Source organism: Salmo salar, chromosome 11, assembly GCF_965601325.2.
Source record: "Salmo salar chromosome 11, fSalSal1, whole genome shotgun sequence".
In the NCBI taxonomy this organism is placed as follows: domain Eukaryota; kingdom Metazoa; phylum Chordata; class Actinopteri; order Salmoniformes; family Salmonidae; genus Salmo; species Salmo salar.
This window is the reverse complement of record NC_138301.1, coordinates 20162629-20234384: the sequence shown is the minus strand read 5'-3', so window position 1 is coordinate 20234384 and position 71756 is coordinate 20162629. Positions and strand designations below refer to the sequence as shown.

Here is a 71756-nt window from a genome sequence, read left to right as displayed (position 1 = left end):
GATGATAAATATGCAAAGTTAAGGTCCATGGTGATGCCAACATACCAATAGTAACACTGAGCTCTGAGGCTGACTATTGACGGTATCTTATTTGAATGTACAGTAATCTGTTTCTGTCTGCCGCTGCTCTGTCTCAGATCTGCTCTGACTGCGACAGGAGCCTTGAGTGGTCAGGGAGACAACCTGTGGAGGAGGAAAGCTCTGGCTGCCAACCTGCATCTGCGTTAGCCCCAGACGCAGCCTGTGCCTGCCTGGCAGGGAGGGGGGCCACGTTTGCTGCGGAGGTGGCCAGAAGAGTGGCCCTTAGGGCCCTGGAGCGCAGACCCCTGTCATGTGGCCACCAACGCTGGAGCAGACCCCGCTCTCTCAGCTGGGACGGGCCACACCCTACACATCTCAGGGAGGGACACTGATGGGTGCTAGTATGAACCAGTGAGAAGGGAAGTACAGGTAGTTAGTATGTTATTATGACTCAAGAGAATACAGCACAAAAATATATATATTTGATTTGTAGTTTGATAGATATGAATACATGATTGTATTATATTTAAGATTTTTTAATGAGAATACTAAACTTGAATAATTTAATTTCTTTGTTATTTTCAGTATGTCCTTTTTTTCAAAATCTTATCTTTTGTGGCACAATATGTTCTCTTTCCTGTGTTCTCGATGACTTCATGTGATTTTGTGGCACTACTACCTTTGCCTTACAATTTATTTAGAAATCAGCTCAGTACTTAGATTGTAATTTACAACTTTATGTATGGATGTACAGAAAATCTGTTGTGAATAAGTAGACAAACATAATGTAGAACTGGGCTGAAAGAGTAATGGTAAGAGATTAGAATCTTACCTGTACAGTATCTGGGTCCTTCCACCAGTTCGGTACCTTTTTAGAAGTGCAACTTGTGATTTCACAAAATGTTGACATTCTGTCCTAAAGAGCACATGTTCAACACGTTGCCATCTCAAGGGGTTAAATTTAAAAAAGACTATAGTTAGTGCCTATTAAGTACCGAATAAATTCTCTGGGTTGATCGTATCAGGGTTGATCGTATCAGGGTTGATCGTAACAGGGTTGACCGTAACAGGGTTGACCGTAACAGGGTTGACCGTATCAGGGTTGACCGTAACAGGGTTGACCATAACAGGGTTGACCGTAACAGGGTTGACCGTATCAGGGTTGATCGTATCAGGGTTGACCGTAACAGGGTTGACCGTAACAGGGTTGATCGTATCAGGGTTGACGATCTTAAATCAGCCATAAATCCCCTCGTGACAGGGGGAATGGAAGCTTGTTGTGTGCAACAGGGAGTGGCAATTGAATGCAAGCTAACACACAAAAAAATCGAATTGCTAAAACATTTCTAGCCTGTCTATCTATGGGTAACAGGGTTATTCGTGTTATGCTCGACCCGAAAATGGCCAAACAAGTATAACCAGCTCACCTACATTTACACTATGATTTAACTATTAGAAGTTCAAGGTTTCTTTTGTAAAGGAATGGTTTCAACATATGAGGGACTGATGTAAATTAATCACTAATCAAATGAAATAAATATCTTCAGAAATGACTTAAAATAACTAGAGATTTACAATGACGGAGAAATGTTTGGATTAAGTGGGTTGAAGTCTTCCTAGAAGTGACATAGGGTTGGCACTTTAGCAAGCCTTTATTCATATTAAAAATCAGATTTATTGAATTCTCCATGCGGTCTATATTAAAGGGCACTTCATTGAATATAGCAGGCTTTTAAAATCAATATTGGTGGACAATTTCTACCTAAAATATCTAAAGGCACTCTTTGTGAAACGACCCATCTGACAAATACTTGTATCTATCCATTCAGGGTTTTGAGTTTCATTTACATTTTTGTAGAAACCTAGAAAGAAAGAATCCGAAAAAAAAGTGTCCAGCCTTTTGTTGTGGTATGAGAAATAGTCCTGCTTATTTCTGAGGTTGTCAAATGATGACTTGATGTCTAGATAAAAGTCCTATAAATGTATTGGGGGATTTCATGTTTTCAGTCACCTAGAGCAGTACATCCTTGAGTTCATGTAAATCCTAATGAATTGTGTAGGCAGAGAAGTCTTTGTGGCCAAATACAAGTCTGGTAAAGGCATCTAAACCCATAACAAGTGTCCCTTTGTTCTAGCACTACTCCATTCATCATGAGTCGGCTGTGAATCCAGGCATTGCTGCAGCTTTGAGAGCAACTCTGACAGTTCCATGCCCACCAGCTTTCAATCACTGGGGATGTCGGAGCTTGACAGTAGAAAGTATTTTTTCTGACTAGAAGACAATAAGAGCCCTAAGCAATAGTAGATGAGCTGTTAGTAAGCACACAGTCCACTGGGAGAGAGACAACATGGCAGCATACTATACATAGTGCAGTGGTGAAGAATAAAGCATGTGAAACAGGCGATACTAGCAAGACTGGAGATTAGATCTTCATTTATTTATTCATTTATCAGTGGTTTTTATTTTAACATAACGTTACATACATATATAGACAAATATAAATTAAACAATTATATTTTATCGATCTAGTTAAAAGCGAAATGTAATACTATTGTTTGCAGATATTAAAGATATCCAAACTATAGCCCCCCTCCCCCCCAAATACAGTAATAATCTATGCCCATCATTGTAATGATCCACACCAGCATGCAGGGCGAACTTTAGAGGAGGTGTGTTCACAGGGAAGTTATGTGTCCTAAAGAGGCCCTAGTCAGTCGATGGGATCGAGCAGTGGCTGTGGGTCACTGGCAGCCTGCTAGGATTAATCCCAGCCGTACAGGAAGAAGACACCATCTCCTTCTGCCTTGGTCGGATCAATAGGCAACATTCTCTCCAGCACAGCAGTCAATACCCAACACTTAAGGTGTCTGAGGAAACTAAAGAATGCCAATAATTGTTATTAATGCCTAGGATTTCCCCAAGTACTGCATTTATAGGGTAATTCCGATGTAACAGACATTCAACCAACATCACACACACACAACACCAATGCCCTCTGGAGAAGTATTGTATACATTTTAAGAAACCTATACACAAATACAAAAATGAAAAAAAATCTACAAAATGGAAGTGTATCCTTTTTTCAAATAAGTATAGTGTTTGTAACCAGATTATAAATGGTATTGCTCTTTTGAGTCCGATACTATAATGGTACTGAGTAGTGAGCTACAGCTCCGTGCTCTGGGTAAAACCTTGGACCGTTCAGGCCTTATGGAGAAATTGGTCACACTGAGATCCAATAAAATTGCCCAAGGTGCTAGTTTAATCAGTATGCCTGATATGCCTTTGGTATATTAAGCAATAATGCACGAGGGAGTGTGGTATATGGCCAGTATACCACGGCTAAGGGATGTTCTTACGCACAACGTAATGCAGAGTGCCTGGATACAGCCCTTAGCCGTGGTATATTGGTCATATACCACAAACCCCCGAGGTGTCTTATTGCTATTGTAAACTGGTTACCAATGTAATTAGAGCAGTAAAAATAAATTGTTTGTCATAGCCGTGGTATGCAGTCTGATATACCACGACTGTCAGCCAATCAGCATTCATGGCTCGAACCACCCAGTTTATAATGGCCTAAGAACATCCCTTAGCCGTGGTATAATGGCCATATAACACATTATAAACTGGGTGGTTTGAGCCCTGAATGCTGATTGGCTGACAGCTGTGGTATATCAGACTGTATACCACGGGAATGACAAAACATGTATTTTTTCTGCTCTAATTACATTGGTAACCAGTTTATAATAGTAATAAGGCAGCTCGGGGGTTAGTGGTATATGGCCAATATACCACGGCTAAGGGCTGTATCCAGGCACTCCGCAATGCTTTGTGCGTTAGAACAGCACTTAGTCATGGTATATTGTCCATATACCACACCCCCCCGTGCCTAATTGCATAATTATGCCACAAACCCCGAGGTGCCTTATTGCTATTATAAACCGGTTAACAACATAAATATAACAGTTAACTAGTAGTTTTTCGTTATACCCGTGGTATATTGTCTGATATACACACAGCTGGAATGCTGTTTCAGCAAATCAGCATCCAGGACCCAAACTACCCGGTTTATAATTACATTTAATAAAATGTTGAACATTGTGTGTGTGTGTCTTTAATAGCAGGTGTTATTCCGACCACGTGCTGAGGAATGGGTTTGTGTGGATTGTGGAGTGTTATAAAACATGATGACAGACATTAAAGAAATAGCGCATTTTAATGCCTTTTCCTTGCCTCCAAGATCAAGAGGATTTTTTCTGAGAGCCAAAGAAAGGCATTGATAATTTTGTCTGATTGCTCAAGGATCATAATTATACCTCTGCCACTTTGAAGCTGCTCTGTCAGGAAGATAAAAAATGTAATTCTAGGCATTGCCTGCCATATGAATAAGATCACAGTAAAATGGATGTTTTAAAATATGACCTTTCTCCCATCAACCCTACCTCCTGAAGTATGTTTTTCATTTGCTGTATGTTTAGATTCCAGGAAGTAACAAAGAATCCAACTTCAAAATTGACTTAACCATGAGAATCTACTCCAGCATGGATGTGGGCTGTCCTGTATGGAGTTTTGATTTCCATCCAATTGTGTGTTAATTCATTCTGAAAGCACAGGGTCAGAGTTCACAGGTTTTAAATGTAAGCAATCGTCCTTTCACAAGGCCTAAATACATACTGTACGTACGTGCTGCAAGGACAAGATCTCCCATCGGGTGGGCTGCAGCAGAAAGAGTAGGACTGCTTCAGGGAGAGGGGCCCTCGGAATTGGTTTTATTTCGCTCAAGCACCACCACTCCACACGACACAACAGCTGCTCTAGCAGTGGAAAGTGAAGGACAGTAAACTCCAAGCATACATTCCCTACCTCCTCTTTCCATTGAAAACCACGTGGGGGGGTTCTAAATTCAATGAAGTGAAGGCCGTCCCCAGCAGGCAGGGACAGAGAGAGAGAGAGAGAGAGAGGGGGGACGGATGGGGGAGATGAGGGGAAACTCAACTTAAGTTTCCACTGGGCCTGCTGGGCTTCTAATGCAGCCTTGGATGTAATTGGGTCCCAGAAGGCTGTTCATTATCGGGGCTGAGTGAGGCAACAAAACAGAGGGGTGGAAAGGAAATAAATGCCTCGCTCCACTCTGCGCCCTCCGCTCTGTCCCAGCGCCATTATGGGATTGGAGTTAATTAAAAGAGCAGTTGATGCCTCTGTTTTCCTCATCAATCTCACTTGTGCTCTTATTACATTTGTAATGACAGTGGGGCTTGTCCCGGTCTGCCACACAGCAGGGGAGAGGAGGGGGAAGAGAGGGGGTACGAGGTATGAGGGACAGTATATTTCAGCAAATCTCTCAGCGGTCAACAACTAATACACAACATGATTCTTCTTCCTTTAATTCTCCCGTTGAGGATGTAGGTGGGGGGTGGGTGTAGATACTGCAGCGCTGTGAGAGGACGACAGCCCTCTTCTTTATTCAGGGATGTTGAGGCTGAGGACCAGTCAGAGAGGTGTGGCTTTACTCCCTAATCCTGGAACTCCCATCCCAGTCACCTTGGAGGCCATTTTACTTCCTTTCATCATTACACAGACTTTCCCTGGAAACCTCCTGGCAATCTCAGGTAATTAATGCTGGGAAATTCTGTGGCATGGTGTTGCTTGACCTCCAGAAAGCCTTCGATACAGTAGACCACCAGATTCTACTCTACAAGCTAAGGGCCATAGGTTTTAAAACCATGGCAGTAGAGTGGCTCAATTCATATCTTTCAGGAAGGTATCAGAGAGTTGCTTTCAATGGCACTTTGTCTAATGCCAGGTCAATCAGCTGTGGAGTACCACAAGGGAGTGTTTTAGGGCCTCTTCCTGTTATATATCAACGATATGAAATCAGCTTGCTCCTGTCAGCTTTTTTTTGTATGCAGACAATTCAGCTATTTTGGTCTCAAAAAGACAAGAGTGGTAGAGACTAGGGAGCCAGCTTTTGCAGAACTGGAGGGTTACGGTAACTGGCTGTCGGATAACAAGTTGTCTATTAATTTAGGGAAAACTGAGTCCATTTTATTTGGCTCTAGATTAGGCTAGGTAGATCACCACGCTTCAGAGTCATGGTTGGTGTCAGCGGTTACAGCCAAGAACTGTGTTAGGCTGTGAACTTGACAGGTTTTTGACCAAGGAGGGCATGGGACAGAAAGTTATTGCCAAGGTGAACCAGAAAGTCTAATTTCTTGCCAGAAAAGCCACATTTCTGTATAAGGATACCTTGAAAATACTTTCAACAGCATTAGTGCAGCCTCACTATGATTGTACTACTGGTACAGTAGCTCCCCAAAGGTTAAGAACAACCTGCAAACGGAGCAGAATAAAATGGTAAGGGTGATACTGAATCTTAGCCCTCGTTCTCAGGTTGGCCCTTCTCAACTCAGAGAACTCCAGTGGCTAACAGTTTATAAAAGGGAATTGTTGGGATTGACTCACAAAATCCTGTATGGCACAGTCCCCCGGTATCTAAAAAGCTATTTTACTTCAGTAAGGGACTCACATTCTTATGCCATGAGGCAGTGCCACAAACTTTGTGCAATATTTTTTACTTTAGTTTATTTAGTAAATATTTTCTTAACTCTATTTCTTGAACTGCATTGTTGGTTAAGGGCTTGTAAGTATGCATTTCACGCCGCATGTGACAAATAACATTTTATTTGTTTTAAGAGCTGTACTGGGGAAAACGTTTTTATATACGGCATTGGTAGAGTGGAACAAACTCCCGGCTGCAATAAAAACAGTTTCTGACAGTCATAGTTTCAAACACCCCTGCAGGGCTTGGTTAATAATGTAAACCACCCTGCTCTATTGGAGGGATTTTCTATGTGTGTATATTTGCCTTTTTGTCTACACTGAGTGTACAAAACATTAGGAACACCTGCTCTTTCCAGGACCAGGTGAATCCAGGTGAAAGCTATGATCCCTTATTGATGTCACTTGTTAAATCTACTTCAATCAGTGTAGATAAAGGGGAGGAGACAGGTTAAAGAAGGATTTTTAAGCCTTGAGACAATTGAGAAATGGATTGTATTTAAGTGCCTTTGAACGGGGTACGGTAGTAGGTGCCAGTTGTACCATTGTTGTGATTGAATAACATTTTGGGGTATACAGTATGTCTTGCTGGGTGTTAAATGTTTATGCATATTAAATTGGCAAATACATTTTTTTTAAAGGTGACGCTGACACAAATGCATAAGGACTATTTCAAAATGTCAGCCTATAGCCTGAGTGACGCAGTGGTGTAACACACTGCATCTCAGTGCAAGAGGCGTCACTGCCGTACCTGGTTCGAATCCAGGCTGTATCACATCCTGCCGTGATTGGGAGTCCCATAGGGCGGCGCACAATTGGCCTAACGTCGTAAATAAGAATTTGTTCTAAACTGACTTGCCTAGTTAAAAAATGTGTCTCATTAAATTTGGTGGAGTCCATTATAGCCGCTTACTCGCAATCAAGCAGACTTGGGGAATTGAGTTTGAAGAAAATGTTCACAATCATCTTCATTTGCATAAGGGTTACTGGGAGAGAGAACTAAATTGACCAAGTAGAAATGAAAATTCAAGAGGGAGGCTGCCTCCACACAGCACAGGGGAATAGGCAGCAAGTTGTTGCACACCACTCAAGAAGGAATAATTCACAACAAAGTATCGAATTTTCATCTAGTCCTCCAAATGTTTGCCAAGCAGAATGTAAGGTTTCAACTAGAAAACAAAGACATCAAGATATGTCGCCAGAAACACAATGACGACACTGGCACATCATTAAGGCTGTTTGTTTCATACTGGGTATGACCTCAGAGGATTTACATACGGCTTCAGACTCAGAGAGATGCGAGACACGTCTACATAACTCCTCTCTTTATCTCCAACACTCAACACATCAACATCTTACAGCTGAGAAAATCCAAAGCACTGGAATCATTCATGTACTCTAGAGCTGTTGCTGCATTATGGGAGGAATTCAAACCCGAGTTACATAGACATAAGTGGAACATGTTTCCCTTTTTATGCATGTTCTCTCGACACGTATTCTGACCTTGGGGAAACGCATGTGCCAGCCAGGTATTTGGGGAGTCAGAGATGTGTCTACTCTGCCAGTAGTGGTGCGTGGGTAAAATCACCAGGGAAGCCAAATCAGGAAAAAAAGGCATATTATAACCTGTAATGTGATAATTGTGTTGTTGCTCTATAACCTGTTAGTTCATAGGCTTTGCCACTGTGATATATAGGCCAAAGGCTGAGACAATAAGAAGACACAGTGGCAGAATAAATTCAAACACACATTTGTTTCATCACAAAACCGGAGAGCAACATCTGTCCACAAAACATATTGCATGTAACAGTTACATGATCTACAGCATGGTCAAGCAAGGTAATGTTTCCCACATTTTTGGACTACTAAACAACTATTGATTTAGAACCACAGAGAGTTATTGCAAGTTACAAAGAAAACAGGCGCTGCCTCCACTATTATTCCAGCACCATTTCAACATCATCTAATCACCTATACTTAGTCTAATACAGTGACAACTAAAAGAAACCAACAATTATTTAGTCCAATTAACGTAAGCTAAATATGGTGTGTGTGTGTGTGTGTGTGTGTGTGTGTGTGTGTGTGTGTGTGTGTGTGTGTGTGTGTGTGTGTGTGTGTGTGTGTGTGTGTGTGTGTGTGTGTGTAAGTAGATTTCAAATTTTTTTACTCACCCTCCTAATAGAAAAATGCCAAAGCCATCCTCCTCTTTCAGGTTGCCTAAACGGTCTATGACTCTGTCATACAGACTTTTAGTTTTGTTGTCCTTGGCTACCTGGCTAAAATGCTTGCTCGCTAGCCTAGATTCCTTTCATGGGCAATGATGCGCTGTGTCCAGCTAGTTAACATTAGCCTTACGTTACTACATCTGGCTGCATGTTTAACTTCCATCCTCTCAGGCCAGGAGAAAATGTTTTAATTTATGGTTGGATCAGAATCACAGTTATAATCATTGGCCAGTACGGAGAATTAAGTAAAACCACAAGTCCAAAACATCTCCATCCATGGCTAATTTAGGAAAGGGACATTTTTAGCTAGCTAGCTAGCCACTGGAGGACAACGACACAAGGAGATGGAACAATTCAAGTCTTGTCAATGACGTTTGGCTTCTAATATGATGTGATTGGTGTGAAGCCAAATCTAAACTGGCTTCCGTCAATACTTTTTTTTGGTACGCCAGGACCATCCACAGCTGAGCTCACTCAGTTTAGCTCAACGCTGATTAGCTTTTATTTTATTTACAAAAATATCAAGAGAGGCCAAATGCTCGCTGGCTTCCCTTGCATTCAATGCTATGATTTGACGAGACAGCATAGATGGGCTACACATCAATCAAATAAAATAAAATGTTATTGGTCACATACAAATGGTCAGATGTTATTGATAGTGTAGCGAAATGCTTGTGCTTCTAGCTCCGACAGTGCAGCAATATCTAACATGTAATCTAACAATTCCACATCAACTACCTAATACACACAAATCTATGTAAAGGAATGGATTAAGAATAAATACATTTAAATATATGGATGGGCAATGACAGAGCAGCATAGGCAAGATGTAATAGATGGTATAAAATACAGTATATACATATGAGATGAGTAATGTAAGATATGTAAACATTATTAAAGTGACATTATTAAAGTGACTAGTGATCCATTTATTAAAGTGGCCAATGATTTCAAGTCTGTATGTAGGCAGCAGCCTCTCTGTGTTAGCGGTGGCTGTGTAACAGTCTGATGGCCTAGAGATAGAAGCCGTTTTTCAATCTCTCGGTCCCAGCTTTGATGTACCTGTACTGACCTCACCTTCTGGATGGTAGTGGGGTGAACAGGCAGTGGCTCGGGTGGTTGTTGTCCTTGATGATCTTTTTGGCCTTCCTGTGACATCGGGTGCTGTAGGTGTCCTGGAAGGCAGGTATTTTTCCCCCGGTGATGCGTTGTGCAGACTGCACCACCCTCTGGACAGCCTTGCGGTTGTGGGCGGTGCAGTTGCCGTACCAGGCGGTGATACAGCCCGACAGGATGCTCTCAATTGTGCATATGTAAAAGTTTGTGAGTGTTTTAGGCGACAAGTCAAATTTCTTCAGCCTCCTGAGGTTGAGTTCTTGAGTTCTTCATCTGACTCCTTTCTGCATTATAGCATGCAGGCAGTTGTAGGAGAATTTTGTCACTTTGTCACCGTCTGTGTGGGTGGACCACTTCAGTTAGTCTGTGATGTGTAGGAATTTTAAACTTTCCACCTTCTCCACTGCTGGCCAGTCGATGTGGATAGGGGGGTGCTTCCTCAAGTCCACGATCATCTCCTTTGTTTTGTTGACATAGAGATAGAGGGGCGTTGTTTCTTTCGCCTGGATGCTTTCTCCAGTGAGATACATTCATCCTCTTTTGAATTGAAGGAATTTTATGAAACCCAGAGACTACATTTGCACACACTGTACATTTTTCTATTGTGTTATTGACTGTACGTTTGTTTATTCCATGTGTAACTCTGCGTTGTTGTTTTTGTCGCCCTGCTTTGCTTTATCTTGGCCAGGTCGCAGTTGTAAATTAGAACTTGTTCTTAACTGGCCTACCTGGTTAAATAAAGGTGACATTTAAAAAAATTATAATGAAAAGATACCAAAGAGAAATTATGTGGTATATATTTTTTCCTTGGTAATTTTTTTGCCTGGCTTCCCTTGGCATCGATGAATACACGCCACTAACTACAGATATGCCATATTCTGACGCGCAAGGATCATGAATAAGGATGCGCGAACCTGTCGGTTCCAAGAATTAACACCACTCTCCATGCACTGTAATTTATGAATTGATAAGATCTATTAATAAGCGCCAAGTAAATGAGTAATCCGTTTGGATAAGGGGATTTTAAATACAATGAGCAATTGTTTTAGATCATTTTTTGTTTTGATCGCTGGAGATGAATGTGAAACCAGTCAAGGCCGCAAAGTGAAAAGCATATCAACATGACAAGCATTCCCGCCCCTTTCCTTTCCACAGTGAAGTATAAAATGCTGTGACCTTATGCATAATTTTTATTGTATGGCATTTGAAGGAAATTGGAGACGCAAGCCAAATAGGTAGGCCAAGAGCATGTGATGATGATGCAAGCATTGTGCAATGACAGTCGGCCCATAATTTAACCTTTGGGAACTCTCGAATGTTTTAATTATATGCCCTGACTTTCTCTGTATCCTACTATTTATTCATGTCAAATATTAGCCTCTATCAGTATTGACTGTCAGTAATAACCACACATATTTAACTGCCAATTTGTTTGGAATAATACTGTGAAATTGTAGAAATTATGATAATGCCCTTTTAGTGTTAGTTGAAAAAGCCATCTGAAATTTCTGTATTTGGTTGCCTGGTGACATCACTTAGTTAATAGACCAATAAGAAAGTTCCAAACCTCTCTGCCAATAACAGCTAGTTTTCAGTTTTCCCCTCCCCACTCAGACCACTCCCAGACAGTCCTAGCAAAGTTCTTGCTTGAGAAATTGGTCTTTGCTAAGATGCTATTTTAGTTTATTTTGTACCATTTTAATTTAAATCAATTACAGTAAGGTACTTAATCGTTACCCAGAAATGATTTGATACTGAGATAAAAAATTCTGCATTGAAACTGATGCATGGTGCAATACTTGGCGTGTCATCACACAGTTCCATGGTCAGTCAGGCCAGCAATAGCTCAGGGTACACTATTCTCCCTATTAGAATTATACGCACATTAACATTCCAACATTACCATGGGTTGAAGAACTGAATGTGGCCATTTTCAGAATGAATCCAACCACAGTTTTTTTTTTATTATATATATTTTGTACTCCATAGGCTGCATTCTACTGTTGTGCTGATCAAATTAAAAGGTACACAGTATTTAAAGGGATTGCTTTAGATAAATGAAGAGAAAAACAAATTGAAGATAAACTCCCTGATCAAATTGGTAGGCCACACAGTGGGTGTTTTCTGGGATTTAATAAAAATGTATTCAGTGCGTGTAAGGGAGCCACATCCGCAAACCTCGTTATACACATGCTTAAATCAAAATTCGTAAAAAGGCATACATTTCCTATGTCTGAATTGGACCCTATGTGCTGGGGTTTAATTGGGAATTCAGAGGTTGGGGAGTTATGCCAAGATTTGGGATAGGGCTCAATTCAATCCATATCGTGGAAGTATAGCACTATAGGGCAATTACAATTTAAAGGCAATGTTCCTGCGTTAGCGCAGACTGCATTCACGGTATACGCTGCATATGTTGGCTCGATTGGAAATGACCTTTACATTTTACCTTTAAATTGCGCTATAGCACTGAACTTCCGCAATACGGATTTAATTTAAGCTAAGGTTAGGGTTGTGGCTAGGGTTACACTGGTATGTGGGCATCAACTAGGGTTAGGGTTGAACCCGGATATGGACATTAAGCTACGGTTAGGGTCAGGGTTGGAGCTAGGGTTAGGCTTGAGGTTAGGGTCAGGGTTGGAGCTAGGGTTAGGGTTGAGGTTAGGGTCAGGGCTGGAGCTAGGGTTAGGGTTGAGGTTAGGGTCAGGGTTGAAGCTAGGGTTAGGGTTGAGGTTAGAGTCAGGGTTGGAGCTAGGGTTAGGGTTGAGGTTAAGGTCAGGGCTGGAGCTAGGGTTAGGGTTGAGGTTAGGGTCAGGGTTGGAGCTAGGGTTAGGGTTGAGGTTAGGGTCAGGGTTGGAGCTAGGGTTAGGGTTGATGTTAGGGTCAGGCTTGAGGTTAGGGTCAGGGTTGAGGTTAGGGTCAGGGTTGGAGCTAGGGTTAGAGTTGAGGTTAGGGTCAGGGTTGGAGCTAGGGTTAGGGTTGAGCTAGCGGTCAAATATAAGGCTTGGGACAACACTAGCTCAATAATCCCTAATCATAGCTCAACACAACCCTAGCTTCAAGTCCACGTCACGGTTCAACCCTAGCTTCAACCACAACCCTAGCTTCAAGTCCACATCACGGTTCAACCCTAGCTACAACCCCAACCCTAGCTTCAAGTCCACATCACGGTTCAACCCTAGCTTCAACCACAACCCTAGCTTCAAGTCCACATCACGGTTCAATCATAGCTACAACCCCAACCCTAGCTTCAAGTCCACATCACGGTTCAACCCTAGCTACAACCCCAACCCTAGCTTCAAGTCCACATCACGGTTCAATCCTAGCTACAACCCCAACCCTAGCTTCAAGTCCACGTCACGGTTCAACCCTAGCTACAACCCCAACCCTAGCTTCAAGTCCACATCACGGTTCAACTCTTACCCTAACTTCAACCACAACCCTAGCTTCAAGTCCACGTCACGGTTCAACCCTAGCTACAACCCCAACCCTAGCTTCAAGTCCACATCACGGTTCAACTCTTACCCTAACTTCAACCACAACCCTAGCTTCAAGTCCACGTCACGGTTCAACCCTAGCTACAACCCCAACCCTAGCTTCAAGTCCACATCACGGTTCAACTCTTACCCTAACTTCAACCACAACCCTAGCTTCAAGTCCACGTCACAGTTCAACCCTAGCTACAACCCCAACCCTAGCTTCAAGTCCACATCACGGTTCAACTCTTACCCTAACTTCAACCACAACCCTAGCTTCAAGTCCACGTCACGGTTCAAACCTAGCTACAACCCCAACCCTAGCTTCAAGTCCACATCACGGTTCAACTCTTACCCTAACTTCAACCACAACCCTATCCATCTTCAAGTCCACATGAAGGTTCAACCTTAACCATGATTAAAGCTGTGGTTCATGTTAAATCCTAACCCTAGCTGGCTGCAACCCTAATTTTAGCATAACCTTGGTTTATCATACTTTTATTCTACTTTTCTTTTTGGACCCGTAAGGTGCTGAAGCTCTACTCTGCCTGGCACTCCCTTTAACAAGGAGTCTGGCTCTGGGTAGCCTGGCTCAATTTAACCACTGCATATGTGAAGGGAAAGGGTATAGCTAGTCAATTGCACGACTGAATGCATTTAACCCAACCCCTCTGAATCAGAGATGACTGGGCTGCCTTAATCGACGTCCAGAGTAGTTGTTGTCTGGGGTTAACTGCCTTGCTCAAGGGCAGAACGGCAGATTTTTCCACCTTGCCGGCTCAGGGATTCTAACCAACAACCTTTCAGTTACTGGCCCAACACTGTGTTTGTGTGAGGGGGATGCATTGATTTCTTTTGTTTTATCTGACAGGTTTACTCATCTAAACTCAAGTTGTGTTCACTCTCTCCTATGTCAATAGAACGTCACCGCAATTCTGTCAGAGCTACTAGTGTTGAGCGCCCGGGCCATTTCTGCTCTACTACACAGTGAAATCAGTCATGACCATTGCACTTCACCCCTAAGGTCAAACATGAGAAATGAGAAAAAAGTACAAAAGGCCATGTAAATCTATGCTAGCTGACTGGGAGAAACATTTAGAAAAGAGTAAAAAGGACACTGCTTTGTTTGTCCAAGGATGGTCTTCCATCATAATTATAATTAGAAAGTGTCACCTCACCTTTCTGCCCGATCAGCAGCTGATTAAATATTCTCTGGCTGCAGCCAATAATTGAATTGTGTGTGTATGTGCAAGCAAGTGTGTGTAAAACCTAAGGGCTGCTGGGAAAAGCAAAATTAATTACGCACAGGTCTGGCGCCACTAATGAGTGGGCAGTGACTAGCTCCTTATTTCTTCACATTGTGTTGTTGGGCAAGGTTCACCTTTGTCTGGCAGAAAAGCTGTTGGAACTGTAGTCACTACTAGTCAGACATTAGCAGGTTATATACATGAAAACCCATCCATCATTAGCAGGTGATTAGTCCGGTATTTTACCTGTATGTAAACAACATAAACATGGACTGGATAAAAATCCGTATCACAGAAGATCTGTGTTCAAATGTAAAGGTAATTTCCGATTGAGCCGACATAGCCTATGCAGTGTTTACCGTGAATGCAGTCTCCGCGAACAGTGCCTTTAAAATTTTATTTGCGCTATAAACGCAGATCTTCCGTGATACGGATTGAATCCAGCCCTTTAAGCGTTGATCATTATTTCAGAGATGAGGTTTAGGGGATGGATTCAATCCGTATCGCTGAAGTTCCACGGTATAGCATGATTGAAATGTAGGGGTGGATTCAATCCGTAGCATCGAAGATTAGCGCTGTTTCCCGGTACAAATGTTACGATCATTTTCGATTGAGCAGACATGCAGTCTCCGCAGATACATTGCCTTTAAATTTCATATCACGCCATAATGCTGATCTTCGGCGCTACAGATTGATTCCAGCCCTTAAAGGCAATGCTCCCGCGTTCATGGAGACTGCATTCACAGTAAACGCTGCATGTCGGCTCAATCAGAAATTACCTTTACATTTCAATTGTGCTATACCACAGAACTTCTGCAATACGGATTGAGTCGAGCCTTTAGGCTCGCTACACTTGCATTAACACCTAACCATGTGTGACAAATACATTTGATTTGATTTTGATTTGACTGAACTAGTGTTTACTTTGTGGTGAGTGAATCAAGGACACATAAACCAACAGAGTTAAAAAAAAAAAAGACCATTTATTTTCAGTTCCCAAAAGTAGTCAAGATAAAAATTATATTCGCAAACCATGGGCTGGTGTTACCAGAGCCTAATTTCACATCACAAAACAATCACTGACCACCAACAAGACAATATAGTCTGTACAAAACTATACAAAGTCAATCTAGTACACAGAGAATGAATGACTTCAGAATCAAGTCCACCACTTGGAACTTGCTGAACCACCTTGCTAAACCTGACTACTCAAGTGCAGGACATATCAGTCTGGGGTCCTGGGGCCCTCCAGGTGCACTTTTGGGTTTTTGCCCTACACAGCTGATTCAAATAACCAACTCATCATCAAGCTTTGATTATTTGAATCAGCTGTGTAAAAACCCAAACGTGCACCTGGGACCGAGAGACGTGCACACACACACACACACACACATATCAACTCCAACCATGGCCCCTGCAAAATATGGCCCCTGCAAAATACATTTCTGGGATCATTCACTTGACTTGGAGAGGGGAATCTCAAGATAAAATTGGTGGGCATTTTTAACACAAGGATCATGAGAGGCTGAGGCCGTCATGAGTTTCATCCAGGTTCTGACATTCATGTGTAAACGGAGAGAAGCTGACTAATATATATATATATATATTTTTTTTTTTTAAATTTAACTAGGCAAGTCAGTTAAGAACAAATTATTTTTTACAATGACAGCCTACCGGGGCTCAGTGGGTTAACTGCCTTGTTCAGGTCAGGGGCAGAACGACAGATTGTTACCTTGTCAGCTCAGGGATTCGAGCCAGCAACCTTTCGGTTACTAGTCCAACGCTCTAACCACTAGGCTACCTGCCGCCCGTCAGTGCGTTGAAGGGCTAATGGGGTTAGGAAAAGCTCAGTTGCTAAAGCTTGTCCTCCAAACAGTTTGCATGAAGGGTGTTGTTAAGGTAACTCCAGATATACGGTCTGAGACACTCATGCCACAAGCACAGTTTGGATAATGCTTCAGTCAGTGAAGGGGCACTTCACCATGGCACAGGCCATTTTCTACACACGACATACAAAGGATACAGAGGTCAGCCAGTTGTACAATGTGAAAATGATCTCTTGAAGGAGATTCGAGAGGGACATGATGAAATTGAAAAATAACTAAAGAAAATCAGGCAGAATTCATGAACACACGACACAGTACTACTTCTGCCTCCTCTCTCTACTCACACTGAATGACATACAGCCCAATGAACACACTACGGGATCAGACTAGTTTGGACAGTTACATATCTGGATATTATTTGACGATATTTCGTATTGTTTAGACAATATCGCACTAGTTGGCTGTACCTGTACCAAAACGCCAGTATTTTTCCTTCATATCTTGTTCTCTGTCTTCTTTTGTATTCAGCACTTTTATTTCCATGACTGATCAAAACTCGTTTCTCATGGATCTCTCTCGTCCCTCTGCAGAAGTTATATGGTGAGCAATATGTTTGGAACATCGACTCACAATAAAATCACGGTATTGAATCGCAATACATATAGAATCGTGATAATCGCAATAAACATCGTATCGGCACCTAAGTATCACAATAATATCGTATCGTGGGGTCCCTGGCAATTCCCAGCCCAATTGAACAGTTTATATTGATCGGGAGAGACTACAATCAAAAAAATAGCCCCTTGTAGGGTACAGTAGGAGATGGAACAACTAAACATTTCCTGCTTGGACACTAGCCAGTGAAGGATTATGATAAAGGCCTTGACAGATTTTCAAGGTATATCAAATACTCTTTAAAGACGATACCTTTTCAATGATGTTTCATCATTGTGTTTATATATTTTTTTACAATCACAGAAATAGAAAATACTGCATTCTAACATACATCTCTGCACATAAAAATGGAGCGACACTATGTGGATTTGCTGACAGAAAAGGTCTGTTATGGGAGCCTCATGCCTTATACAAGTTCTACCTCTGCTGGCCTCTGTCTGAACTGCTGCTGGTTCCAGACAATAGGAGGGGACAGTAAGGCCTCACAGCAAGGCTCATCCAGTGATGGTATGGTACACATACAGGTGATATTTAGTGGGGAGTTCAAGTGTTTAAGTCTTAACAGAGAAGATCTAGAGCCCAAAACGAGCTGGGGTGCGCTTTGGGGTCATGGGTGCCTCCTCCTTCCTTCCCGGGGTGCAGATTTTCACAGCCCTATCGAGACAAAAGAATAAACAATTGGCAATGACAGAAGATAATAAAAATAAAAAAAACTTGCCATGTCAAACATAATGGGACAGGCTAGTAGGGAGGGACAGGCTAGTAGGGAGGGACAGGCTAGTAGGGAGGGACAGGCTAGTAGGGAGGGACAGGCTAGTGAGGGGGGACAGGCTAGTAGGGAGGGACAGGCTAGTAGGGAGGGACAGGCTAGTAGGGAGGGACAGGCTAGTGAGGGGGGACAGGCTAGTGAGGGGGGACAGGCTAGTAGGGAGGGACAGGCTAGTAGGGAGGGACAGGCTAGTGAGGGGGGACAGGCTAGTAGGGAGGGACAGGCTAGTAGGGAGGGACAGGCTAGTGAGGGGGGACAGGCTAGTAGGGAGGGACAGGCTAGTGAGGGGGGACAGGCTAGCAGGGAGAGACAGGCTGACAGCAAAATCTATAATCTTTAATTACAGTAGCGCAACACCCTCACACTACCCAGTATTCTCTCCTCAGTCCTCACACACACCAGCAGCAGCAATTACAGCCATCAGGTCATAACCCAGTCCTTCCCTTCATCCCTAAGTTCTGACGTAAAGCTGAATGACAGACAGGAACCAGATCAAAATGTGTAGTAGAAGTGTTTCATGGGGCCCCGGCACGGTGAAGGGACGCTGGTGTTCACAGGCAGAGGAGGACAAAAGCAGCTGAGAGCCCACGAGAGCCAGCCATGTTTATTATCAGAATTCTGAGGCACTCGCTCTCTAATCTATTCCTTAATCCTCCGTGTTTTAATGTGATTATTTTGGAGAATGGCTGACACACACAGACTGATATAGAAATACATCTGCTGATTCATTAACAATAAAAGTGTTATTTCTTTCCTCCCAAAGCCATCTCTCTTTTGTGAGCCTTGTGGAACGAGTGTGAAATAAAAAATGTCCTTTCTAATTTGAAAATTAACGCTGGCTCCTTTCTCCCCTCTGCTGTGGCACCATTTAAATTGCAGCAGTAATGGGGGTCAGCCAGGAGTCAATATTATTCATTTTGTCTCGTCTGGAGGGACTGGAGGTGAGAAAAGCTCATCATGGAAAGAGAGGCAGAGAGGATAAGAGAGAAGGAGAGGCAGAGAGAATAAGAGAGAGATAGGTAGAGAAGACAGAGAAGATAAGAGAGAAGGAGAGGTAGAGAGAATTAGAGAGAGATAGGAAGAGAAGACAGAGAGGATAAGAGAGAAGGAGAGGCAGAGAGAATTAGAGAGAGATAGGAAGAGAAGACAGAGAGGATAAGAGAGAAGGAGAGGCAGAGAGAATTAGAGAGAGATAGGAAGAGAAGACAGAGAGGATAAGGCAGAAGAAGAGGCAGAGAGAATAAGAGAGAGATAGGTAGAGAAGACAGAGAAGATAAGAGAGAAGGAGAGGTAGAGAGAATTAGAGAGTGATAGGAAGAGAAGACAGAGAGGATAAGGGAGAAGGAGAGAATTAGAGAGAGATAGGAAGAGAAGACAGAGAGGATAAGGGAGAAGGAGAGAATTAGAGAGAGATAGGAAGAGAAGACAGAGAGGATAAGGCAGAAGAAGAGGCAGTGAAAATTAGAGAGAGATGGGTAGAGAAGCAGCTAAATTAACCAGTTTCTACGACTCGGAAGGGGCCCATTCTGGAAAACGAACATTGTTTCCCAATGACCCCCACTGTAAAATAGCAAACTTCGTCGTCCATTTTTTTGTTATACAGAAATAACAAAACATGCAGAAAAGCTGCTGCTGTTGTTCAATGTACATGTAGCCAGGTCAAAAATCACAACCTACGGTTCACAATGCTCCCACGTAGGGAAATGGAGCCTGCGAGAAGAGCCCTGTGGATTCAGGCTATTCGGGGTGGGAGAGTGGGAAATGTAGGGACGTGGTGTCCAATTAGGCTACATGTAGCTATGTGTGTAAAAAAACATTTAATCACAGGTAAGACATTTAATTTGTTAAGTACAGTCTGTTTGTAACTCCACTCACTACTTGTAGCTGTATAGTCTGTTGTTGACCTGGCTAGCTTAATGTTCTGGTTGGTAGGTAGCTAGCACTCACATGGCTAACGTTAGCGCCGTCATGAAACGGGGCATGAGGGAAGCCTTTCAATATTACGTTTTTCTCAGTAGCGGGAACGCTTGGCAATGTTGAAAAGTCATGTTTAGACATGTACTTTTCTTAACTGTAGCTTTGTAATTGACTAAAACAACCAGACAACAAGAAAATTGCGTTTGAAAAAAGGTGAAGATTTTGCTGTGAGCCAATTGGGTAACCAAGGTAGCCACAGGTTGTTTTCCCCACAGGCGGGTGGGGCCGCCGCGGTCTATTTCATAGCGACTGGGACTATTGTCAGAGTGAAACCTCTCTGTGAAGAATAGATGAAGGTAGATGAGTGTATACCTGACGCTGCCCACGTTACTCTTCCTGTCCTGATCCTCTCTCCTGCTCCTCAGTTGCTGCTCCGCCAGAGACATCTCCTCCTCCATGTTAGTGATCTCCTCCTTGGCCCGCCGCCGGTTCTCCTGCACAGAGAGAGAGAGGAACAGAGGGGTGAGAGGAGAGAAAAGGACAGCGGGAGGAGGAATTAACCATGAGACGTAGGGAGGGAGGAAGTAAAGGCCGAAGAGCTTACCATCCTGCTCTTCCCTGCCTGTTTGACGCTGTAGAACATAGGCCCCAGCTCAGCCAGCCACTCCCCATCCACCGCAGTCACACACTGCATGTACTCCTACAGGAGGGACAACAAACAACACAGGTTACAACATTAGAACACAGTAACAGAGCTAGAAGGCTGATATATACGACAGCTCTTTCTGGTGAGTCAAGGTGTAGAACATCGTCTCTGAACAGTCCAGTTCATAGCGTAGCTATGTGGAGGCTGGGTCTGTTACCTTGGTGGTCATGACCAGCTCGTGGTAGGTGATGTAGTCTGGGGTGTAGCCCATGCCAAACAGAGAGCTGGTGGGGTGGAGGTGGCAGGGCATGCCTGTCCTCACGTTCACATACTCCCCTATGCCCTTCAGCTTGGCTGCCTGGTGGAAGTAGGCAGCACAGATACACTTCCTGATGATGTCCCAGTCTGAGCCACAGGACACCAGGTTCATCCTCTGCTGCACCATGATGTCTTTGAGCTGGGAGCGCACCTCGCGCACCTGAAACACCCACAGAGACACGTTAGCTACCGGAGAACCAACACAACAGGACATTCGATACACATTGCTCAGTGTGTGACTATTGTGATGCAAAGCGGTAATCAAGTGCATTTGGATCCTAAGCCAGGGAGACTGGTCAGAGAGGGTGAAGGACAGGGGCGTGGTCTGACCTTACGCATGGCCTTGGTGTGGATGAAGTGTTCGTTGCACCAGATGCTGGAGTAGTTGTTGTTCTTCCACTGCAGGTAGACGTTCAGGTAGGTCAGGTGGTCACTCTCTGGGACCGAGAACTTCTCCCTCACCTGGTCACTCTCCTCCTCACGACCCTGGAAAGGTCGCGACACAGAGGAAATACAGGGGTCACAACTGTCCAGTGGGTAATGTGAATTTTTGTTAATGACAGAAAGAGAAACAAACATTAGCGACACATTAAGAAATGAATCGGTTGGCGATCTCAATGACATGTACCTTAGGCCTGTAGAAGATGGCCGGTACAGACAGCATGGAGACGATGATGAGGATGTCAGCACTGCAGCCCATGTCACATGATACGATCAGCATCTTGGACAGAGCCGGGTCCAGAGGGAACTCCACCATCAGCCTCCCAGTGGGCGTCAGGGAACCTGAGGGGGACACAAATAATAACACTTCCTGTCTACAGATAGAGGAGAGGGGGAACACAATACAGGTGACACCTTCCTGTGTTGACAGTGGAGGATGGTTGTAAAAAATATTTACATCAAACTTTGCCAGGTCTGATTTAAATGATTACATGACAGACTATAAGGAGCTTAGAGGGAAAGTGCAGAGGAAGAACAGGTTGTATTGGCCAGGTAAACCTTAATCAGAGATAATCTGCTGTTAACACACCACACAGGCAAACGTCAAAAGTCCTCCACAGACACCAAATCCCCTAATCCCCAGGGATCTGGCTCAGATGAGACAGAGATGAGACTCAGCCAGTCAAATCTAACAGAGGATAAAGCACTATGCAATTACTCCACTACCTACACCACAGTGCTACCTAGCTCTGTACTTTACGTTGTGCAGTGCATGTACATACCATTACAGCAACCTATTGACTAGTTCCATCATCCAAGTCTCTCCTCGCAGCACATGAAGTAGTTATTGTTAATCTGTTGGCTGTATGCTGGTGGGGAACACATACTTATCCCAGCCTATTTTAACCTTGTTTTCTCAGATAGATTATTCTATTTGATCAGTTTGTGCATTTGGTGGCCTAATCTTGAGTGATGTGGTCCAGGCCAGGGCAGAGACCCACCTGTGTTGTCCAGGGCCCCCAGGATCCACAGCTGGTACATGGAGTTGAGCATGTTGTCCTCAGGCGGGGGGTCCATGAAGTGGAAGAGCAGCAGGTCCTGGACCCCCAGGGATTTGAGCAGCAGCACCACGTTGGCCAGGTTGGTCCGCTGAATCTCTGGGATGGTGGTGGTCAACATCTCATTCTTGAAGGCGCTCTGGGTGTACAGCCTGGATGGACAGAGGAGGAGAGAGGGAGAGATGGAGTGACAGAGACAACGACAGGGGGGAGGTTATTGAATCATCTAGCAGACACACCATTTTTCTAAACGCACAAATGCTCCATGGAGTGACAGGTCTGGAGACGCTGTCTTCACCACCTGGTTAAACCCACTCTGCAGGGCACCGATATGATTTCACACAGCGCTCACACCTGTAACAGTGGCACCGTGATTGAGAAGCCTCCGTTTCCATGAAAGCTGAACTCTCCCCAACTGACATTTAGAGAAGGGCAAAGAGACAGGCCTACTGCACATGATTAACATTTAACCAAGCTACTTATGAGGTATTTACTATCCAAACTATTTAGAGCAACACCCATTGCTGCTTCAGACTGATAGGACTGGCCTAACAAAGCATCTCTCAACCATTTCAGTTAGTGGCTAATCCCTCTGAAGTGTGTGCATTATGGGGGAATGATCTGCGTTTGTTTACGCCGGGTTGTGTGAATGTCCTCGGGGCTGGAGATGTGCGGTGTGTGTGTGTGTTGGGTGCAGTCACAGCTAAGAGGTGCTTTGAGTAGCAGATTCTCCACACAAGTCGAGTCACCCAGCACGGCGCATCCACGTCACCTCCCGCCCCTCCAAACGCCTAGGCCCCACTCACTCTAAAGCTCCACTCCCAAATTGATTCTTCACAGATCTGTGCGTGTGTGTGAGGGGAGGGGGGTAATCTTGGTAGAGGGCGTTTTTATAACATTCCCTGCTCATTTACAAGGCAAAACAATCACGTGTCTGGTGCGTGTCACCATCTCCCTCAACTTGGGGAAGTATGACAGATAGGAGAAAGGTCATGTGAAATCTCAGAGAGAACAGGCTTTTGTGTCACATTCTCCCTGCTGTAAACAGAGTTAAACTGCATGAAATCCTGTGGAGATTAGGATTCTCCCTCCTTCTCTCCCTCCCAGCCTCTGATGGCTTTGAAAGCAGCCCGGCCGCCTTGCAGATCAGAGGCCTGGACAGCCCATCTGAGGGGAGCTCTGATGTGCATCAGCCAGAGGATGAAACACCGGCGGCGGCATTGCACACAACAACACACACACACACAATCGCGCTTCAGATAGACACCAGTTTCAGCACGGCTCACCATACAAAAGGATGCTAATGTTTATATCTGGCTTTCTACCTTTTTGGTAGATAGGAGCGGTTGGAATGAGATAGCAGGCAGAGTGAGGAGAATTGTGTAATTCAGCCTGTATCTAGGCCCAGATAGACATAAAAGGGGGAAGATATGGCTGATCTAAGGTTTAGTTCCAGACTGCTTCCATCAGATGCAGGAGTACTGAAGTATCTTTCTAGAAGACAGGACACTCTTGACATAGACCAGTGTCAGCCATCTGAATACTACTTCCTGCTAGCCCTGACTGGAACACTCAAACATCACACCAAGGTGACACCTTCAAATAACTGCCTTTCATTACACCTTCATTATGGCTCCATACTTGACAACAACTGGAGGACAAAGGAAGCCCTCTGGAAACTGAGGAAGGTGGGAGGACTGCACATTTGGAGTGTGAGACTGCGTGCTTGTGAGTAAGTGTGCGCTTGTGTGTGTGTAGACACTTACCTGTAGCACTGGCCCGGCCCTGTACGACCTGCTCTGCCTGCACGCTGGTTGGCATTAGCCTGACTGATGGGGTACACCTGCAGGGCATCCATGCCAATGCGAGGGTTGAACACCTGTCAAAGAGAACACATCAACAACAGAGAAATACTATCCTAACATGGCTTGTCTTATCATTCGATAGTCTGGGGAAGATATTGAGGGTGACAGGGTACCTTGAGTTTGCAGTATCCAGCATCCACAACAAACATGATACCATCCACAGTCAGGGAGGTCTCGGCGATGTTGGTGGCAACGATGCACTTCCTCACACCATCTGGAGCCTGGCAGTTAGAGAACACAACAAAGACATTACCTACACGTCACTTTACCAGTAAGGAGGACGAGTTCCTTTTTGTGTTAGGTATATGCATTCCGACTAGCTAATAGCAAGTATGCTTGTGTACAAAGGATACTGCAGTATGTTAAGATTTCCAACTGTACATGTTAGTGGAACAGTAAGTGGGTGTTATTGGTTACCTTCTGGAAGATCTTGGCCTGGAGGTCAGAGGGCAGCTGGGAGTAGATGGGCAGTACAGTTAGAGGAGGGGCGCTCTCCAGATCCTCCAGACGCTCCACGATCTGGTCTGACGTCACCTCAATGTCCTCCTGGCCAGGCATGAAGATGAGGATGTCTCCCCCCATACCACTAAGGTGGATCTGTAGGGCCTGCTTCACTGCTGCCTCCACATAGTCTTCCTGGGGAGTCTGCACTCAGATAACACACAACACTGTTAGAATACACAGCAACCACACACTACCTTGGTACAAATAACAGTAGTCTTACCCCATGACTAAACCGGCCCCACGGCTGCGGCTGCCATTGTTGCGCATGATCATTTTATCGATCCCCACCAGATGCGACCATGACACGCAGGTTAAAATACCAAAACCACTGAATCAATTATATACATTTCGGGGAAGGTCAAAACACATGAAACATTCATGGACATTTAGCTAGATAGCCGTTGCGAGCAGTTTGTCCAGGGATGTTATTTTACCTGACATGCAAATGGTTCTCTTTTTAGTTGGTTCTTTGTACAATTTTACAAATTAGTGTTTCTCTACTCCGACGACTAATCCCCAGACAAAAGTGAAACCCAGTTAGTTTTTTAGTTATCTTTGATTAATCTCTCCTTGTTGGTCTTTAAACAACCACGTGGGTTTGCATCTTTGTGAAAACCAATAATAGATGGAAATGGTGGGACTTGCATTGCATCGAGCATCTTAAATAGAACCAAGTAGTGTGGATGAAATGACTGAAAAACATGCATGCGTACATCTATTTTGCAACGCTCGCCCCGGTCTAGTCAGGGTGTAAGTCATTATACAAATGAAATGGCTGTGTTGAAACAAATAATAATAAATGGATGTTGAATGGATTGTTGGACACAATACCTTGCTGAATAAGATGTCTACAGGGAATGTTCTTCCTGGAATGTGGAATATGGGAACGTTGCCGAAAAATGCAGCAAATTTGTCAGAGTCCATGGTGGCTGAGGTGACTATCAGCTTGAGGTCAGAACGCCTCGATACAACCTGGAAGAAAAGGACAGAGAGAGAGAGTTCTAATACTGCTTACAACAAGAATGAATAAAAAAATATGCATGCAAAATAATCACAATTGAATAACATCCAGTGAGCTGTAAAAGTGTCTCCCTGGTCTGGCAGTCTAAGCCACTGTCCCTGGAACACATATCACTGCCAGTATGAGTTTGAATCCAGCCCACTGCTCTTTCAGCACTCTCTCTCCAACCTTTCACCTCTATATCGCTCTATCCAATAAACATACAAAATACTTTAAAAAAAAAAGGTGTCTCTCTGACCTCTCGTAGCAGGCCGAACAGCACGTCTGTGTTGAGGGAGCGTTCGTGGGCCTCGTCCATGATGACAGCACTGTAGTGGTCCAGATCTGACTCTCTGAGAGACTCTCTCAGCAGGATGCCGTCTGTCATGTACTTTATCACAGTCTTCTCCGACGTACAGTCCTCAAAACGGATCGCATAACCCACCTGCAAAGAAAAAAAAACGGAATGGTTTAGTAGTGAACTACATATATTTACATTCCACGTATGAATCACGGCCTTCAAACGACAGTGCTACGGGCCAACCAAAGAGACGAGCTGGCGAGGACAGTTCTATTACAAGTTGTAGAAAGGAAGCGGTGTATAATCTCTGAATCACCACTAGATAGCAGTGTTGCACAACATATGAATACAAGTGTCAACTCCATAAGGAGAAAACCAAGTCAGGACCATGACTCAACATTAATTGACAGATGACCTCTAAAAAAAAAAACACTTATTGTGTTCTGGAGTACTTCTTTCCTCTATCAACAAATTAATTGCAGTTCATAAACTCTTGCCAGGTCTGCTACACTGGGTTAACTGATAAGACTAGTTATCCACTGCTTTGACTGATCCATAGATCAGTGTTTCTAAGATCTAGTTAATGTTTGTCTAGTAGCTCCTCCATCAGCCAGCTGAATGCTCACCTCCTCTCCCAGGTTGCTGCCCAGCTCCTCGCTGACTCTCTTGGCCACGCTCATGGCTGCCACTCTGCGGGGCTGGGTGCAGCCCACCATGCCGTAACTGGTGTAGCCGTCCTCGTGAAGGTACTGGGTCAGCTGGGTGGTCTTCCCACTGCCCGTCTCCCCCACCACGATCACAATGCTGTTGTCCCTGGAGAGAATCACATCACAACCAATAACATTACAATCCTGATGGGACTTTCAACCTTACGAAACTGTGGAAACATGAATAACGGCTCACGAAAACAGATCCAGAAGTGTATTCGTCAATGATTTACAAATGCTGTCTAACATTACCTAAGTCACCTTTAATGTGCTCATTCTCTAACCAAAGGTAAATCACATATGAACATTCTGACTTCACAGCCCCCCAACTCCCCCCTTCATTGCCATACATGTCTTGTCCTACACCCTGAATGAAAGCCTGCATCTGGGGTAAGGCTGGGGGTGACGTGGTCCCAGGACAGCCAGGCCGGGTCCAGTAGAGTAGCTACCTGATGATGTTGAGCAGCTGCTGCCTCACAGCGAAAATGGGCAGATACTGCCTCTGCTCCAGCAGGGTCTTCTTCTTAGCAAACTCACTGCTGGCCTCACTCTTATCTTTCATGTGGTCTGCAAACTTCTGATCCGTTCTGGAGGGAAGCAGGAGAAGAGAGGGAGAGAATTAATGAGGTTGTTCTTGTCACAACGGATGTTTAATAAACATTCAAAATGGACACAAAATAAGCCTTTAGTAAAGGGCTTGTTACCTGTAGTCCACCTTGCCATCCTCGCCCACTGGCTTGCCCCCAGAGCTATCCCTGTCCTCGGTCTTCTTGATGCCCATAATGTCACCCAGCTTGGTGCCTGCCAGCTCCCAGTGTTTCTGTTGAGCCTGGAGAAACAATCAAAATAACAGTCAGATATTCAGCCAGTAACCATACCATCAAGTACTTTATAGCTGTTTTAAACATTGCCTTCATTCCACTCAGCCTACCTTCTTGCGTTCCTTCTGCTCGCGGTGCTTGCGGACCAGCTGGCTGCCCTTGCGGGAGATGATGGCCATGTCAGAGGTGGCGTCTTTCACAGGGATGACAGGCTCTGGCTACAGCACAGAGAGACATCAGCAACAGTACGCATTCAGTACGCATTCAGTACACAGCAACTCTGATAGTAAGTCCACTAGTTATTACTCAACCAGTACCAAATACTTTACAGCAGACTCTCACAATCCCTCAACAAGCCTGCAACAGCTCTCCCCCAACGGCTCTGACCTTAAAACTATATACACTCCTCTACATATTTGGACAGTGAAGAAAAAATATTTGTCTCTATACTCCAACATTTTGGATTTGAGATCAAATGTTTTATATGAGGTGACAGAACAGAATGTCAACTTATTTAGAGAAGGGTACCAAAAAATGTCTGCAGCATTGAAGGTCCCCAAGGACACTGTGGCCTCCATCATTCTTAAATGGAAGACGTTTGGAACCACCACTCTTCCTAGAGCTGGGTACCCGGCCAAACTGAGCAATCGGGAGAGAAGGGCCTTGGTCAGGGAGGTGACCAAGAACCGATGGTCACACTGAAAGAGCTCCAGAGTTCCTCTGTGGAGATGGGATAACCTTCTAGAAGGACAACAATCTCTGAATCACTCCACCAATCAGGCCTTTATTGTAGAATGGCCAGACGGAAGCCACTCCTCAGTATAAGGCACATGACAGCCCGCTTGGAGTTTGCCAAAAGGCACGTAAAGGACTCTAAGACGATGAGAAACAAGATTCTTTGGTCTGATGAAACCAAGATTGAACTCTTTGGCCTGACTACCAGGCGTCACGTCTGGAGGAAACCTGGCACCATCCTTACGGTGAAGGATGGTGGTGGCAGCATCATACTGTGGGGATGTTTTTCAGCGGCAGGGACTGGGAGACTAGTCAGGATCGAGGGAAAGATGAACGGAGCAAAGTACAGAGAGATCCTTGATGAAAACCTGCTCCAGAGTGCTCAGGACCTGAGACTGGGGTGAAGGTTCACCTTCCAACAAGACAATGACCCTAAGCACACAGCCAAGACAACACAGGAGTGGCTTCAGGACAAGTTTCCGAATGTTCTTTAGTGGCCGAGCCAGAGCCCGGAGTTGAACCCAATCGAACATCTCTGGAGACCTGAAAAAAGCTGTGCAGCGACGCTCCTCATCCAACCTTACAAAGCTTGAGAGGATCTGCAGAGAAGAATGGGAGAAACTCCCCAAATACAGGTGTGCCAAGCTTGTAGCGTCATACCCAAGAAGACTTGAGGCTGTAATCGCTGCCAAAGGTGCTTCCACAAAGTACTGAGTAAAGGGTCTGAATAGGTATGAATAAAATAAGTGAATACATTTGCAAACATTTCTAAAAACCAGTTTTTGCTTTGTCATTATGGGGTATTGTGTGTAGATTGATGAGGAGAAAAAAACAATTGAATCAATTTTAGAATAAGGCTGTAACATAACAAAATGAGGTAAAAGTCAAGGGGTCTGAATACTTTCCGAATGCACTGTATATTTGGCTTTGTGTTGTAGGTTATAGTCCTGCTGAAAGGTGAATTTGTCTCCCAGTGTCTGGTGGAAAGCAGACAACCAGGTTTTGCTCTAGGATTTTGTCTGCGTTTAGCTAAAAAACTCCCTATTCCTCGCCAATGACCCATAACATGATGCAGCCACCACCATGCTTGAAAATATGATGTAATGTGTTGAATTTGCCCCAAACATTTCTTTGCCACATTTGCTGTTTTACTTTAGTGCCTTATTGCAAACAGGATGCATGTTTTGGAATACTTTTTTATTGTGTACCGGCTTCCTGCTTTTCACTCTGTAGTTACTCCACAATACTACCCTAATTGACCATGTTAATGATCCATCCTCAATTTTCTCCTATCACAGCCATTAAACTCTGTAACTGTTTTAAAGTTACCATTGGCCTCATGGTGAAATCCCTGAGTGGTTTCCTTCCTCTCCGGCAACGGAGTTAGAAAGGACACCTGTATCCTTGTAGTGACTGGGCGTATTGATATGCCATCCAAAGTGTAATTAATAACTTCATCATGCTCAAAGGGATATTCAATGTCTGCTTTTGTCATTTTTACCCATCTACCAATAGGATCCCTACTTTACGAGGCATTGGAAAACCTCCCTGGTCTTTGTGGTTGAATCTTTGTTTGAAATTCACTGCTCGACTGAGGGACCTTACCGAGATAATTGTATGTGTGAGGTACAGAGGTATTCATAAAAAGATCCTGTAGAACACTACTATTGCCCACAGTGAGTGAGTCCATGCATCTTATTAAGCACATTTTTACTCCTGAACTTATTTAGGCTTGCCATAACAAAGGGGTTAAATACTTATTGACTCAAGACATTTCAGATTTTCATTTTTAATTAATTTGTAAACATTTCTAAAAACATAATTCCACTTTTATATTATGTGGTATGTGTGTAGCAGGGACCCAACATCTCAATTGAATAGATTTTTAATTCAAGCTGTAACACAACAAAATGTGGAAAAAGTCAAGGGGTGTGAATACTTTCTAAAGGCAGTGTATTTGGACAAATTCACTTATAGTGTATTCAATTCTGTAAAAGTTTAGTATTTGGTCCCATATTCCTAGCAAGCAATGACTACATTAAGCTTTGACTCTACAAACGTGTTGGATGCATGTGCAGTTTGTTTTGGTTGCGTTTCGGATTATGTTGTGCCCAATGGTAAATTGTGTCATTTTGGAGTCACTTTCATTGTAAATAAGAATAGAATATGTTTCTGAACACTTCTACTTTAATGTGGATGCTAGCATGATTACAGAGAAAAAAAATGTATGAAATGTATGCATTCACTACTGTAAGTCGCTCTGGATAAGAGCGTCTGCTAAATGACTAAAATGTAAAAATAAAATTACAGATAATCATTAATTAATCTTGAATAATGATGAGTGAGAAAGTTAGCGGCATAAATATCATACCCCCAAACAATGCTACCCTCCATTATTGGTATAGGAAACAAAACCCGAACCAAATTTAACTTCTTTAGGAAAACTGCCCTAATGTTAGAAACAAACATCATTATGTTGTCACCCAGAGTCACATTTATTTATTTTCCAAGCTATAGAACACAATATTTTACATACAGCAGGTTTTTAAAGGACCTAAGAGAGTGGTCTGCTTTGTGTTTTCATTTTTGCCATGGAAAAAAATATTGCGACACCGGTATCGTCAGAGCCCTAGTGTCGCCTCACAAAACATTTGATCTCAAATCCTAAATGCTGGAGTATAGAGCCAAATGAAAAGTTTTAGCTTCTCTGTCCAAATAAATAGGTAGGGGAGTGTTGGTAATTTCATTGGCCCATAACGTGCTGTGATGATGTATTACCTGCTTGGTGAAGACTATCCTCCCGTCCAGGAAGGGAGGGACCAGGTTGTGAACCAGCAGGTGGACCTTGGCAGCGTTGTCCTCCTCAAAGTCATCATCCACCTCCAGCCTCTGGACCACTCCACTGGTCAGCATACGGTTAGTCTCCCAGCGCTCATTATCCTAGCAGGAGGAACACAACATGCATCGTTGAACACAGACAACACACACACACACAATTCTAATCCACGGATGGTAATAACGATCAAAACGATAACTAAACGGGCTACATGCACCCAGGGCTGGAGGTGGTCAAAGAGTAGCAACACAGTACCATACCTCATTGATCTGTCGTCTCTGGGCAGAGATGCGTTTCTGTGTCTGCTTCTGCAGGATCTGCTCTCTTTTCTTCACATAATCCTCAGAGGTGGAGGTCAGTGGGTTGTGGAACTCGTCATAGCCTTCGTCCATCATGTACCAGTCTCTGTCCGCTTGCTGCAACACCGCAGGGCAATAGTCAATACAAAGACATGTGCATTTATGAATGTTGGGAAAGCTATTAATTTGTGTTACTACCAAGACTCCACATGTCCACTGACCTTCTGGTCCTCCTCCCACTGCTGCTTCTCATCATCATTATCAAAGGTGATGCCATCCTCTCCTTCATTCTTACCTGGGGCACAGAGACACAATCCACAAACATCAGCAAGCCTTATCAGAGCATTAATAAGAGCTCAAACGTGACTGGGGGAAGAGGGAGAGGGGAAAGAGGAGGGGCTTACCTTTCCCACGGGACAGACGAGGAGTGGAGCCCAAGTGCTTCCTGTCATTGGCCCATTCGTTGTACTTGTATGATGGGGTGGGAAGGGGCGTGTCATCAGGATACCGGCCTCTGACTGACCTGGGAACAGAAACAAGAACAGTTCATTTAAAAGCTGAAAATAACACACTTCTAATAGCCACTGAAAATGTGTCTTTTAATAGTACTATAAAACCCAGTTAATTTAACATACGAGTGTTGAGCTGCAGTTGCTTACTTGTCCTTCCTCTCGCTCTCCCGTCCAGAGCGGGGGCTGCGCTCCGACCGTTCAGACTTGTCAGAATCCTTGTGTGAAGGGGCAGGAGAGGGAGATTCCCAGTGGGAACGGCGTGAGCTGGCATAGCCGCTGTCATCCTCATCCCAGCTGGTGCGCGAGGGAGTGCCATCTGAGTCAAAGGGTATGAGGAATGGAGGGAGAGAGAGTGCTTAGTGTATTGTAAGCATGACCTAAGGACCTTAAAGAACTGCCTATCCGGGGGTGTGGCAGGGTTACTGACCTTTGGGGCGTGTCTGGGGCGTTGGAGGCTCCTCTCTCTTGCTCCCCCGGCTGATGCGTTCGGAGGACCAGCCTTCTCTCTGTGAGCGCTCACTCCTCTCACTGCGGTCTCCACGCTCCGACCGGCTGCTGCCGCCGCCGCGGCTGTTACTGCGCTCCCGCTCATCTGCCATCAAAACAGTTAGTCATTACTTCAGTTACAAATGCACAACAGATAGAAAAGATTGCTATTGCCTGAATATTAACATTGTATACATTTTTTTGCTCACCTCTTTCACCCCTTCGATCTCTGTCCGTATCTCTGATCCTCTCTCTGTCCTTCTCCCTCTCTCTGTTTTTGTCCTCTTTGGAGGAGGCGTACATTCCATGCTCACGCCGGTCTTTCTCCCTCTGCTGGTGTTTGCGACGGAACTCTTCGCTGACCCCTCCAGGGTTAGAGGGTGTCTCTGAGCCAGTCACACGGTATTTCCTGCTGCTTTATGAAACATAGAATAAAGTGTCAGTAAGACAACACTGCATGCATGACATCAGTTTAGATATGATCTCTTGATAGGGAGAGAGTATGTATTCTATGCCACTACGAAAAGAGGCTACAGTAACTCAAACCAAATCACTTCAAAACAACATACCTCTCTTTTTTACCACCTTGGTCCTCCTCATCTTTGTCTTCTTCATCAGACCCAGAATCACTTTTCCCTTCCTCCCAGTCCTTGTAGGAGGACACCTTGGATTTCTTGTTATTTCTGTCATCACTGTCAGCCTCAGCCTGCTCCTTGCCCTCACGCTCCTTTCTCTTTTGAGCTGCCAGCAGATCCAGGCCCAGGAGAGAGGTGCGTGGAGTGGGTGCACGAAAGACATGAGGCTCTACTGCTGCACTCTTCTTCTTCACGATCAGCCCGCCGACCTGCGCAGTGGGGTCACTGCCCTCCAGTCGGTGTAGCGACGCATCATCCTCCATGGTCTCAAACAACTGTCTGGATTGGATACCACATTTTTTGGGAGATTAGCCAACTACTAATTCTGTAACGTTACGTTGCATATGGAAATTGCATTAAACTAATCGATCCAAAGTATAAAATTGCGCCCGAATAATTCACGGGATGTATTTTAGATTGCTACAGTAGCTAGCTACGCAGCTATTTAGTCACTACTGTAGCTACACTAGCTACTTATAGTATATTTGTTACTACTACATCTAACTATTATAACTTAATGACAGATGTGACTTCAAATATATATTTGTTTAAGTAGCTATAGTACCCAGCTAGCTAACTGGATATCGCTCAGCCAATGAATTAATTAGCGAGCTAGCTATTACGTTACAAAAATGAAATTAACTAATAGCTACGACTATACACCTGATATTACAGTTGTCAAATCCCATTCATAAACACCGGCTTGCTTACCTTAACAATAGGTGGTGAGTCTATCAAGATCCTGACACGCTAGCTAGTATGTTTTAAGCGAGCTAACGTTAGCTAAACCTGCCACATGTATTTATTGTAACTCAAAAAACGAACTTCAATTACATTAACAACCCGAGTTACTGGGAAAATACCATTCGTGTAAGTACTAAACTGTGCCACCCACTTGAGATGATTCAAACCATTACGAAATAATAGCTATTATCTTTTGTAAATTATGCGTTTTTTGTTTACAAAGACAGAAGTCGCCATTGCTATCCCACAATTCCACGGGATATTCATAAGAAAAACTTTATTAAAATTCTGTACCAGAACAATGGACAATCTACTTTCTTCTTCCTGTGGTTTTCGGCAGACTAGTTTCATATTGGTGCAATTCGCAGGTTGGAGTGCAATTTGCACATTTTTGTAACAAAAAAGGGAAAAGCAGAATGGGGAAAACTTCAGTTGCACCACCATCTAACCGTGCACTTATACACTATCCCCAAAAATCCACCACCCCATCACACTACTTTGGTCCTTCTCTCAAAACTTCCTGTAGCTCTTCGGCACTAAAATCTCTCACTTCTCATTTCCGCTCCATCAGTGCAGTTGATCACCATGGCTATAAACGCAAGAAATCCAACCATACTAAAAAGCTCTACTCTGGCTCTCTCTCTTCAGGCTTACTCACTGGGGACCTCCCAGTCAACTCACTCACCCTTAGGCTATCCTCTACTCTCTTCACTGCCTCAGCATATGAAACGTTCTGCCCCACTCAAACTCTGGCAATCTGAACCTGTCTCTCACAGGGCACTTTGGATCTCCAGCTGAATGGGCACCCACACAGTTGACACACAGTGCTTTCTCTATCCCAGCTGTACACTCCCTCTGACGATGCACTCCTGCACATTTCTCACATCTTGGGACCTCTCTTCTACACAAATCAAATTTATTTATATAGCCCTTCGTACATCAGCTGATATCTCAAAGTGCTGTACAGAAACCCAGCCTAAAACCCCAAACAGCAAGCAATGCATGTGAAAGAAGCACGGTGGCTAGGAAAAACTCCCTAGGAAAAACTCCCTAGAAAGGCCAAAAACCTAGGAAGAAACCTAGAGAGGAACCAGGCTATGAGGGGTGGCCAGTCCTCTTCTGGCTGTGCCGGGTGGATATTATAACAGAACATGGTCAAGATGTTAAAATGTTCATAAATGACCAGCATGGTCAAATAATAATAATCATAGTAGTTGTCGAGGGTGCAACAAGCACGTCCGGTGAACAGGTCAGGGTTCCATAGCCGCAGGCAGAACAGTTGAAACTGGAGCAGCAGCACGGCCAGGTGGACTGGGGACAGCAAGGAACATCATGCCAGGTAGTCCTGAGGCATGGTCCTAAGGCTCAGGTCCTCCGAGAGAAAGAAAGGGAGAAAGAGAGAATTAGAGAGAGCATATTTAAATTCACACAGGACACCGGATAAGACAAGAGAAATACTCCAGATGTAACAGACTGACCCTAGCCCCCCGACACATAAACTACTGCAGCATAAATACTGGAGGCTGAGACAGGAGGGATCAGAAGACACTGTGGCCCCATCCGATGATACCCCCGGACAGGGCCAAACAGGCAGGATATAACCCCACCCACTTTGCCAAAGCACAGCCCCCACACCACTAGAGGGATGTCTCCAACCACCAACTTACCGTCCTAAGACAAGGCCGAGTATAGCCCACAAAGATCTCCGCCACGGCACAACCCAAGGGGGGGGGGGGGGGGTTGTACACACTGCTGCAACATGTCTGAATCCTTGGCACCTAAAACACCGAAGCGGGTTCGGAACCCTCACAGAATGCAAATATAACCTAACCTGATCAGGTAGAAGCTCTGTGTCAAAGCTCAACAAGACAGACAGGGTATTCTCAGACTAGCCATTGCCACTGGGTCTACGTCTCACCAAACGGTGGACGTCACACACATACTCCCTTCAATTTTGTCAACAGCTACACTCAATGCTACCCCATTGATCACCCCTCTTAGTTGCACCTTGCTCCGGACAGTAAAGCACACCACAGGTTGAGCCCAAACCGTATGACTCGAAGTGCCCGCTTCCTCTGGGAGGCAGATATACAAAAAATTGAAACAACCTTCACAGATCTAACCATTCCCAGTTTGTCCTTAACCCAGTTTGACACATATGGGTCAGCCAAAAAACAGGAATCCACTCTTTCCAAAAATCTCATTCCTACCGTTCCAAAATCATCTTTGGTAGGATTCTCAGAGCAAACGTTGGAAGACTCTACCACACCTGTCGCCACATGTAGGCCCACTATATCCTGGACTGCACAGGAGGCTGCTGAGGGAAGAACAGCTCATAATAATGTCCGGAACGGTACAAATAGAATGGCATCAAAAACATAGAACGCATATGTTTGATGTATTTGATACCGTTACACTTATTCTGCTCAAGCCATTACCACGAGCCTGCTCTCCCCAATTAAGGTGCCACCAACCTCCTGTGCTGGACTGGCTCAACTTCAGAGCTCACATCTGCTGACTGACTCCATTTTGAGATCATCAAGGTTCTCAAGACAGCATGAAGACCTATAAGTAAGACTACTTGGTTTGTAATCTGGAGATGTACACCTCGAACAAAGGTGTATACTCAGGAGAGAAATCTCTGATCTTAACAGTGCCATTCTTACACTTTCACACCGTCGCACTTCTTCCAGCTGTCTAATGTCCTATCCAGATTCCCAACAATCTACTTCTGTGCAGAACAAGATATAGGCAGGAACTACATAAATGCTGTATACTGAATTAAGTGATGATTCATCTGCAGAATTTGTTTTTAACATTATCCGACCGTAGCTATTAAATGGAATTAAAAAAAAATTAAAAAATCATACAGCTTTCAAAATATTTTCAGATAAAACTTAAGAATTTTATAGGAAATGGCAGTCAATGACAGTAATTGACGTTACATAGTATAACGACCCTGGGTTTATAAGCGCAGAAATTGACTCTGCAGGGCGATCATGCTTTTGCGGCACTTCGGGCTTGAAGGTCGAGGGTTCGAGACCTGCTCCCTGGTTCATTACAATTGCGTATATCTGAATGAACTGATCTATCACTAAAAAAAAATAAAAAATAAATCCTTACACCTCTCAAATTGTTCCCTGTACTATGAAAAGCATAGCATAAAATTGCAACATGTCACTCAAGTAATTGTTTTAAAATGATAGCACGATTCAGCCTTTTACTTTGCATGACAAGGGCAATGTCAGACCCGACGGGAACGATCATTTCAAATGGGACTGGTCTTTGAAGTGTCCAAATGGAATATGTTGGTTATATGTACAAATCAGTATTATGAAGTCCTGGGCAAATTGTTTTCAGGTGCTTCCCAAGTAGTGAATAGCAACATTTATATGAAACATGCAATAGCTGAAATATATTGTTGATATACCAAGTCAAAATTGGTATCCACATATGCTTTCAAGTACACAATTCCCACAGATCCAAATTTACATTTCAAAATGGCACGTGACCAACACTACAATAAATGAACAGCTAACACAATACCAATGTAAAGCAGTGTTTTATGCCTTCAAGAGTACAACAATTTTAATCCAATCGTTAGAATTCACTCACTATAGGGCAGCATTTGTTATTTGCTAAAGGATGTGCATAGGAAGTGAAAGATATCCTGCACAATGTGTGTAATGCAATAGAATTAATCCAGGTTAGAATACATACCAATTCTCATACTTAATGTTTAAAGCATAGTATCACCAAATAAATGCTTAGTGTAAAATGGGGATAAGTACATTTCACTTTAAATAATCAATTTAACAATACATCAAGAGAATACTGTACATGGCGTGAAGTCTTTGTAATGCAAAATGTAGATTGGGAGAACGAGGCCTAATGTAAATCAGTCGATGCATGCAACGCAATAATCATAGCTGAACATAAATGAAGTACTTTTAATGAGGCATATTGTTTAAATCAATTATTTAAGTTTGAAATGACAAATTGCATGACAAGGTACACTCAAGCAAACAGATGTGTTATTCAGTCACCAGAAATTAAATACTGAGCAGCAGTCTGAGAATTAAGACTCACAAGGAGTAAGTAACTCAACCTAAAAAACATGCTATTCAGATTTCACCATAAGAAAACAGCATTATTTCTTATAGATATGACCCCATAACCTGTGTTGCTATGCTCTACTACACAAATATATTTCTACTTCCTAGACCTACAGTCAAACAGATGTGGGGTTAGCCACAAAACAGGTCTGAACAAATTGAGAGAAACACAGAAAGCTCCAAAAGTATTAAGACAGTGAAGTGACACACCAACCCCCCCCCCACCACCACTTTAACCGCATAGTCATTGTATCATTTAAAGTCTAAAGTGCTGAGTACAGAGATATTATTATTTTAAAAAAATTCACTGTCCAAATAAGTTTGGAGCTCACTGTGAAAGTCCCACAAAGCAGATATACATTACAGATTAGATCACTTGCATATTAAGTAATTTAAGACACCACACAATAAGTATTACAAAAGGCAGAGTGAGTAAACAATATGAATAGATTAGAAACCAATTTAAAGAGACTAAGGGCAGAAAGTTTCCAGATGCATCTCACCCCAAAGCCTGTTGGATGAGGTGTAGAAAAGAAAGCCGAGGGGCAAGGTGTGGGCACTGAGTTGAGTGGGGGCGCACCTCTGAAAAGTTGTGTTCAATGGAGGGGGGGGGGGGTGACGGGGGTTTGGGCAAACATGTCAAGGCTTCCAAACAGAAAGAATGAGAAGAGATGACAGCATCAGGACTCAGGAAGACTTGCGCTCCTTCATGTAGCATCGTTGCATGATACCCACAACAACTGCAACTATGGCATGCATCAACCATGTTATCCACGAGCTAGAGAAAGACAGAAAGAGCACTTAAACATTAAGCCAAGGAACAACAAAAAAACTCAGTGAAGAATGATTAGGAGACAGAATACTTAGTCAATGCAAATGGAATAATCAAATTCTTATCACTTATGACTGACCTGGAGCCATCTTTAGTTGATATTAATTTTTCCTGTGGGAGAATTTTTGTTGTTGATTAAACAAAGTTCAAGACTTAGCATTAGCAAACTAGGTATAACATTATAAAACATTTTTACAGAACATTAACTTGAATACTTTACCTTTGCACCGTCCTTCTTCCGGTCATCCTAAAAGACAAGGTGAAATAATCATTTATACACTTTTACAATCCGATTAAAATCATGCCACAGATATGTTTTTGTTCCATCATTAATTGAGAACTGTTTCAAAGACACTTGTGAACAAACAAATTTGTAATGATTGAGAGTTCAACAGTTGAGAGAAAGCAATCTCTACCATCTGGAGCTCCCCAATGTAGAACTGGATGAGCATTTCTTTGGCATCTGGAGAGTGACCAACAGCCTCAAAGCTCGCTGTGGCATCTGCACCTGCCTCCATCATCACAATTTCCACTCCTCCTGGATGCTGGAAACAAGTAGACTTACTTTCATCATGATCTGTCACTACCAACAGTTGGAATGTAATCACACTACACAACTGTAGCATATCATGTCCTACATGACATGGATGGCTTGCTTATGTCGACCTAAATGTCAATATGATAAGTGTTAAATAAAACTCTGAATTCTCTGATATCCTCAAATGATTACGTATTGACATTATTGGGATAGATTGCGTCATCATAATGGTTAAAGCTCTATTTACCTTTGTTGGCAGGCTTACTCTTTGAAGGTAAACAAATCTTAGTGTGGCTTTACTTCACAAATACAGCTGTGATAATGTAACACATGAAAGATTGAAAAGACCGAGATTTTAGTTACCTAGTAATGTCGTAGTTAATGTGTTACGTTAGCTAGTAAAGGTGGTATTTTGAGCTTACCTCTTGCAAGAAACTGGTGACGTTATACACTTTATCGTGGATGATAAGCCATGCGTCCGTGGTCGTATTATGAGTCTTTACTTCTTCCAAGGTGTAGTATGTCACATCGCTGTCTGCTGTCTCTTCTGCTGTGTGAGTCACGTCCATGTTATCGTTAATTTCCTCGGCCATTCTGTCTAGTTTAACACGCTAAGTCCCTTGGCTATGCACTTCGATTATCCAACGTTAATGAGAACGAATGAAGGCTCGTGTATCCAAATGCCTGTGTTTCGTAGGAAAATACACAGCAAGCCACGGTTTCCCCCTTTTGAACCGGCATATGGAAAGGAAAGGACCAATGATTTCATTCCGATGTCACCTTCCAATTAACGTGTATTACATTTTAGACAAGTAACCAATGAAAGGCAACGTTGTAGAATTGTAACCAATCACAGCTGACCTTTGAATGATCACGAGACCTCGTCAATTAGCACGTCAAATCAAATCAAATCAAATTGTATTTGCCACAAGCGCCGAATACAACAGGTATTACAGTGAAACGCTTACTTACAAGCCCTTAACCAACAATGCAGTATTAAGGAAATACCCCACCAAAAAGTATGAGATAAGAATAACAAATAATTAAATAGCAGCAGTAAAATAATAATAGAGGTGCTATATACAGGGGGTACCAGTGTCGAGGTAATTGAGGTAATATGTACATGTAGGTAGAGTTATTAAAGTGACTATGCATAGATCATAACAGAGAATAGCAGCAGCTAGAAGGGGGGGCAATGCAAATAGTCTGGGTAGCCCTTTGATTACATGTTCAGGAGTCTTATGGCTTGGGGGTAGAAGCTGTTTAGAAGCCTCTTGGACCTGGACTTGGCGCTCCGGTACCGCTTGCCGTGCGGTAGCAGAGAGAACAGTCTATGACTAGGGTGGCTGGAGTCTTTGACAATTTTTAGTGCCTTCCTCTGACACCGCCTGATATAGAGGTCCTGGATGGCAGGAAGCTTGGTCCCGGTGATGTACTGGGCCGTACGCCCTACCCTCTGTAGTGCCCTGCGGTCGGAGGCCGAGCAGTTGCCATACCAGGCAGTGATGCAACCCGACAGGATGCTCTCGATGGTGCAGCTGTAGAACCCTTTGAGGATCTGAGGACCCATGCCAAATCTTTTCAGTCTCCTGCGGGGAATAGGCTTTGTCGTACCCTCTTCACAACTGTCTTGGTGTGCTTGGACCATGTTAGTTTGTTGGTGATGTGTACGCCAAGGAATTTGAAGCTCTCAACCTGCTCCACTACAGCCCTGTCGATGAGAATGGGGGCGTGCTCGGCCCTCCTCTTTCTGTAGTCCACGATCATCTCTTTTGTCTTGATCATGTTGAGGGAGAGGTTGTTATCCTGGCACCACACGGCCAGGTCTCTGAACTCCTCCCTATAAGCTGTCTCATCGTTGTCGGTGATCAAGCCTACCACTGTTGTGTCATCTGCAAACGTAATGATGGTGTTGGAGTCGTGTTTGGCCATGCAGTAATGAGTGAACAGGGAGTACAGGAGGGGACTGAGCACACACCCTGAGGGGCCTTCGTGTTGAGGATCAGCGTAGCAGATGTGTTGTTACCTACCCTTACGACCTGGGTGCGGCCCGTCAGGAAGTCCAGGATCCAGTTGCAGAGGGAGGTGTTTAGTCCCAGGGTCCTTAGCTTAGTGATGAGCTTTGAGAGCACTATGGTGTTGAACGCTGAGCTGTGGTCAATGAACAGCATTCTCACGTAGGTGTTCCTTTTGTCCAGGTGGGAAAGGGCAGTGTGGAGTGCTATAGAGATTGCGTCATCTGTGGATCTGTTGGGGCGGTATGCAATTTGGAGTGGGTCTTGGGTTTCTGGGATAATGGTGTTGATGTGAGCCATGACCAGCCTTTCAAAGTACTTCATGGCTACAGATGTGAGTGCTATGGGTCAGTAGTCATTTAGGCAGGTTACCCTGGTTACCCTTGGGCAAAGGGACTATGGTGGTCTGCTTGAAACATGTAGGTATTACAGACTCGGTCAGGGAGAGGTTGAAAATGTCAGTGAAGACACTTGCCAGTTGGTCAACGCATGCATGGAGTAAACGTCCTGGTAATCCGTCTGGCCCTGCGGCCTTGTAAATGTAGACCTGTTTAAATGTCTTACTCACATCGGCTACAGAGAGCGTGATCACACGGTCGTCCGGAACAGCTGGTGCTCTCATGCATGCTTCAGCGAGCATAGAAGTAATTTAGCTCGTCTGGTAGGCTTGTGTCACTGGGCAGCTCACGGCTGTGCTTCCTTTTGTAGTCTGTAATAGTTTGCAAGCCCTGCCACATCTGATGAGCATCGGAGCTGGTTTGGTACGATTCAATCTTAGTCCTGTATTGACGCTTTGCCTGTTTGATGGTTCGTCAGAGGACATAGCAGGATTTCTTATAAGCGTCCAGGTTAGAGTCTCGCTCCTTGAAAGCGGCAGCTCTACCCTTTAGCTCAGTGCGGATGTTGCCCGTAATCCATGGCTTCTGGTTGAGGTATGTATGTACGGTCACTGTGGGGACGATGTAATCGATGCACTTATTGATGAAGCCAGTGACTGATGTGGTGTACTCCTCAATGTCATCGGAAGAATCCCGGAACATATTCCAGTCTGTGCTAGCAAAACAATCCTGTAGTTTAGCATCTGCATCATCTGACCACTTCCGTATTGAGCAAGTCACTTGTACTTCCTGCTTTAGTTTTAGCTTGTAAGCAGGAGTCAGGAGGATAGAGTTATGGTCAGATTTGCCAAATGGAGGTCGAGGGAGAGCTTTGTATGCGTCTCTGTGTGTGGAGTAAAGGTGGTCTAGAGTTTTTTTCCCTCTGGTTGCACATGGTGGTAGAAATGAGGTAAAACAGATTTAAGTTTCCCTGCATTAAAGTCCCCAGCCACTACAAGTGCCGCCTCTGGATGAGAATTTTCTTGTTTGCTTATGGCCTTATACAGCTTGTTGAGTTCGGTCTTAGTGCCAGCATCGGTTTGTGGTGGTAAATAGACAGCTACGAAAAATATAGATAAAAACTATCTTGGTAAATAGTGTGGTCCACAACTTATCATGGAGATACTCTACCTCAAGTGAGCAAAACCTTGAGACTTCCTCTTAATATTAGATATCGTGCACTAGCTGAAATAGTGTGGTCCACAGCTTATCATGGAGATACTCTACCTCAGGCAAGCAAAATCTTGAAACTTCCTCTTAATATTGGATTTCGTGCACTAGCTGTTATTTACATATAGTCACAGACCGCCACCCCTTGTTTTACCAGAGGCAGCTGTTCTGTCTTGCCGATGAATGGAAAACCCAGCCAGCTGTATGTTATCCATGTTGTCGTTCAGCCACGACTTGGTAAAACATAAGATATTACAGTTTTTAATGTCCCGTTGGTAGGATAGTTTTGATCGGAGCACATCCAGTGATTGCACATTGGTTAATAGGACTGATGGTAGAGGCAGATTACCCACTCGGATTACCCACTCTGTCTCTTCTTCATGCGAATGATGGGGATTTGGGCCTTGTCCTGTGTCTGAAGTAAATCCTTCGCGTCCTGATATCCAGAAGCTCTTTTGGGTCATAAGAGATGGTGGGAGAAACATTATGTACAAAATAAGTTACAAATAACGTGAAAACACACACACAATAGCACACAGATTAACTTCCCTGAGACGGTTTCTGACAGTTTGTGCAGAAATTCTGTGCAAACCCTCAGTTTCATCAGCTGTCAGGGTAGCTGGTCTCAGACGATCCCGCAGGTGAAGAAGCCAGATGTGGAGGTCCTGGGCTAGCGTGACTACACGTGGTCTGCGGTTGTAAAGCCGTTTGGACGTACTGCCAAATTCTCTAAAACGAAGTTGGAGATGGCTTATGGTAGAGAAATGAACATTAAATTATCTGTCGACAGCTCAGGTGGACATTCCTGTAGTCAGCATGCCAATTGCACGCTCCCTCAAAACTTGAGATATCTGTGACATTGCGTTGTCTGACAAAACTGCACATTTTAGTGGCCTTTTATTGTCCCCAGCACAAGGTTCACCTGTGTAATGATCATGCTGTTTAATCAGCTTCTTGATATGCCACACCTGTCAGGTGGATGGATTATCTTGGCAAAGGAGAAATGGTCACTAACAAGGATGTAAACAAATGTGTGTCCAAAATTTGAAGGAGAATAAGCTTTTTGTGCTTATATAAAATGTATGGGATCTTTTATTTCAGCTCATGAAACATTTGCTATTTTTATTTAACCTTTATTTAACTAGGCAAGTCAGTTAAGAACACATTCTTATTTACAATGACGGCCTATAACGCCAACACTTTACATGCGTTTATATTTTTGTTCAGTGTACTATGTTTCTCTGCATCCAGTGATAAGGAGGCAGTGGGAGGCTACATGTACAACATTGATATGCTGGATAAGGGGGGCACTGACAGGAGTGTAGCAGAGAGTTTTTATCAGGCCTGCCTGATAACATACACACAGATGTCGTGCATTACTGTCATCTCATCACCAATATAGACAACCCCAAGCAAACATTGCTCTGAGTTTGAACTAATAACAGCTGATAATGTAGTAACCTGAATAGGAATTCATAAAACGTCATGTAATTTTCAAGAAAACAGGAAATACTTCCACTTACATCATGCATTTCATCCTATAAATATATTGTAGCAATCCTTGCAATACGAGCTACGTTACAATTCCCACCTAGTTGGTTACCTATTTGCGCGATGCATAAAATGTTTGCCTTTCATGCCAGTGACCCGGGTTCGCTTCCCTGCCATTCACTGCATTGGTGTCAGAAGTGGGATGGCGGCCACGAGGCCATCAGAACGCATGGGCAGACGTGTGAAGGGGCTTGAAAGAATGTCGAAGCACGGGGACGTGCATTCTCGTTCGAAAGGAAGCAGTGTTGCAATCCATGTTATAATGTATGAGCCACGTTATAATTCCCACCAAGTATGTTAACCCTATTGGCGCGGTGTGTAGGGTGTTTGCCTTCCACGCCAGTGACCCAGGTTTGCTTCACCTGCCCCACCGTTTGCAACAATGCTACAAAACAAAACAAAAATGGTGATCTTCACATGCTCCACAAGATGGCAGTAAGTTAATACCCTTTGGCACCTGTGTCTAAACTAAAGACCAAACCTTGAACTTTTGGATTTATTTTGCTTTGTTCACTGAGGTCCCTCTTGGGTCATCATTGCACTATTTAATATACGTACAGATGTAGGATCTTCATTTTAGCTAGTTTGCTACAGCAGGAAAATAATCCTGCAGCAACAGGAAATGTGAATTATTATTTATATTACAATTAATTGCATTTTTTGTAGAGGTTGATACATTTTTAATTAGAGCAAATCAAGTCTGACATTTTAAAGTGGGAATTACAAACTTTGAATACACCACAAGTTTGCATTTCCTGCTGTGCAGGAAAATTCTCAGCAACAAAAGAGTGATCAAATTAAGATCCTACATCTGTAGGGCATGATATGAAGAAATGTGTAAGAATGTCAGTGCCAAACCATACATACAAAATATCAACCAATAACAGAAACATGTGTCATCAACCTCTTATACGAAAGATCTCCCCTGAAAATATCTACTCTAATGTAGAGTAAAATTACAACCGGGGAATATCTTTTGGGAGGGGTCTGAGTTATCTCTCGAGCTGTAGCCACATCTCAGGGGGCCCGTGTTAGACACTTCGATAACAGAAGGGAGGGGAGTGACAGCAGAGTGAGCAACATTTGAAGCCAGCCAGCAGCTGAACAGTGTGTCATTAATACCCCTGTCTTGTCCTCGCCCTCACAGACGAATTGCTCTCACTAGGGGGAAACAAGGCATCCCGGTGTCCCCAAAGACATAATCTGTGCAATTAGACCTGCCCTCAAGGCAGGTAGATATTGGTCTAGAAGCTGACTGGCTGCAAGCGGAATCATGATAAGACGTTTCATATTCTTGTAGAGTACCTGCTCCCCCTGGGATTTGTGTATGGAAGACCGCACTTCATCTGACCTATCTTTCCATCAAGTATATTTTCATAGCTTAAAAATGACCCTGTGTTGTGACATAAATTCAGTCCACCCCTAGTCAACCACCACCTTTTTACTAAATTCAACAAACTAGTTAAAGTATTGTGAGAATGATGATATGAACCTTTGACATCTGGCATTTCCACTGTGATCTTCACGTTGGTGAGCAGAGTACAGCTGAGACCTGTGAGATCTGTGTAATGTGACTTCTGTTGGCAGGCTTTTATTCTTAGTGACCCTATTGTATGAACAACAGCACCACAGATCAATTGTATGAAGCAAGTGTTTTGCTGCCCATATTCAGGGCACAGACAACATTCTACTTATTTTCAGCCTGTCACAGACAGGTCAGAAAGCTCCATTCTACACACACACACAGTCTCAGTCATGGAGCACTTATTTCTAAATAACACATTCCCCTAATCTCCAGCAGATAGGTTGTTTAATATCATGTTGAACCAAGTAACTCCCATGAATTGCCATTGAGAATGAAAGTAATGGGTTAAGTAAGCCCGATTTAGATAAGCATTTGTGTGACAACTCAAGTAACTATTTCTCTGTTCTTACAAATTAATTAACTATATTACTTTCACCTTTACAGAACTTTTAGGAGAGCTGTTGTCTCAATTAGCTGTCTCAATTCATTCATTTTCACATCCAATACCTAATGACTTTGGGGGAGGAGGGTGGCACATAAACACAGAAAGTAACGTGGTCACAGGCCACCCACTCATATTCATTGTTCTCTTAAACAGTCATTCCATGGCACAATACAAAATGGTCTGTGGCCACACACTGAATAATGCCTTCCTTCCTCCAGGCACTTCCCTGATGAGGAGCGGGTGGTTATTGAAATAAAAGCTTTGCCGCCTACAGTCCCAACAAGAGCACTCGTGGAGAGTGTGCCCATGCCCAGCAAACCACAGATGGTACAGATCAACAGTCACTGACTCATCAATCATAATCAGGTGTGGCACAAACATAAAACATGATGACCACTCCACAGAATGTGACAAGTAGACAAAGAGAAACGATGACAAAAGAGCAGGTGGACATGGACATAACTCCAGCTACATGGAGTTTACCTGTTCACTGGAAGGCTGGATACCAGATTAGACATTTTTCTATAAATCTATACATTATTGTCTGAGTTTTACTTCAGTTCTTACAACCGACTGTCACCATAAAGGTGTTGAGAGAGAGCCATATGATCACATCACACATTGTGGAACCTACTGTACATATCGGTAGGCCAATATGCATGAACACTAGATGGCACTACAAGGTCAAGCTGATGCTGCCAACTTACTCCTCAGTCGCATCAATTGTTCCATTTTCTGTTAAGAGGAAGAACTGAACAGGAATAAAACACAAAATCCACATGGTTGATTTGATTTACGCATCCAGATTCATTATTCCTATTTATAATATATTCATCAAAGGAACACCACTCAGCATGTCCAGGGGGCACGGGAAGTAAACGCAGTGGGTGGTGTCACACATGATGGGAGAGACATTAAACACCAAACCAAAACAGCAATAACAAACAACAACTAACAAAGACTATCATGATGGATAATTGGGGGAAACATTCGCATGAAAAGGTTTCGATGCCACTAGAAATCCTCTTAGCCATCTAATGACAAAATTGCTATGTGCCCCATTGACAGTAGCCTATTCCTTAAAGCAGGTCATTTGATGACGACATTCTATCTGTTAGCTCCTTTATCTTGCCTTTCCATGGATTTACACTATGCACATAGCAGATTCTTTGGACCAGACAGATGGTGGTGTTTATACACAGACTATTGGACAGCAATTTCCCTGCTCTGTTTCTCTCTGTGTCTATCTGCCATGTGGAGTGGGCATTTAGATCATTTATTCTGGTCAGACTGACTGGGACTGAAGAGCAACAACAGTAGCATCCACGGCCCTTGCATAATCTTCCATTTGGTTACACAGCTGTCGACACTGTCAATCATTGCACTATATCTCAACCCAACCTGTTGTGTGACAACAACTTATTTGCAGTATAGTACTGTAATCAATGTGTGTATTTATAGAGGAAAAATATACAGTATCTAGACTGGAGCGCTGATGCCCCATATATTGCCCCTGAGACAGACATACTTTATATTTGTGACAGGTTTTCAAAGTCAACACTGCAAAGAAGAAAAAAATTATTCCCCTAGCTATGAGACATGTTCAATAACCACATGCTGCAAAAAGGGAGTGTCTGACAGCCTGATATTAATTGTATGGTAAGTCAATAGATTGGTCTGAATAAACATTTATGTGGAAAAAGCAGTAGGAAAGTAGCAGAAGCAGCTCTAATATTAAAATCTAAATACTTGATTTTTGTAAACCAGCATTAAACTTTCTTACTGACTCAACTATGTAAGGCGCACTTGGCCACAGACCATTTTGTCGACTACATTTATTCTCTGGGTGGTGGAAAAGGCAATGGGCAGGCAGTAATGTTATTGGAGTGTAGACTGTAGTACTATATATCTGCGGCCCGGTTGGGAGCAGATGAAGACATCAGTCCCCATGGCTGAGGCAGCTGTCAGATCCATCACAGCCACTCGTCAAGGAGAGCCTCGGCTGCCAATGCACAACATCACAATGCCCACGGTGACTGACAGTCTCCGTACCATGTCAAATCCTCACCGGCCTGGAATTACCTTTTTGTCTATAAATGGAATCAAAGGAGTATTCAATATATGAATAATATGTCTAGTTGTACTGAATCTAGCTGTATTCAATACCCAGATCCAGATGAAAATGAATTTTGGGACTATGATCAACAGATTGGACCAAAGCATGTCTATACATGTGCCCGTCAAACAAACACCTGATGCATATGTTGGTATTAGTAACACTGACAATTCAGTAACTTTAGTATTTCCACATCATTGTTATCGACTATGACAGGCAGTGGTTAGAGCCAATCAACTCTTCCTGGTAAATTACACACCTTTATCAAGGCCTTCTGTTGCTTTCACTATTAATCAATTCTCTTCAAACTCAGAATAATACAGAAGAGCAAAAAACTGTAATTTATCAATAAAACATTCTAGCGTTATGTGATGCTATCCCTTCTGTATCATAGAGATACAGACTTAGAACTACTGCTTTTTCCAATACTTCCATTCAGAGCAGAATGAATGAGTGATTCATCCCACTTCATTTGAGTGGCCAAAGGACCTTCGGAGGAAAATCAAGCTTTACACTCATGTCAGATGCACACAAGATATAAATGGCAGCCTCCGCCCTCATATGAAAGGTCCAACAACACATTTGTGTACTGTACATGGAGCGAACATTCCATCAAACTGAGTAAAATGATGAAAAGACAGCATGCATACTCCCTAGCAATGGATGCTGGTGGGAGGATCTATAGGAGGATGGGCTCATTATTATGGCTGGAATGGAATCAATGGAACGGAGTCAAGCATGTGTTTTCAATGTGTTTGATACCGTTCCAATTATTCCATTCCAGCCATTACAATGAGCCCATCCTATTATAGCCCCTTCCACCAGCCGCCACTGCTCTCTAGCCCAATATTTTGCCCAAACCCAAGCCTGAGCCCATATCAGATGTGGTCAATATAAAATAGGTAATTCTACAGTGTCAATTTGCCAGTGTTCGTCTCATATGATGGTGATACTTGGTGAATTGTCAGATAGTAAACTTCCTTTCCAAAGGACTATTCTTCTATTCTATTATCAAATGACTGAAAACTTTTGTAGTCCGGCTATGACTGCAGCTGAAAAGATGTACTGTTAACCTTTTGTAGTCCGGCTATGACTACAGCTGAAAAGATGTACTGTTAACCTTTTGTAGTCCGGCTATGACTGCAGCTGAAAAGATGTACTGTTAACCTTTTGTAGTCCGGCTATGACTGCAGCTGAAAAGGTGTACTGTTAAACTTTTGTAGTCCGGCTATGACTGCAGCTGAAAAGATGTACTGTTTAACTTTTGTAGTCCGGCTATGACTGCAGCTGAAAAGGTGTACTGTTTAACTTTTGTAGTCCAGCTATGACTGCAGCTGAAAAGGTGTCCTGTTTAACTTTTGTAGTCCGGCTATGACTGCAGCTGAAAAGATGTACTGTTTAACTTTTGTAGTCCGGCTATGGACTGCAGCTGAAAAGATGTACTGTTTAACTTTTGTAGTCCGGCTATGACTGCAGCTGAAAAGATGTACTGTTTAACTTTTGTAGTCCGGCTATGACTGCAGCTGAAAGATGTACTGTTTAACTTTTGTAGTCCGGCTATGACTGCAGCTGAAAAGATGTACTGTTTAACTTTTGTGGGATAATGAGGATCCTGCTCTACTTTTCACTGGATAAATTAGATCAATTCCTGAACTTACTTATTTAAGAGGTAGCCCAGAGCTATTTCCGCCAAGTCAGACCTATGGCTGAATAACTGCATTGCACCCACTACAGTGTAGGCTAGAACTACCAATTGTGACAAATGTAATTGCATTGTGAAAATGAATTCTTAATTACAGATGTCAAAACAGTTTTTCATAGCTTGTTTTACATTTTTTCAAAACGTTATTTTCAAGTGTTTGGATTCAGTCATATTGAACTAAAATCCTCCAGAAGGGCACACAATATTGGGATGTCAATATTTCAGTGAGCAGATTCATGGAGAGGTTTAAGAAATGCAATATGCGGTGTTCTAATAATACAAAGTACATTCTTACCAGTCTACCTCAGTGGTGTGTTGCCATGTCCTCGGGGTCTGCTGGTAGGCCAAGTAAAGTGTTCCCTGTTCTAAAACTTGACAGATCTACCTTGATGTCAGCATATCAATGAAAATGCACTCTGTCATGGGAGCATAGACACAGAGAGAGGAGATAAAATAACAAAAACAAACCTCCAAACACTCATGAGATGAAACCAATTGTTTCGAGAGCTCAAACGGAACTATCCTGCAGTGCTTCCTTCCTATCAAGAATTCCTTCATAAGATCTGATTAATTCAGCATGTAAACAACAGCTAAGTAATTAGCACAGTCATAGTCTCTGGTGATGAGCTCATAGACAGACCTGTGACTGTTTACCTTTTCATTGGAATTGGAGGGATTGATGTTGTACCCAGTCACTGACCCATTAAATCACTGTTACAACGTGAGACCATGGCTAATGAGAGTTATCTCTGTCAGTTCAGCAAAACCCAGCTCAGCTTTAGCATCAAATCATCTGCTGAATCCACTAAGCTACTATACACAACTTGCCCAAAAATTGCTGGAGGGACTGATAATCAGATTTAGATAATACTAATTTGATGCTCAGATGTAGATATGATAAGGATGTACAGTGGGGGGAAAGTATTTGATTCCCTGCTGATTTTGTACGTTTGCCCACTTACAAAGAAATGATCAGTCTATAATTTTAATAGTAGGTTTATTTGAACAGTGAGAGACAGTATAACAACAAACAAATCCAAAAAAACGCATGTCAAAAATGTTATAAAATTATTTGCATCTTAATGAGGGAAATAAGTATTTGACCCCTCTGCAAAACATGACTTAGTACTTGGTGGCAAAACCCTTGTTGGCAATCACAGAGGTCAGATGTTTCTTGTAGTTGGCCACTAGGTTTGCACACATCTCAGGAGGGATTTTGTCCCACTCCTCTTTGCAGATCTTCTCCAAGTCATTAAGGTTTCGAGGCTGACGTTTGGCAACTCGAACCTTCAGCTCCCTCCACAGATTTTCTATGGGATTATGGTCTGGAGACTGGCTAGGCCACTCCAGGACCTTAATGTGCTTCTTCTTGAGCCACTCCTTTGTTGCCTTGGCCGTGTGTTTTCAATGCCCTGGCTGAGGGAAGGAGGTTCTCACCCAAGATTTGACGGTACATGGCCCCGTCCATCGTCCCTTTGATGCGGTGAAGTTGTCCTGTCCCCTTAGTAGAAAAACACCCCCAAAGCATAATGTTTCCACCTCCATGTTTGACCATGGAGATGGTGTTCTTGGGGTCATAGGCAGCATTCCTCCTCCTCCAAACACGGCGAGTTGAGTTGATGCCAAAGAGCTCCATTTTGGTCTCATCTGACCACAACACTTTCACCAGTTGTCCTCTGAGTCATTCATATGTTCATTGGCAAACTTCAGACGGGCATGTATATGTATTCTTGAGCAGGGGGACCTTGCGGGCGCTGCAGGATTTCAGTCCTTCACGGCGTAGTGTGTTACCAATTGTTTTCTTGGTGACTATGGTCTCAGCTGCCTTGAGATCATTGACAAGATCCTCCGGTGTAGTTCTGGGCTGATTCCTCACCGTTCTCATGATCATTGCAACTCCACGAGGTGAGATCTTGCATGGAGCCCCAGGCCGAGGGATATTGACAGTTCTTTTGTGTTTCTTCCATTTGCGAATAATCGCACCAAATGTTGTCACCTTCTCACCAAGCTGCTTGGCGATGGTCTTGTAGCCCATTCCAGCCTTGTGTAGGTCTACAATCTTGTCCCTGACATCCTTGGAGAGCTCTTTGGTCTTGGCCATGGTGGAGAGTTTGGAATCTGATTGATTGATTGCTTCTGTGGACAGGTGTCAATTTTTACAGGTAACAAGCTGCGGTTAGGAGCACTCCCTTTAAGAGTGTGCTCCTAATCTCAGCTTGTTACCTGTATAAAAGACACCTGGGAGCCAGAAATCTTTCTGATTGAGAGGGGGTCAAATACTTATTTCCCTCATTAAAATGCAAATCAATTTATAACATTTTTGACATGCGTTTTTCTGGATATTTTTGTTGTTATTCTGTCTCTCACTGTTCAAATAAACCTACCATTAAAATTATAGACTAATCATTTCTTTGTCAGTGGGCAAACGTACAAAATCAGCAGGGGATCAAATACTTTTTTCCCCCACTGTATGACAATAGTTCCAATCCCCTAGTAGGGCTGCTATAGTCCCACAGTTATTGGACATCACTTTGATGGGCATTTGGACCTCAAAATAAGAAAAAGCTTATGCCAAGAGTGTCTGACAGCATCAAACCCCAGGGAAGGTGGAGAGCCCTTTAATGTGTATTCCATTTTTGAGATGATAAAGATTGCCCAGTTCAGTCTACAAAGTACCATATGCATAGAATTCCTCCGAAGTTGTCAGAGGATATGTTTTCACAAACCAAAAGATGGCAATCATCTTGGCTTGTGGAATGAATTCCAAGGAATAGGATGACCAACATTAATTGGTAAGCCATATGCCACCAAAGAGGTTCATTAATTGTATAATTTCACATTGAGGTGCAGAAATTGGATCCATCTTGATGTACTTCCCCACCTCTTTTTTCATTACTCAATGTCCAGTGAGGGCAGGCCATCTGTATTATCTGATCATACGACATTTACTGCATCCAGAGGTTCTCTATAACTCCTGAAGAGGATTTCACTTTAGTTTTACTGAGCCATAAAGAAAATCTATGTCTTCAATTTATATACAACCCGATATGACCACATTGACATATAGTCCATTAAAAAGTAGCCGTCTGAAGGGCCTGTAAGGAGGATCACATGATGTGGAGGGTAACCCTGAGTGGTGTGGGAGCCGTCCTGTGAAATAGATCTAAATTTACTACAGTAAGAGCATTATGTTCAGGCCCTGTTGCTTTATCTGCCCTTCCTTTGCCCATTTCAGAAGCAGTGAAATGGCTCTAGTTTTAATCTGCCAGCCTCTGCACTGCTTTGATGGTGGTCCCCTTCACATCCCATAATAGGCTGAGGCTGCACTGTGCTGAACAGCACAGCAGGTGCTCAGGGATCCTCATCAGGATGTGTGGGGTTGCTTAAGAATTACTCCGAAAGTAAATCCATGTTACTGGCAGCTGCTACTTTCTTATCTGCTTAATCAAAATGTTCTACTTACTTACAGTATACCTAGGGCTTGATTTAATCTTTCAACACTGTGCAATGTTACTCAGTACTGCATGCAACCATATGCAACATTTTGAAATTAATTAACATTAGCCCAATTCTGGGACAAAACTGGCACGCCACTGTTCAATAAAACTGAATTGGTTGAATTCAAGAGTGGTGACACACTTCATATCCATGGATACTAGCTGGAGGAAAAATGTACAGTTGAAGTCGGAAGTTTACATACACTTAGGTTGGAGTCATTAAAACTTGTTTTTCAACCACTCCACAAATGTCTTGATAACAAACTATAGTTTGGCAAGTCGGTTAGGACATCTACTTTGTCATTTTTCCAACAAATGTTTACAGACAGATTATTTACCTTATAATTCACTGTATCGCAAGAAGTTTACATACACTAAGTTGACTGTGCCTTTATACAGCTTGGAAAATTCTAGAAAATTATGTCATGGCTTTAGAAGCTTCTTCTAGGCTAATTGACATCATTTGTGTCAATTGGAGGTGTACCTGTGGGTGTATTTCAAGGCCTACCTTCAAACTCAGTGCCTCTTTGCTTGACTACATGGGAAAATCAAAAGAAATCAGCCAAGACATCAGAAACAAAATTGCAGACCTCCACAAGTCTGGTTCATCCTTGGGAGCAATTTTCAAACGCCTGAAGGTACCATGTTCATCTGTACAAACAATAGTACGCAAGTATAAACACCATGGGACCATGCAGCCGTCATACCGCTCAGGAAGGAGACACATTCTGTCTCCTAGAGATGAACGTACTTTGGTGCAAAAAGTGCAAATCAATCCCAGAAGAGCAAAGGCCCTTGTGAAGATGCTGGAGGAAACAGGTACAAAAGTATCTATATCCACAGTAAAACGAGTCCTATATCGACATAACCTGAAAGGCCGCTCAGCAAGGAAGAAGCCACTGCTCCAAAACCGCTATAAAAAAGCCAGACTACGGTTTGCAACTGCACATGGGGACAAAGATCGTACTTTTTGGAGAAATGTCCTGTGGTCTGATGAAACAAAAATAGAACTGTTTGGCCATAATGACCATCGTTATGTTTGGAGGAAAAAGGGGGAGGCTTGCAAGCCGAAGAACACCATCCCAACCAGGAAGCACGGGAGTGGCAGCATCATGTTGTGGGGGTGCTTTGATGCAGGAGGGACTGGTGCACTTCACAAAATAGATGGCGGCATGAGGGAGGAAAATTATGTGGATATATTGAAGCAACATCTCAAGACATCAGTCAGGAAGTTAAAGCTTGGTCGCAAATGGGACTTCCAAATGGACAATGACTCCAAGCACACTTTCAAAGTTGTGGCAAAATGGCTTAAGGACAACAAAGTCAAGGTATTGGAGTGGCCATCACAAAGCCCTGACCTCAATCCTATAGAAAATTTGTGGGCAGAACTGAAAAAGCGTGTGCGAGCAAGGAGGCCTACAAACCTGACTCAGTTACACCAGCTCTGTCAGGAGGAATGGGCCAAAACTTATTGTGGGAAGCTTGTGGAAGGCTACCCGAAACGTTTGACCCAAGTTAAACAATTTAAAGGAAATGCTACCAAATACTAATTGAGTGTATGTAAACTTCTGACCCACTGGGAATGTGATGAAAGAAATAAAAGCTGAAATAAATCATTCTCTCTACTATTATTCTGACATTTCACATTCTTAAAATAAAGTGGTGATCCTAACTGACCTAAGACAGGGAATTTTTACCAGGATTAAAGGTCAGGAATTGTGAAAAACTGAGTTTAAATGTATTTGGCTAAGGTGTATGTAAACTTCTGACTTCAACTGTATCTGTAAATGGTTGTTCTTTGTTGAGTACATCAGACCTTTCCCTGACAAAATAGCCCCCCACTGTATGGCTGAGTGCTCGCGTGTCCTCCATAAAATCACAGAGACCCAACCACACTGTCTGACAAGCCGGCACCTCCTACCCTGCCGTCAGCAGCCTGAAGTCTTTATGACACAAGGCCCTAAAAGCATGCAGCTGTGCTCTCCTCCACAGCTCTGACAGACAACAGGCTCATGACACAGCCCTCTGAAGCTTATCAAAGAGGAAATTAGAGGGGGAGGATGGTGTTTGCACGAGCTGTCCCTGCTAAGTTAACTGATGTTTTAATTGCAATGTTTCTGACACCTCTCTTTGTGAAAATGTAGAACAAGCACAAAAGGGCAGGCAGAGGCGATATGTCTCTGGCTGCATTTAACCAGGCAACCCAATTCTAATATTTTTTTTCACTTATTGGTCTTTGAAAAAGCTCAGAAAAAGATCTGATGTGATTCGTCAAAAGACCAATTAGTGGAAGGAAAAAATATATAAATTGGGCTGCCTGTCTAAATAAAGCCTTTGTAGACTGAGAGGGTAATGGAATAAGGAGTTTAGAATGATAGGTGGTGGGCCGAAGCCGAAACCCGTTTAGTTGATCGATCCCTGTCGAGAGAGGAGTTGATTTTTTGTGTATATCACAAACCACGTTTCCATCCAGTTTTTATGCGTGTAGTCATGCCGTATATAAAAAAAATCACGACAGCTGTGATGGAAACAGGAAGTTTCTGTACAATTTTATAAATGTCGACAGATAATTTGTTTGTTCGACATGGTGGGATCTTTTTATGTCGGTAAAATGTATTATGCAAGGAAACGCGTAATGACATGGCGTGTGCTCTTCCCACTACGGCTCAGGAAACCATGCAGTTTATTAGGCTACAGATGATATAAACTTCACAGGGTGGTGAAAGTGTACAGTACGAGCTTGATGCTCCTTTGCAATAAATGTCGGTCTTATTCTGATGACTTGATGATCGATGCTTGACTGACTTTTGACAAATACAAATAGTATCGCTCTTATCCATAATAATCGTATCATGTGGTGTAGACTAACCAACCCACAGAGCCTACCTGCACTTTATCTACGAGATGTTGGCTAGAGCGCATGTGCCAAAACCAGACTTGGCATATTTGTTATTTAACAGTTTTTGTGACAAAACTATCAGTAAATTTGAAAATTCGATGGAAACACGTTGAACATTAGATTTTGCATGAACACTTTTGTGTGCACTACGTCATCACGCACTGATTTTTATCTGCAACAAGTACGTTTGATAGAAACTCATATTTTCTTAATGCGGATTTTAGAAAATTCGCATTAAAAATCTGTCGCCAGTTGGATGGAAATCTAGCTAGTGCACAGCAAATGAGGGATGCTTTCATGACATCACTGTAATAGGATCTTGGTAGACGTGATAATGTCTGAAAAACAGGAGAAAAAATGGAAGAGAAAGAACCTTTAATCCACATATTTTCCATTATTTTATTAATGGTCTTAAATGGTTCATTCAAGATAATTGGAGAGATATGAAAGGTGACACAAAGAGTATGGCCTTTACAGAAGAGCACAACTACAGAAGTTCAAAGTCTAGATTTCTGATTCTGTAATAATGGCATTAAATGAAGACTGTAGTGTGTAGTGCACAGTTATTCTGACTCGGTCTAGTCCACCTTTATTATTGACAAGAAAAGCTCGCCAGATTTTTGGTTCAAACCAAACGATCCTTCCCATTAAAAATCACTCCATATTACAGTTCTGAGAAATAGGCTACAACTTTGTTGTCCTTGGAACGACACATATCTGTTTCTCTGAAAGGAAACAGATATCCTGATTTACAGGAAGCTATTGTTTCTTTCGCACTCTCTCTGTCAGTGAATTCAAATATTTAATCATGTGCTGGCATGGTTATGTGTCTCATTTCAAGTAACTAGCTGCAGGCTTAAAGAAACATTATAATCATTTAATTTGCATATAAACCCAAATAAAAGCACATTGGAAAATGCTCATCCAGAGGTGGCGCTCCTAGTGGCCAGGTACTTTAATGCAGGGAAACTTAAATCCGTTTTACCTAATTTCTATCAGCATGTTAAATGTGCAACCAGAGGGGGAAAAAAACTCGAGACCACCTTTACGCCACACACAGAGGTGCGTACAAAGCTCTCCCTCACCCTCCATTTGGCAAATCTGACAATAGTTCTATCCTCCTGATTCCTGCTTACAAGCAAAAACTAAAGCAGGAAGCACCAGTGATTCGGTTAATAAGAAAGTGGTCAGATGAAGCAGATGCTAAACTACAGGACTGTTTTGCTAGCACAGACTGGAATATGTTCCGGGATTCTTTCGATGGCATTGAGGAGTACACCACAACAGTCACTGGCTTCATCAATAAGTGCATCGATGACGTCATCCCCACAGTGACCGTACGTACATACCCCATCCACAAGCCATGGATTACAGGCAACATCCGCACTGAGCTAAAGGGTAGAGCTGCCGCTTTCAAGGAGCAGGACTCTAACCCGGAAGCTTATAAGAAATCCCGCTATGCGCTCCGACGAACCATCAAACAGGCAAAGCGTCACTTCGAGGCAAGTAACACTGAAACATGCATGAGAGCGCCAGCTGTTCCGGACGACTGTGTGATCACGCTCTCCGTAGCTGATGTGAGTAAGACCTTTAAACAGGTCAACATTCACAAGGCTGCAGGGCCAGACGGATTAACAGGACTTGTACTCCGAGCATGCGCTGACCAACTGGCAAGTGTCTTCACTGACATTTTCAACCTGTCCCTGACTGAGTCTGTAACACCAACATGTTTCAAGCAGACCACCACAGTCCCTGTGCCCAAGAACACTAACGTAACTTGCCTAAATGACTTCCGACCTGTAGCACTCACATCTATAGCCATGAAGTGCATGGAAAGGCTTGTCATGGCTCACATCAACACCATTATCCCAGAAACCCTAGAGCCACCCGAATTTGCATACCCCCCCAACAGATGATGCAATCTCTATTGCACTCAACACTGACCTTTCCCACCTGGACAAAAGCAACACCTATGTCAGAATGCTATTCAATGACTACATTTACATGACATTTTTGTCATTTGGCAGACGCTCTTATCCAGAGCGACTTACAGTAGTGAATGCATACATTTCATACATTTTTTTTTTTTTCCTGTACTGGTCCCCCGTGGGAATCAAACCCACAACCCTGGCGTTGCAAACACCACGCTCTACCAACTGAGCCACACGGGACTACAGCTCAGTGTTCAACACCATAGTGCCCTCAAAGCTCATCACTAAGCTAAGGACCCTTGGACTAAACACCTCCCTCTGCAACTGGATACTGGACTTCCTGATTGGCCAGGACAACAACCTCTCCCTCAACGTGATCAAGACAAAGGAGATGATTGTGGACTACAGGAAAAGGAGGATCGAGCACGCCCCCATTCTCATCAACAGGGCTGTAGTGGAACAGGTTGAGAGCTTCAAGTTCCTTGGTGTCCACATCACCAACTAACAATCATGGTCTCAACACACCAAGACAGTTGTGAAGAGGGCACGACAAAGCCTATTCCCCTCAGGAGACTGAAAAGATTTGGCATGGGTCCTCAGATCCTCAAAAGGTTCTACAGCTGCACCATCGAGAGCATCCTGACTGGTTGCATCAATGCCTGGTGTGGCAACTGCTCGGCCTCTGACCGCAAGGCACTACAGAGGGTAGGGTGCACGGCCCAGTACATCACCGGGGCCAAGCTTCCTGCCATCCAGGACCTCTATATCAGGCAGTGTTAGAGGAAGGCTCTAAAAATTGTCAAAGACTCCAGCCACCCTAGTCATAGACTGTTCTCTCAGCCACCGCACGGCAAGTGGTACCGGAGCGCCAAGTTGAGTTCCAAAAGGCTTCTTAATAGCTTCTACCCCCAAGCCATAAGACTCCTGAACAGCTAATCAAAGGGCTACCCAGTGTCACGATCGCAGTAAGAACTGGAACAAGGCACAGCGTTCCACATCTTTATTATAAAGTGAAACTTCAGCAAATACAAAAAAATAAACGAAACGTTCTGGAGTGCTCACAGGTAACTACACAAAAACCAAAACAAGATCCCACAAAACACAGTGGGGAAATGGCTGCCTAAATATGATCCCCAATCAGAGACAACGATAAACAGCTGCCTTTGATTGGGAACCACACCATGCCAACATAGAAACAGAACAACCTAGATTACCCACCCTAGTCACACCCCAACCTAACCAACATAGAGAATAAAAGGCTCTCTATGGTCAGGGCGTGACACCCAGACCCCTCTTTTACACTGCTGCTCCTCTCTGTTTATAATCTATGCATAGTCACGTTAACTCTACCTACATGTACATATTACCTTAATTACCTCAACTAACCCGTGCCATAGCCTCGCTTGTTATTTTACTGCTGCTGTTTAATTATTTGTTACTTTTATTTTCAATTTTTTTTACTTAAAGCATTGTTGGTTAAGGGCTTGTAAGTAAGCATTTCACTGCAAGGTCTACACCTGTTGTATTCAGCGCATGTGACAAATACAATGTGATTTGATGTTGATAGAAATATGTGTGTGTCATGTACAGTCCCTATAGAAAGTCTACACCCCCTTGAACTTTCTTCACATTTTGTTCCATTACAAAGTGGGATTGAAATAGATTTAATTGTATATTGTGTCATTTATCTACACAAAATATTCCATAATGTCAAAGTGAAAAGATATTATTTATTTTTTACAAATTAACCAAATTTATAATAACTATAATATAATTGTTGCATAGGTATTCACACTCTTTGTTTAGGCAAGCCTAAATTAGTTCAGAAGTAAAATTTGTGAAATAATATGGGTTGACATGATTTTTTTAATGACTGCCCCTTCCTCTGTCTCTGTGATTGGTAGATGGATAACAATAACAAATGACATTGAATTTATCTTTAAGCATTGTCAAGTTAATAATTATGCTGTGGGTGATGTATTTAACCACCCAGACACATCAAAGACGCAGTCGTCGTTCTGAACTGACGGCATGACAAGAAGAAAACTGCTTAGGGCTGTCAACATGAGGCCATTAGTGATTTTAAAACAGCTAGAGTTCAATTGCTGTGATGGGAGAAAACAGAGGATGGATCAACAACATTGTAGTGACTCCACAAGAATTACCTAAATGACAGAGTTAAAAGAAGAATAAAAATATACAGAATACAAATATTCCAAAACATGTATATGTATGCAACAAGGCACTAAAGTAATACTGCAAAAAACCACAGCAAAGGAATACACTTCTTAGCCTAAATGCAAATGTTTCGGGCAAATCCAGCACAACACATCACTGAGTAACTGCCTCCTTATTTTCAAGCATGGTGGTGGCTGCATCATGGTACGGGTATAGTTGATATCGACAAAGACTGAGGAGTTTTTTTATTATGAAAATAAACGGAATGGAGCTAAGCAAAGGCAAAGCCCTAGAGGAAAACCTGCTTCAGTCTGCTTTACATGGTCACTGGGAGAGGAATTCACCTTTCAGCAGGACAATAACCTACAACACAAAGCCAAATCTACACTGGAGTTGCTTACCAAGAAGACAGTGATTGTTCCTCCTGAATGGCCAAGTTACAGTTTTGACTTAAAATCTGCTTTAAAATCTAATGACAAGACTAGAAAATTGTCTTCCCATGATCCCCAACACCTTGACAGAGCTTAAAGAATTTCCAAAATAATAATGGGCAAATATTAAACAATACAGGTATGCAAAGCTCTCATGAGACTTACCCAAGAAGACTCAGCTATAATCTCTGCCAAAGGAGTTTCTAACATGTATTGCATTTTTCCACTTTGACAGAGTATTTTGTGTAGATAGTTGACCAAAAAAGACAAATCAATTTTAATCCTACTTTGTAAAACAATAACATTTGAAGAAATCCAAGGGGGATATAGACTTTCTATAGGCACCGTATGCAAGAATTGTGGTTTAAATAGTACAGCTGCATATTCATATTAGCCAACACGGTATATCCTACACATATACCTCACAGTACAATCTCTAAAAACAGCTGAGCAAAATGTATATAATGTGTTCTGTAATAAGAACCAGTAAACTCCTACCCAATACCATGGAGGGCTTGCATAATGTTGAATGCATTGGAATATAACATATGGAGAATGATAGTCTGCAGAACTAGTTTCAAATACTCAATGTTCAGTGAATGTGAATAGATTTGTGGTTTAAATGATTAACCTAACTTTCCTACTAACCTTCTAAAAGTTCAGTGCTAAATTCTTGCCAATCCATTATTCTACTACGAACTATGACTGAGTGAGACATACATTTCACACATATACATTCAAACAAAGAACATCACATCACCATTTATTGAGTACAGAGACAAACAGCAAAGGTATCTAAATATGTAACCTTCCAATCAATAGATATAGAAAGAGAAGTATAACAAGCATGTGTATCTGAAGTTGGTGCTTCTCAACTCTAAAATACAAAGTCTAGTGTAAGACAAAATCCACAGACAAATGCATATGAGGCCTGAATTTTTAATAGTGATGGCAGGGATAGTTCAAACTGCAGTAGGATGGTTCTCCAAACAGGTCAGTGAATCAGCTGAGCAGCACTTAGTTGATCTCTGGGAGCAGGACACAGGAGAGAGCTGAATAGATTGTGGGAGACAAATGTGAGAGACAAGATTGAATCAAAGAAATCAAAGCAGCAAAGGATTGTAGAAATGAACATCTTGACAGTCTTAAATTACAACAACTAGGCTACCAGGATAAAGGCAGGGTACTCTGCATCCTACTCCAACTAGGTCTATTGACAGGGATAATGTGGCAATTCTTATTTGTCAGCATTAATTAAATGAGTGAGTTCTGCCTTGATGACTATTAGCTTTACAATACTTGTCCTATAGATTTTTGTAGTCTTAAATTGCTACTTGGAATAATTATAGCTAAAGCTCCCTGTCCCAGAATGACATGCTAGTGATTATGTAATCTGCTCCTGCCAGCTAGCTACATTTTTAAGGTTACATTTTAAGTAAAGTTAGGAGTTATTTTACAGATTGCATTGATGGTATCACGTCTCTATAACTAAATAGATACCAAAAATAAATAACAGTTCACCTGATAGCAGTTTGTCGGACTGAGATCTCTCGAGGTGTCACCAGCTGTCCTTATGTACAATAGGACATTGCCAACAAACAGAAATTTGTGCAGAAAAAAAATGATATATACACTATGTAAAAAACAGCTCCTCCCTCAGCAGAGACCAATCATCTCAAACTAAAGCAGATAGGTGGTGGGCTGACGCATTCTATGACTGGATCCCCTGAGCCAAGGCACAGAAACCTGTGTGAGTCTGACTTGACCTCAAATTGGAATAAATACAGTGTGGGAAATAACAGTGATATTCAGTGAAGCCTCTTGCAGAGCATAATTCCCATGTAGGCAGCTTATCAAATCTGCCTCTCCTTTTCCATGCCACACTAAATGACTAATTAACACAATAAAGGCATTATGCTTTATTTCCCAATCACAAACAACATTTTGGGGGATTTTCACTTATTTATAAACAATATAAAATTGTTATGTACACAGCCAAGTCACTCAACTATTCACAAAATACAAGTTAAACATACATAATTCGTAAAAGTCCAAGTACTTATTTTTACACTTGAAAGCACCAATAGAGTTTGGCAAGTTTCATAATAAATATGGACTATATTTTCAGATTTCGGCCAAACACTATACATGCCAGGTCATGAATCTCAAAGAGATGGGTACACAACCAACAGGTTTCACTGACAACATTTACCATAATAGCATGTCTAAAGGAAGTTGTAAATAGTATAAGAGAGCTGCCCAATATGATACAATGTAGGGCGGACAGTAGCAGTGATGGTTATGCGTAAGTAGTCTTAACAGCTTTAAAAAAAAGGGACCACGAATTGGGAGGTGACCCTGGTGATATGAGAAGCTAAGTCAAAGGGAGGGAAAGGGTAACGCCGACAGACACGAGTGTAGTGGTGACTTTTATACACTGGAGCTGATTAATTACTTTTCTCGGGATGAAATTCAATGACTTAAAGGTTTACCTTGCAAGGCTGCTACGTATACGCCGGGCCTTTGATATACAAGATATAGGTCTACAGAGTAGACGGCCTGAAGACCATCAAAGAGCTTGTAAACATTTCCTAGTGAAGTTCACCAAATACATTTTATTGTTTGATGGCTAAATATTTCAATTAATTCAACATTGACATTTAAGTGCAACATATTGATGGGCTGTAGACAACCTGCAGATAAAATTGTAGCACCGCGTAAAATACTGATAATGCAAATACAAACAAGGTGGCGGGAGACATGGCTGGATGAGGGCTACATTCAGATGGATTTACAAACTAAAAAAAAAAAAAACACTAAAAATGTGGTTTAAGAGGTCTTCACTGTTGGTGCATGAAATTCTGACAACACTTGGTGTGACAGTAAAATGTAAAACAAAAAATACATCTATAAAAAAAAGAAACATTCCAGCATGGACCAAAGACTGTCAATTCGGTATGAATAAAATTTCAAAGAATTAGGTTTGGGTTACAAAAAAACAAACAAAAAAAATATTCTAAATAACTGAAACTGCATAGTGATGGTGAGGAAGATAAATGCTTCAAAGCCCTGTCAAACACTACACCATGGCCTGACAGCACTCTCATGTCTCCTTGCCACACTTGATACCACGATCTCAATACAAGCAGCTCTCCTAAATGTCCTTCAGGTGTTTGGTGTTGAAACTTACCAGATGTATCATTGAATAATGTGAGTGAGTACCATGTCTATGAGAAGCATAATCCCTCAGAAGGGGGTGTCACTGGCCAGGGTTATCAGGGTGCAGGTTGACGACACACTGGAGCAGCGCTCCTGGAGGGTGTTGTTATTGTCCCAGACTACAGTCTGTGAGCTGGCTGTGCAGCCCAGGGCCCTGGCCAAATCTGGGCACAATGTGAGACACAGCCGCTGGAAGAGCAGGCAGAACTTTCTACGGAAGCTGAGGTTGATCCAGAAGTAGAAGATGCAGTTGAGGAAACCGTTGGAGGTTGGCAGCCACACCACCACAAACTCCATCCACTCTGGAACTCTGTTGCCCGAGATGGCTGGTGGAAAAGAAAACAGAGAGAGAAAAACAAATAAAAGGGACAGCATAGGCTATGAAATAAAACTATGCACAAGCATTGTCAGTCAAAGAGCGATTGACAACAGTACTACTTCTAGCAGGAGTGGGAACTATGGACAGGATTCTTAAATGAAGTGTGTTGTCATTCAAATGAGAGACAACTAGTTTTGATGCAATTATTTTCACATGAGAAATATTGCACCAAACATAGTTATATGTAAAATTGCACGACTAAGATCTTCTCTGCAAAAACCTCACCTAGCTGAGTTAGAGTAAGCAAACAACCTAGTATGCGGCGCCTTGCAAACACATTTACAAATAACCAATCTTCCCTTGTCTATCATGAACGTTGAATACAATTTTAACTTACTGCCGATTGTCCGTGGGATTGGTTCTTCAGTGGGTCGAAATTTGAGACAAAATATCCACAGAACAGTATTATAACAGACTTCAAAATGTGGGACTATGTGACAACCAAGATGCGTTTGCTCCTGATCCAAGGCACGTGCACAAGACTGAAGGACTTGCACTTTGATGCATGCATACTGACCAAAGTCTTGCAGGTGTTTACATGGTTTTCAGCATGCATGCATACTGACCAAAGTCTTGCAGGTGTTTACATGGTCTTCCGCACGTGCCAGGTGATAGATATTTCAGCAGCAATACCAGCGCTCTAAAAAGTCGGGTAAATAACACTTTCCTGGGGCTAATTTGAATAACCAACTATACTGACAACCAGTAGTGTAAAATGTAATTTTATTCAAGATTCTTGATTGTAAGGAAACGTTCCCGTTTAGACTGCTTAGTTTCAGGCCGTATACCAGAAGCTGCCCATATCAGTCTGATTCATCAGCCTACCTAGGTCATCTTACACCCAGCACATTGGCTTTTCCACTTTACAGCCTTGTAGCCTACATTTGTTACGGTCATTTTCCTGAGATCATTTAGAACGGTGGCGAGTGACTTTGGAAAAAACATGCACCTTGTCTGAATTTTAGATGTTCCATCTACAAGTTAAAGTTCCTTCAGCCCCTAAATGTAAACCAACTGGTTCCTTCTATAGGCCTACTCACCATTATAGATAATTGCCGCCATGCACGGCGTCCAACATGTGTAGTACACGGTCATCACAGGGACAAGCACCCTGGAGGCTACGTCGGGTCTGTTATGACGACCCAGGTGTTGTGCCCGCATCTTTACCCGCTGTCTCTTTGCAGCAAACCAAAGGCGCAGGTTTGCGCAAGTCATTATGATTGAACAAGGAAAGAAGATGAGGCACGTCAACGTTAGAGAGTACACAACGTTAGTAGAGTACGATGGATTGCAAACCAGTGACGCTGTAGAAAAGTGGACCTCAATTATCCCGTTAGGAAAAGATATGGGCACAAGTAAAAATGGAGGAAAACACCATGCAAACGCGATCAGAAGCAGCGTTCTTCTCCTTGTCATCAGTGATGAGTACTTCAGTGGGTAAAACACTGCTATGTATCTTTCTAGACTTATTGTAGCTAGTGTGTACATGCAAGTCGAATAGATCGTCGCGTTGAAGAAAGCGACAATGTGACAGAGGAAGTCTGGGCCTTCACTGTAGTCTTTCGCAAGACTGACGCACAGATTCAAGGGCGTGATGATCAGTCCAAACGCCGAATCAGCACCGGTGAGTGAGAGTAAAAAGTATCGAGAGTTCCTTGACCAGCCGGACACCGATGAAGAAATCACCATAATAACTGCAATATTCCCCAACGTGATCATCGCTCCTAAAACTGATATTATGCCAATTTTAATGGGCCTGTGCCGTTCTAGAAGCATTTGCGTATCTGTGCTGGTTAGATTGGTGTCCTCGGACTCAGACAAATTGAGTGTTGCCAACATTGTCGGTCATATTGTTTGTCACTTCCTTTGTGAAACCTAAAAAAGAAAACACCCAAGGGCATGCTCTTCAAAATTCTTTCAGGTGAATTTACATGATAAAATCAACTTACCAAGCCGTGGTATGCACAACAATAAATACCACTACCACACCTGTGGCACGTTAGGTGATAGTCACGTGCCCCAATCAAATACGTGGCTCTGACGCAAGTAAAAAGATCAACCAAGAGGCAAATTATTCTTCCTTGGTCATTAGGAGAAATATACACATTCAAAGGACTTTTCAACACATTTTAGAGTTGGTGTCCATGTATGCCATTGTTTTGTTGTGTAATGTAGTCGACATTGTATTGAAACACTCATTTACACTAGGATTATTCTGTTGTGGCCTAGTTATATGAGCAATGGCTCCATCGTCGCTCAATTCCTCTACAGGCGGAATCAGGTGAAGACCACCTGAGCGCTGGCAGAGATGAGCTACATGGGGGAGTGGATTTGGGAGGAAGAGCGCGAGGACATTAACCTAAATAGCTGAAAGATGAGACCATCTCCTCCAAGCCCTGCGCTGGACTCCGCACAGATGGATTCGTCATTAGGACAGTGACAAGCGCATATATCAAAGGCGTATTCCAGGCCGTCCTCCTTCCACAGAGGGATATGTCCATGTTTAGCTGACACTACTAGCCTACCTGCTGGGGAAGCAGCCCCTCTGATGGTCCTCCATAGCAGCTGGACTTCGCTGTTCAAACATTGATACTGTACAGATAGCTCACATATTAGTGGCTGAGGCAGAAATGTTATTTTATTTATCCAAGGGCCCTCATGAGAAATATCAGTCGGAGAATAAGATTTTCATTACGCCCCAACCCAATTCAAGGTTATTTAATTTGGTTCTACAGAATATACTTCACATTGTATGAAAAAGATGTAACACATTTTGTTGGAATACATGTTTTGGTTATTACCAGAAGGCTTATTTGTAGTCATTCCTTAGCTCTTCTAAATGTGACAAGTTGATAGAGTGAATATATCTTTACATTTAAAGATTGTGCCCAGACAAATAATATTCCATTATTGTCTAATGTCTGCAAAATGAATCAAGCTGTTGAAGTGAATAAGCATGAATCATCAAGAACAAATGAAGACACAAGCTGCCGTGAAATTTTAAAAGCAATGCAAATACATATTGGCCATTAAAAAACACCATTATGATCTCATGCTACATACATTTTTTAGGCACATTAAAGGATGAAAAGGAGATGTATGTGTTGAGATGTAGATAGGCACCGCTATGCTTCAGAGACGGGGCATTGTACCAGTCTGAAGCTAAAAGTATGGGGCCAATTTGTGCCTTTCTGTAATCACTCAGCACATCCATTTTCTATTTTGAGCCACAGGAGAGTGGGGCTGATGCACATTTTGGTTTGCCATTGGTTACCTGAAGCATGGTGATAAGTGTCCTCATTATTTTTTAGATTTTCTGTGCTGATTTATGACCGTTTCTCTCTGTTAGAGAGGCTGCTCTGTGCTTGTGGGTTTTACATTGCAACTAAACTTCTACCCCAGTGAAGATGAATTACTCATAAACCAGGGTTCAAGTCAGGTAGGAGATCATTAGCCTACATTGAGTCAATAATACATGGGGCAGGATAAGGATGCTTTAGGTTTTTTTTGACACATTCAATCAGAATTCAAGCACCCTTTCATAATATAATCAAAATGACACAGGAAACATAATTAGTCAGAATATTATCTCAAATGTGATTTTTTTTAATAGTGCAGAGACAATATGATTGGATGCTTTGATAAATCTGACTTTGATGTACATTGTAAGTAGTGTGATCCAGGCAGAGTTAATGTGTTGCACTGCGGCAATCATCCCATATTGGACAACTGAACTTCTGAATTACCTCATGTGCCTCCTCAGAACAGCAGGACTAACAGGATTAGAATATTCAGGAAGTTCACAGAAAAGAGGGTGGCTCATCCCTGCAGAAGGTCAAATGGTTCTGGCATCGAAGCAAAACAACCAGGTTTATCTTCTTAAACCCCTCTGCAAGTTTTCCCTAATCTCTTATGTGCTATAGTTTGGTTAATTTTCCGTCTCTTTTCAATAATAATTTGAATTCCCATTAAGAAATAGGGATTTGAAGTAGAATGAATTCCTATTTTCACATTGTTTTATGGGAGTCTATCTGTACAGCTCAAATATGGATAGGGTGAATACTTTAAATGAGTAGCTGTTACGGAAAGAGTGTGTGTGTGTCCGTGTACACGTAGGTTTTTCCGTGTGTGTGTGTGTGTGTGTGTGTGTGTGTGTGTATGTGTGTGTGTGTGTGTGTGTGTGTGTGTGTGTGTGTGTGTGTGTGTGTGTGTGTACAGGATGTTTTGTGTATCTGCTCCTGCAAGATAGGGAAAGATGTGCAGTGTTGTTTTTTGTGTGAGTGGGTGGACTTCGATTGTTTTGCGTGGGCTGCATCAATCTGAGTGCTTCCACAAGTGGATGGTGACACATAACAGATGCTGAGGAGAGATAGTAGGCTGACTACTACAAGTTGGAATGGAGGCTGAAGGGTGGAGGTGGGGATAGTAGATGGTCCACTACTAACTTTCATTATCACTAGGATATATGTGATGGGAAACAAGCAGCACTATGCTCTCTGTCTGTCTGACAGTCTCCCTACCGCCACATGATAACAGGGCTCTGCCATTATGTATAAAAGCACTCTGACAGATGCACACTGGTATGAGATCTCCAGGGTGACGATGAAACACCCTCACTGATACACTTTGGATGAAAACTGTCATTCATAATGATTGTGGTGTCCCATGATCACACAAACTATGAAAGAGAACTTCAGAAATATATTTAAAACACGTTTACACTTGACTGTTTCATTAATCAACCCCAAGTTTGTCACATGCATTCAAAACGTTGTAAAGCAAATGGCACTGTCAAGTGTTAAATGGTACAATGTGCAGCATGATAGCAGTAATATAACCACAACAGAAATTAGTAATTCGCAACTGCTCTCACCTCACTTGTACTTGAGCAATATGCTTTCAATGGAAATTCTATTTTGGGAGTATCCCCCAACAACACAGCATAATGTAGGATTTGTGCTAGGTAGGTGACGATGGAGGAATCATGCGTGAATTTTTTTTTGCTTTATGATGCAGTTTAGCTTGTTAAAATAGTAGATTAATAACAGGACAAAGTGCATAAATATGAGTTTACAGGCACTCTAAAGCTATCACGTGATTTTAACATGGCATAGTTTCTTTCAAATTGAGTCAGAAGATGTAAAAAAACAAGGCCATTTGTAGGAGGGGATTCATTAAGATATAAGAGCCATTCATTTTCTCATGTAAATTAGATGCCATATATTGTTATTCACATCTGTACCCTTTATACAGAAGAACAGTGCTGAAAAAAGCATTATGAATGTTTATACTGATATCGACTATTTTACTGTCACGTCTACTCTTGCTCCTCGCCTCTGGCGTTGGACGTCGCCGGAATACTAACCACCTGTCCTGGGATACATCAATACGCACACCTGGCATTCTTCATTACACGCACCTGTTGATCATTATGATTCACACCTGGACTCCATTACCTTCCTCATTACCTTACATTTGTTCCTCAGTTGGTATTGTTCCTGTGTTCATGCTTTTTCCCCACTGTGATGTTATCTCGGTTCATGGGTTACTAAATGTTTCACCTGCTTCTCGACTCACAGCGTCTTTGTTACAGAATACCGACTCAAAATAGGGAAGCAGCAGGAAATTCAAATATCTCTCAGATGGTCGATGAACAGGGTTATCTTCTACGTCAACACCATGACCAGCTGGCACAACTGGGATCGGCTATGGAGGTTCTTCGTGGTATGCAACGTCTCAAACACACCCGAGAGGCGTCGCCTTCATCCAGTGGAGGATACTCTTCAGCCAGTCGACCCAGCACATCAGTGACCCCCACTCAGGTCAGCGACGCCCGTTTATCCCTCCCCGATAAACATGACAGTACACCATCCAAATGCCATGGCTTCCTAGTACAGTGCTCCCTCTATTTTAGGCATCAGATGGGAGCTCCTACCACTGAGAGGTCTAAGGTTGCCACTGGTAGGATGTTGGAATGGGCTACGGCCGTCTGGGCGAGAGGAGGAGCTTGATTCTTATGAGGGGTTCATGGCTCTGTTTTTAAATGTATTTTTGATCATCCCCTGGAGGGCAGAGGAAGGTGAGTGGCTACTGCAATTACGGCAGGGGAACCAGACGGCTGCTGAGTATGTGCTCACCTTTCGGACAGTAGTGGCATTAAGTGGATGGAATGAGCCGGCGCTTAGAAAAGGTTTGTGTGAAGAGGTCCTAGACGTAATTGGCTTGTCGCGACGACAACCTCACCTTGGACGCACTCATTGCGATGGCCATCCATCTGGATAACCTACTTCGGGAGCGCCGGTACACATCTCTTCCCTCCCTCAGTGAACACTCGGGATCAGAGCCTGAATCCATGGAGGTAGGGGGTCACTCGTCTCCCCCAGCTATAGCCGCAAATGGATACAGCTGGGGTTCTGTCTGTACTGTGGACACGGAGGGCACAAGCTCCAGAGGTGTTCGGCATGTCCAAATCTGGAATTCACAAGATCAGAGGGACAGTCGCATGATCTTCCACCCCCTGGGACATGAGTGAGTTCCATCACTGTCTACTAGGCTCTTTTTGGTGTCCATCACACTGACTGTCCTTCATGTACGGTGTCTACAGCGTTAGTGGATTCTGGTGCCGCGGGGGAACTTTATTGACCAAAACCTTGCCTCCTTTAACATCAATTCATACCCGCTCTCCTCTCCTTTTCTGGTTCAAGCCCTGGACAGTCGGCCGTTAGGATCTGGAACCATCACTCAGCCACTCACCTTCACCGTGGAGTCCAGTCATCAGGAGAACATCCCCTTTTTCATTACCAGTCCACAAGATCATCCTCGGCCTCCCTTGGCTTCAACGCCATAACCCTACCATCTCATGGTCGAGGATGAGAATTACAGACTGGTCGCCTGAATGCCGGCGGACCTGCTTCCCTGTCCTTTGTGGTTCCATGTCGGTTGAGAGTCCTATGGTTGTCCAACATCCCAGAGGTATATCAGGACCTGCGGGAGGTATTCTCCAAGACTGTCTTCCTCCTCATTGCCCTTGGGACTGTTCCATCGACCTGCTTTCAGGTTTTGTGCAGATGCATCTACCCTCTGTCGGTGGCTGA

General features: G+C 43.0%; 4 protein-coding genes across 10 annotated transcripts in view; 1 reads left to right on the top strand and 3 right to left on the bottom strand.

Annotated features, from left to right (window-relative positions):
* Window positions 1-2139, top strand: part of LOC106562084 (uncharacterized) — a 205556-nt gene extending 203417 nt beyond the window's left edge. For all 5 annotated transcript variants that reach the window (XM_045689148.2, XM_045689147.2, XM_045689149.2 and 2 more), the window contains one exon: window positions 138-2139. In XM_045689148.2, coding sequence (XP_045545104.2) covers window positions 138-413 — 276 coding nt within the window. In that variant the 3' untranslated portion in view covers window positions 414-2139. The remainder of the gene's footprint in view (window positions 1-137) is intronic.
* Window positions 2140-15610: 13471 nt separating this feature from the next.
* On the bottom strand, window positions 15611-34010 carry LOC106562086 (pre-mRNA-splicing factor ATP-dependent RNA helicase PRP16-like). Of its 2 annotated transcripts, none has more exons than XM_014126648.3 (25): window positions 33710-34010; window positions 32933-33277; window positions 32573-32778; window positions 32305-32469; window positions 32025-32193; window positions 31770-31888; window positions 31587-31660; window positions 31327-31482; window positions 31009-31170; window positions 27606-27713; window positions 27379-27503; window positions 27124-27261; window positions 26594-26780; window positions 25926-26111; window positions 25498-25638; window positions 24580-24807; window positions 24276-24383; window positions 24064-24176; window positions 22241-22449; window positions 21427-21581; window positions 21129-21284; window positions 20698-20958; window positions 20439-20534; window positions 20207-20328; window positions 15611-17802 (listed from the first exon to the last, which is right to left on the bottom strand). In XM_014126648.3, exons 2-25 carry the CDS (start codon window positions 33259-33261, stop codon window positions 17721-17723), a joined length of 3795 nt encoding a protein of 1264 aa, XP_013982123.2. In that variant the 5' UTR covers window positions 33262-33277; window positions 33710-34010; the 3' UTR covers window positions 15611-17720. The 2 variants fall into 2 exon arrangements, with proteins under 2 accessions (XP_013982123.2, XP_013982124.2); XM_014126649.3 differs by having other exon boundaries at window positions 32573-32775.
* Window positions 34011-37287: 3277 nt separating this feature from the next.
* Window positions 37288-40004, bottom strand: LOC106562087 (cytochrome b5). The gene is made up of 5 exons (XM_014126650.3): window positions 39650-40004; window positions 39106-39234; window positions 38910-38936; window positions 38769-38800; window positions 37288-38635 (listed from the first exon to the last, which is right to left on the bottom strand). Exons 1-5 carry the CDS (start codon window positions 39818-39820, stop codon window positions 38545-38547), a joined length of 450 nt encoding a protein of 149 aa, XP_013982125.1. The 5' UTR covers window positions 39821-40004; the 3' UTR covers window positions 37288-38544.
* A 20244-nt stretch (window positions 40005-60248) lies between these two features.
* On the bottom strand, window positions 60249-66391 carry zgc:162592 (G-protein coupled receptor). Of its 2 annotated transcripts, XR_006757510.2 has the most exons (3): window positions 65703-66391; window positions 64255-64609; window positions 60249-62116 (listed from the first exon to the last, which is right to left on the bottom strand). XR_006757510.2 is itself a non-coding variant. In XM_014126652.3 (2 exons), exons 1-2 carry the CDS (start codon window positions 66379-66381, stop codon window positions 64311-64313), a joined length of 978 nt encoding a protein of 325 aa, XP_013982127.3. In that variant the 5' UTR covers window positions 66382-66391; the 3' UTR covers window positions 62969-64310. The 2 variants fall into 2 exon arrangements, 1 of the variants encoding a protein (XP_013982127.3); XM_014126652.3 differs by lacking the exon at window positions 60249-62116 and having other exon boundaries at window positions 62969-64609.
* Window positions 66392-71756: the final 5365 nt, after the last annotated feature.

Bases quoted from the DNA above. Each gene is read 5' to 3' on its own strand.
- LOC106562086 (XM_014126648.3), bottom strand. From the start codon at position 33,261: ATGGAGGATGATGCGTCGCTACACCGACTGGAGGGCAGTGACCCCACT. The intron at 26,781-27,123 runs GTAGCTACTCTA...GATTCTCTCCAG, and splicing joins CAGCTGCTCAACATCATCAG to GGACAACAGCATTGTGATCG. The intron at 21,582-22,240 runs GTGGGTCTCTGC...TGTCCCCCTCAG, and splicing joins GGGGGCCCTGGACAACACAG to GTTCCCTGACGCCCACTGGG.
- LOC106562087 (XM_014126650.3), bottom strand. From the start codon at position 39,820: ATGGCCGAGGAAATTAACGATAACATGGACGTGACTCACACAGCAGAA. The intron at 39,235-39,649 runs GTAAGCTCAAAA...ACTTGTTTCCAG, and splicing joins TCACCAGTTTCTTGCAAGAG to CATCCAGGAGGAGTGGAAAT. The intron at 38,801-38,909 runs GTAAAGTATTCA...ATTCTCCCACAG, and splicing joins GGAAGAAGGACGGTGCAAAG to GAAAAATTAATATCAACTAA.
- zgc:162592 (XM_014126652.3), bottom strand. From the start codon at position 66,381: ATGATCACGTTGGGGAATATTGCAGTTATTATGGTGATTTCTTCATCG. The intron at 64,610-65,702 runs GTGAGTAGGCCT...CTTTTCCACCAG, and splicing joins GGCGGCAATTATCTATAATG to CCATCTCGGGCAACAGAGTT.